The 72,089-nt window shown below is 33.4% G+C and overlaps 3 protein-coding genes across 4 annotated transcripts; all 3 read left to right on the forward strand.

Annotated features, from left to right (window-relative positions):
* The first annotated feature begins 292 nt into the window (after positions 1-292).
* Positions 293-3,695, forward strand: LOC109811055 (adenine nucleotide transporter BT1, chloroplastic/mitochondrial). The gene is made up of 3 exons (XM_020374693.3): positions 293-1,099; positions 2,370-2,531; positions 3,058-3,695. Exons 1-3 carry the CDS (start codon positions 533-535, stop codon positions 3,529-3,531), a joined length of 1,203 nt encoding a protein of 400 aa, XP_020230282.1. The 5' UTR covers positions 293-532; the 3' UTR covers positions 3,532-3,695.
* A 14,652-nt stretch (positions 3,696-18,347) lies between these two features.
* LOC109811084 (uncharacterized) lies at positions 18,348-30,734 on the forward strand. The gene is made up of 2 exons (XM_083062987.1): positions 18,348-18,985; positions 22,069-30,734. The coding sequence occupies exons 1-2, from the start codon at positions 18,399-18,401 to the stop codon at positions 23,060-23,062; spliced, it is 1,581 nt and encodes a 526-aa protein (XP_082919113.1). The 5' UTR covers positions 18,348-18,398; the 3' UTR covers positions 23,063-30,734.
* A 27,685-nt stretch (positions 30,735-58,419) lies between these two features.
* LOC109811088 (CRC domain-containing protein TSO1) lies at positions 58,420-65,036 on the forward strand. 2 transcript variants are annotated; one of them, XM_083063837.1, is made up of 12 exons: positions 58,420-58,740; positions 59,565-59,713; positions 59,794-60,334; positions 60,786-60,869; positions 61,869-62,344; positions 62,440-62,514; positions 62,597-62,768; positions 62,843-62,941; positions 63,043-63,106; positions 63,601-63,760; positions 63,873-64,641; positions 64,730-65,036. In XM_083063837.1, exons 1-11 carry the CDS (start codon positions 58,642-58,644, stop codon positions 64,594-64,596), a joined length of 2,643 nt encoding a protein of 880 aa, XP_082919963.1. In that variant the 5' UTR covers positions 58,420-58,641; the 3' UTR covers positions 64,597-64,641; positions 64,730-65,036. The 2 variants fall into 2 exon arrangements, with proteins under 2 accessions (XP_082919963.1, XP_020230310.1); XM_020374721.3 differs by having other exon boundaries at positions 58,422-58,734.
* The last annotated feature ends 7,053 nt before the right edge of the window (positions 65,037-72,089 follow it).

The following is a 72,089-nucleotide window of genomic DNA, read 5'->3' on the forward strand; positions in this document are numbered from 1 at the left end:
CTATTTTTACTTTAAAAATATTTTCAAAGTAAATAATAAAAATGCATATAATTATGTTAAGTTAGACATCCTTACCGCAATAATTTTTTAAAATGAATCTATTAATTAAATCATCCAAATTAATTAATTAAATTTTCTTGTATTAACACACTTGAATTAGAATTCCGGAAATAAAGTGATACATTCGAGCAATTAGTCAATGTCCCATGAATTCAATGCCACAAATAACGTGAAAAATTACAAAAGGAGCAACTAATTATCGCACGTGTATATAATATATATATTTTCCCACGCGTAAGTGCAGTTTCTGTTGAGTCGGAGAGGAACTGAGACACTGATTCATTCACCTACCCTTCTCTCTCTTTCTCACCAGCCGCCTCTTCTTCCTCTCGCATATTCCGCCGATCAAAAAAGCACTCTTTTTTCGAATCCTTCTTCTCAATACCCTCCAAAGGCTCAATATTTTTGTTCTTATTCGTAGCCCCCATCATCGGAAAAAGCTGAAAAAGGGGTCTTTAAAAGGTTCTGATTGATGGGTGGGAGAGGGATTAAGCTCTTCGATGAAGAAAGAAATGGTCTTTTCTCAATTTCCAATTTTGGGTCTCAATGGGGTGGTGGTGGTGGTGGTGTTCATGACCCTGTGGCTGCGGGTTTGTTGTTTGCAAGCATGAGTCAGGTGGGGGTGGGGTTCGGTGTTCAGGAACCGAACCCTTCTTCTGATTCGCCGCACAATGGTGGCATGAGGATCCCGTGCACCGAGTTGTACGTGACTTACGTGCAATCGGAGGGGAAGGTGAAGATTCTGGGGGTTCCTGAGGAAGAGGTGGTGGAAAATAACAAAAAGGGTGTCTTTAAGGGGTTGAAGATCAAGGTGAAGAACCCTTCGCTTAGGAGGTTGGTGAGTGGTGCCTTTGCTGGGGCAGTGTCACGCACCACTGTGGCACCCTTGGAGACCATAAGGACTCATTTGATGGTTGGAAGCAGTGGCAATTCCACTGTTGAGGTGTTCGGGAATATCATGAAGACTGATGGCTGGAAGGGGTTGTTTAGGGGCAATTTCGTCAATGTCATTCGGGTTGCACCTAGCAAGGCCATTGAGGTAGTTATATATATCTTAATGTGTGTACATCTTATTAGTGATCTCTGATGTGGTATGATTTGATATGATTGATAGATAATTTTATCTTGTAAGGAGATGATCACAGATAGAATCTCTTATTTGTTGTGACTTGGGAGAAGCTAATCTTGCATGAATATTGAACCATTAGTCATTAGCTTTCCACTAAAGATACATGGTTTATCATAATAAAATAAAATAATGTGTAATCATTTTTTATTCTAATATGTGAATACATCAATTTGTATGTGATTATGTTTGTTTTGGTGAATGATTTTTTGTTGCCTGATTTGATTGTCTGTGTATGCGGTTTGGACGTTAGTTTTGGTTGTTTGTTTTGTTCTATTGGGTTTATGGTTGGTTTGTGCGTTTCATTATGTCCTGGGATCTGCTTCCATTGGCAGGATTTGTTTTTAGGTGGAGCATTTATGCATTGAGATATTGTTGAATCTATATTTTATGTGTGTTGCTGGCGGAATTTGTTTTGTTTGAGTTCAATGTTTTTTGCCCAACTCCCGAGTGTTTTAATTCTGTAGTAGTTTTAGTGTTTAATTTTGTTTTATTTGTGTTGATCAAGAACTTTCATTGTAGTTGTTCCTGTTTTGTTTTTTGGGGAGTAGATTGGTTGGTGCTAAATATAATGAATGTGCAACTTGCCTCTAATGTAATGTGTACCCTTTTTGACTAGTGTAATTTTTTGCCTGTTAACTCCTTAAATAATCTTCTATTATGAGAAGACTCAACCTAATGAACTTCATTTTGTCTCTCCTCTCAAATGCTTTTTTCTCCTATAGATGTCTTTACATTAGTGATGTTAAAGAGTTTTATATGTCACGCAGCCAATAGTTATTTTTGTCATGTAAATTTTGATTTTAATGAAAATTAACTATATCTAAGTCAACCTAATATGTCGAGCTTCCTTTATTTTATTTAGTGATAGAATGTTAATAAATCGCATACATGCTCTCTTATAGCCATCTTTTGTCTCACTGAAGAATGCATTTAGTTGTTTTCAGAGTTCAGACGAGAAAAGCACAAATCTATAAAAATTTGCTCATGTTTGCCTTGCATTTCATTCTCTGATCCCTTTTTATTCATAGAAGATACAGTCATGGATTCAAGTCAATTTTGCAATGGTAGAGAAAAGTAGCCTTTAGTTCTTATTAATATTTCAGATAGTGATGAGTGATCCAATGTAGTCTTAAGTGTTGGTATTTTTACGCATCTGATTACATTTCACTTGTTTCTGCAGCTATTTGCTTATGATACTGTTAACAAGAACCTCTCACCAAAGCCGGGGGAACAGCCTAAACTCCCTATTCCTGCATCATTGATAGCGGGTGCTTGTGCTGGAGTTAGTTCAACTATTTGCACTTATCCTCTAGAGTTAGTAAAGACCCGACTAACTATCCAGGTGTGTACACATGTTTTCCTTTGAGTTTAATTTTTATGCATGATCTGTGTAAAAAAATTTACATCGCTTACTAAACAGCAATCATGTTAGTCGGTGGGTAAAAAAAACTAAACTGAGTTGAACTCTTTGAAAACTCAATTGAACTGAACTATAAAAGCTGAATTGAATTTAAGTATTTTTATTAAAGGATAAAAGCTAGAGGTATAAGTATAACTAAATTGCAGTTCAGTTCAAACTTTTATATTGCAGTTCAATTCGTATGAACTAATTTCCAATTTAGTTCAGGCAAACTTTTTTTCCAGTTCAGTTTAATTTATTTTGTCCACTCCTAATGTTAGTTATGACTTCTAAGGTAATTGACTAATTGTTATAAAAATCAACAAACATATGATGATTTCTGATTGGGTAACACGTGCAAAAACTTTTTATACTGTTAACATGTATACTATTTACTCTTCCCATATTTATCTTTTAGCATCGTACCAAAATTAAAAGCAAAATTTAATCTGCATTAGTAATTTTGCAGAGGGGTGTTTATAATGGTTTACTAGATGCATTCATGAAAATAGTCAAAGAAGAGGGTGCTGGAGAGCTTTACAGAGGCCTTACTCCGAGTCTGATTGGAGTGATTCCATATGCTGCCACCAACTACTTTGCCTATGACACTTTGAGGAAAGCATACAGAAAAGTTTTTAAAACGGAGAAGATTGGCAACATAGAAACCCTTTTGATAGGATCAGCAGCAGGTGCTATTTCAAGTTCTGCAACCTTTCCACTTGAAGTGGCTCGCAAGCACATGCAAGTGGGAGCCCTCAGTGGAAGGCAAGTTTACAAAAATGTGATTCATGCCCTTGCAAGCATTCTTGAGCAAGAAGGGATCCAAGGATTGTATAAAGGGTTGGGACCTAGCTGCATGAAGTTGGTGCCAGCTGCAGGAATCTCTTTCATGTGCTATGAAGCATGCAAGAGGATATTGGTAGAGAACGATGATGAGGAGTAGGATGAGGTAGAGTAGAATTGGATCTGATAGGAAGAATTGCTTTCTTCAGTTTTGAATCTTTGCTTAAATTATTTTGGACTTCTTTTTTATTACTGGAATTTTTTCATCCTATAGTTACTTTGATAAGCAATTGAAATGGAATAATGTTCTTTGGTTTTTCTTAATATCTTGCCTATTGGCACTCGGTAATCTTCCGTGGCTTTCTTGTGGCTTAGCTGATCATTTTAAGGTGAAAACAGAGCATTATATACAAACTTGCTTACCATATATTCACTTCTATCAAGGTAATTTCACCTTTTCTTAACGTATACAAAATTTTATTTATGTTAAAAAGTTATAATTTTTTGTTCTTATACAACCCTCTTTTAATCGAGATCTAAATTTTAAATATTTAAATTCCGAAGTTATCCTTTAAGCAATACCATTACATACGACATTTTGATCATGTCTGTTGAACATGTAACAATTTCAAATTTATATGAAAATTCAAGATGATACGGGTGTATATAGGTTGGATTGGGTTTTTTTTTTTTTTGAATATTTTAGTATCCAATTCAATTAAAATTAATGGTTGAGTCGGGTTTGAGAATTGTTTTAGACAATTTAATTTGAGTATAATTTGGTTGAGTTGGATTGGATAATCGAGTTGAATTATTAAAAAAATTATATTTTCAAATTTTGAAACAAATAAAAAAAATGAGGATTTTGAGATTATCTTAGATTAAATGATTTCTTTAGAAAATTAACTTTTCTCTTTTTTAATGAAGAATTTTGATGCATTTTTTACGAAGATAATGAGGCATGTTTAGATTTAACTTTATTTTTAGTCAATTTAACATTTGATTTTAACTCAACAAAATACTAATCATTTAAACTTGAACACACAAAAATTTCGGTTCCAAAAATTTTCAACTAATGAGTTTTAACTCTTGGATAAAAACTTTTAAGAACTTTATAGCAAAAGTTACAAAATTAACTCTTGTTTCCTCTCCCTTTTGATCTTTATCTAACATGTTAAGGAAAGCTCAAAGAGGATTATTATCATCTTGTACAATATTAGCATCCAAAAACTTAAAATTTTAGAATCGGCATTAGAAATTTAGAACTGACATCAAAAGTATTTAGTGTTGTCCTTATGAATGTATAATGCTTCTGTCCTCTGCAAATAAACAAATAATAATAATCATATTATAACAAAAATAAATTTTTTAATTTTTTTAATAAAAATATAAAACTACAAGAAATTTCACAAAAGTTATTGAAAATATTAAAATATTAAAATTGCATTAACAAAAATATATCTCATTAATAAAAATATAAACCTGTAAGATATTAAAATTATAAAAATAAAGTAAAATAATAAGTTGCAAGTGACAACTTCGTAACACCACTTTGCTGCAATGTTGTTAGAGCACCATTTCACAAGTAAAATAATAAAGCAAAAATAAAAATATTAAAATTATAAAATGAAGCATTGAAGTAAATAAAAAAGATTAAAATATTTTTTAGTTCATATCATTTAATTTACTTTATCTTTTAGTTCTTGTATTTAATTTTTTCAATCATTTTTAGTTCTTATAGTTTAAAATGAATCTTTTTTAATCCTATACTTACAATTTTGCAATTCTGTTAGTCTTTATTGTTAATTTTTTTTATAACGGTATCTATTTTGTACTGATGTGATAAAAAATTTTAATTTTATGAAGATAAAAAAAAAAAAGTGTTTTAACAATAAACATTGTAAGGGGGATATTCCTCCTGTATTTGGACATATCAATATCAATTAAGTATACCATATATTTCTAGGATAAGTATTCCTCCTGTATTTGGACATATAAATATCGGATATATATTTGCCATTGATATGGAGGCAAATTTGCATGTCAATGTTTTAGAAGGCTTGTAAATTTATATGCACAATACTTTGAGTAGCTCCTAGGACCACAAGCCTTTAACATGCTCTAATCCATTTCTCAACCCTCGAAGAATTACTTAGTTTGTGGCTTTAGGCTAACCATTTGATTGTGGATCTTCAACAAAGAGTACATATAATTAATAATTAGTCTTTTGAAGAATTCCTTTAACTTTTTGTCGATAAATTTTCAATTACTATGATGTGGGGAAAGTCAAAGTGGCAAATAATATTCTTCTATTAGTTTCATACGAACTTCTAAACATTTTAGATTATAATCTTGACTAATGATTTTGCTTTAATCCATTTTGTAAAGTAATTAAATAGTATCAAAAGGAACTTTCATTAGCCTTTAGTAGGTGGGAAGGCCCAATAAGGTCCATACCCCACAATGCATACTACTATGAAGAGATTAGGCTGTGTAGTTCTTCTAATGTTGAGAGTATTAGGTTATCAAACTTGACTTTGCAAACCCTTTTTACATATTCCAAAGCATCAGATTGCAATGTGAGCTAATATTATTCAGCTCTTAGAACTTTAGTGGACATAGAATGCATGCTACAAACTCCCTTGGGAATTTCCTTTAGAGTGTATTTGACTTGCATTTTAGTAAGGCATTTTAGCAAAGATAGTGACAATACTCTGCAATACAAGTCTCCTCCAATCAAGCAATACTTGGCGGCTTGAACAATTAGCTTTTTGGCTAGCACTAGTGCAAATAATTTGGCTAAATACCTATTTTGGTCCCTTATAATCTTTTTTTGTTTCAATATAGTCTCACTTTTATTTTTTGTCTCAATTTGGTCCCAAACTAATTAATTGGTTTCAATTTAGTCCCTAATAAATTAAATGGTTTCAATGTGGGACTTCCGTCCAAATTTCTTTAACGGAGTTAACTGTTGCATGGGTGGATGCCACGTGGATGTCACGTGGATGTCACGTGGATGCATAGGTGGATGTCACGTAGATGCCACGTGGATGACAATTTTTTGAAAACCTGAATCCAGAACGGGCCGTTCTGGTTGCACTTTTATTGTGTTAACTTTACATCCGGAACGGCCCGTTCCAGGTGCAAAATTAACACACTAAAAGTGCAACCAGAACGGCCCGTTCTGGTTTGAGAACAGGCCTTCTGGTTCCAGACTGCTAAATTATAGTTCACGGTTGTGAATCATGGAAGGAAAAAGACCCAAGGTACAAAGCATTTCAAACACTGAATTTGGTAATATTTTTAATGAAAATTGATAACTTCAATTGCTAAACAGTTAGGCTATACAATGTATTATTAAGGACAATGCAATGTATCACTAAAGGATGAACCACTTACTACTAAATTGACACTATACAGTAAAGGATGAAATGACACTATATTGTCAATGAAATGACACTATACAGTAAATGATGAAATGACATTATTAATTATATTTTAATTATGCTGTTATATCTAATATAATAAATATATTAATATTTTTTATATTTTATTTTATTGTTTAATTGTTTTTTATTTTGTGGTAAAATTATTTTCATTTTTAATGAAGAAAAAATTTACTTACTTCGATAGTAAGTCTTGATAGATTTATTCTATTTAATAATTAATGTTCTATATCAAATTTTTAAGAATTTAATTGTTAAATTAAAAAAAAAATCATGTATAGATCAAATTTATAAAAAAATTTAAAAAATTAAAAATCATATAATACTTCGTTAAATTAATTCAAATTAACATATAAAATATTTTTATTTTAAATGAATGTAAAAATTTTGAGGACACTAAAAGAAAATAAATTAATAATTTTATTATGTTTATCCTAATAATTTTTATCATTTTATTCCTCTAATTTTAAATAAGTTACAAAAAATTATAAAGTGACACTTAAATATTTCTTCAGATAGAAAGAGAAAAAGAAAAAGTTATTATTCTATTTATAAGGCAATTGTATTTTATAAAAATAAGTAATTTTAAATTTTTTACCATAAAAAAATAATTTTCAAAATTATTACATTTTTTAATAAAATTAATAAATAATATTCTATTCTCAGTTTTGGAACGGGCCGTTCTGGTTTCAGAACGGACCGTTCTGGTGTACTCTTGGTGTGTAAATTTTGCATTTGGAACAGCTCGTTTCCAATACAAAATTAACACACCAAAAGCGCATCCAGAACGGCCCGTTCTGGTTTCAGAACGGGCCGTTCTGGTTCCAGGTGTTTTCAAAAAAAAATTCATTCACGTGGCATCCACCAATGCATCTAGGTGGCATCCACGTGGCCAATAGTTAACTCCGTTAAAGAAATTTGGACGGAAGTCCCACATTGAAACCAATTAATTTATTTGGGACCAAATTGAAACCAGTTAATTAGTTTGGGACTAAATTGAAACCAAAAATAAAAGCGGGACTACATTGAAACAAAAAAATATAATAAGGGACCAAAATAGGTATTTAGCCAAATAATTTTTTTGAATAAAATTAAAATTATATTAATTATTTAATAACACACTAATATAAAATAAATTTATCGATACATAAAGTATAAATTTAAAATTATTAATAATTAATTTATAAAATATTAAATCACTCTGTAAATAAGATAAAGGAAATAATTTCTTCCTTAAAAACTTCCTTCTAAAATTTTCCAAAAAAACAAAACTCCTATAACTCTTGAGTATTCACAAAATTTCACAATGAAATTAAAATTACATTAATTATATAATAATACATTAATAAATAACAACTGTAATAATTGTGACACCCTTACTACTCCAACACATTACATTGAAATAATATAATTAAATTAAGAAAATAAACTTTCAAAGTTGGTAAAAGGGTTCACATAAAACTTCATAACTGTTCTTTCTTCAATATCCAAAATAATTGGAAATAAAACTTGAAAGATAAAATTTAAGAGTTTACAAATTGTTTTCAAAATAATATTACAATTTCAAATTCATATAAATATTTTGTCCTAGAAATTCTCTGCCCCAATGTCACAATATCAGAGCATTTCCCATAATATAACCGTTGGCATTCTAGATGTCACTTGTAGCTGGATCTTCACCTAAAATATCCACAATTTATACGGTGAGAAAAGAAAATATCTATATGCAAAGTACATACAAACACAACACCATGTAATCTCATCACAACTCATTACTTAATAAACTATTTACAAGTATATATATTTATATCACAATTTATCAATCTCTCATTATCTTCACATCTCAATTCACAAATACATCAATCCATCACAATCCACATAAATCTTACAATTAACAATATCATTTCCACATCCATAATTCACGCCAATCTTACAATTAACACTATGCCAAGACCTCGCCACATCTGACACAAGTGATACGGGTTAATTGTCTCACTCAACCCACACCATACCAGCGTCACGCCCTCCCTGTAGTATCACTTACCCAGGGGTCGTGCCATCCCTGGTCATTAGTGTGAGGAACCACAATCACATTACAATCCATACAATCTCTTGCAATTAACCCTATGTCAGGGCTGCCATAATCGACATAAGTGGTGTGTGTTAACTGTCTTACTCATCCCACACCATGCTAAGGTCACGCCCTCCCTGTAGCACCACTTACCTAGGGGTTGTGCCATCCCTAGTCATTGATGTAAGGCACGACAATCACAATCATAATCACATCCATACAACATCTCATCTCATAACTCAAATTCATATCACGTACACAATTCCATATCACATACACAATAGATAAGCCCAACAAAATAAGGGTTTACACACCCCTCAAGCAATTCACACCAAGATCATCCATTCTTAACAAGTAATATAGCAATAACATTCATAAATTAATATAATACTCAACAAAATTATCAATTTAATATAATTTCAACACAACGGTAAAACCCCCAATTGTTCCAAAACCTAGCCCACAGGCACTTTTCTACAGTTTCGTTCTCCCTCTCAGATCATCATTTTTACAAATTAAATATATATTTCTAATCCTCAACACATACATGATCTAATGGGATCTTCAATTTCTCAAACAGAAATAGTCCAATTTTTCCAAAACCTAACTTACAGGCACTTTTCTATAATTTCGTTTTCTCTCCCAGAGCATCATTTTTACAAATAAAATATATGTTCATAATCCTAAATTCATACAGAATCACATAAAACAAAGAATTCTCTAAACAGAAATAATTATAAAATGAGGGTTCTTCCTCTACCCAATTCCCTCATGTAACTCTACATATAAACAATCCTCTTTTCTCCCGTACCTGGATAAAAGGAATTGAAACTAGGGCAGAACCTCCTCCTCTCTTTTTCCTTAAATAGAAATCGGAACTAAAGCAGAACCTCCTCTAGATTCCTCTTGGCCTTCAGAGAGAAGAAGAGGGAAGAAGATAGAACAGAAGAGAATAAGAAGAGAGAATGAGAGATATGTGAAAATGAGAGGTGAGGGCGCTATTTATAAGATTTCAGGCTCACCTACCGGAACGGCCCGTTCCAAAATTGGAACGGCCCGTTCTGGGTCCTTCAAACCTACGCAAATTTCTCAACTGGAATGGCCCGTTCCAAAACCAAAACGGCCTGTTCTCAATCCCAGCAGAACGGCCCGTTCTGCATCCAGAACGGCCCGTTCTCCAAACCAGATCGGCCCGTTCTCCAATTTGAATGGCCCGTTCTGCCACTACATTTTTAGGCATTCATCCTATTCCGGAACAGGTCGTTTCAATTTTGAAACGGCCCGTTCCGGGCCACAAATTGGGCCTTTGGCCCACGAAAAATGGGTTGTTACAATAATATCATAAAACATTAAATTATCTGTAACGACCCGGCTGGTCACTACACACACAGCAACAACACCACAACACCCCACAGAAGAACATGCATATATATAAGCAGCTAAATATATACAAAAGGTCCAATCTAGGACTAAAAACAAAGTATATAAAATTCATCCAGCAATGCTACACAAGTAGCTAAAACAACAAAACATCAAAAATACATCCACTGCATTGCTAGCTATAGACCTGCCTAAGAACACCAACCTATCCCTGCTCTGTTCCCATACAACGTATGATCATCGCAGTCCAAACCACATGGAAACAACAAAGGGTAAGCTAGTGAAAAGAATCAGCATACATATATATAAATACATGAATGGTAAACAGCTACAGCTATCAGCACATCATCAGCATATAACTCATCAGATATACATCATAAACAATAGTAAACACACAATGCGTCGTCACACATATCAGCTAGAATTTGGTCGCTTGTAAGCGGTATAGCTCGACCTGGCCCCTATACCGTGGTTGCTTTGTACATGTGTGCCTCGACCTTGCCCACACATGGGACCAGTAAGAACTTAGAGGAGAACAACAATGACCACTCCAAGGATTAGCTTCCCAATGAGGGTTTTCAACAAATTTGGGCTCTAAGAGCACCACAACTACTCAATCCACACATGGGATGAGAAATTTCGAAAACATCTCCTCTAGTCTTAGTGATCAACAGCTCAGCCTTACGGCCTACAACAGCTCAGCCTTACGGCCTACAACAGCTCAGTCTTACGACCTACAACAGCTCAGCCTTACGGCCTACAACAGTTTATATCAGCATGCAACACAACACAGCATAACAGCAATAACAACATACAACACAACTTAACATTATACAACACAACTTAAACATCATAATTCAGCATGAACATCTCACAGCATTAATCAGCATAAACAACATTCGGCACAGCTCAGCTTAACAACAATAACAACTCAAACATTATTAATAGCATGATCAACAACTTTACAACATACAACATATAATACGACTCACCCGTCTTGTTTACAACTCATCTAACATGCCAAATTACCCACCCAAACAACACCAATCAACCTAAGCACCTAAAACAACTTTCAACTTAACCAATGCTGACAACTTGACCCCTCTTCACTAAAACAACCATATCTGGAGTTCTAGAACTCCTTTTTAGGTGATTCCAGCGCCATTCGAAAGCTAAGATCCAAGGCTACAACTTTCATGAAGACTACAAAGTCAAATTCTGAAAGCACAAAAGCGCTCAGCGCCTCCAAAGTTCTCGGCGCTTTACCTCCAGGGATTCTCCTCTAGCTCTCTGCCCCCAAAGGGCTCAGCCCTTCAAAATGGCTCATCCGTTTCAAAAGTGCTCAGCACTTTAAAACGGCTCAGCCATTTTGCTCCAAAAACTCTCCCCTGTCACGCAGCCCCTAAAGGGCTCAGCCCTTCAAAACGGCTCAGCCGTTTGTGACAGAAACACAGTCCCTCCTCCATTTTTGAACAACAACCTGCAAACAGAGAAATCCCAACACATGCAAACCAGCCCAAAATGCCACATTTTCATCAATCAACACAAAAACCCCTTCTTTTTCAACATGCAACCACGAATCATCAAAACCCCAAAATTTCACCCAAAACCCTGAAAACCCGAAAACGAAAATTTCATCAAAACAGCTCGTCAATCATCCAAAATCAAACAACTCAAGAGTTTTTCAACTCATTCTCAACCCAAACCAGCAAAACCTAGCTTCCCTTACCTCGGTGTGAAGAAAAAACTAAGCTCCGGGACAACGGGAAGAGAAAGAGAAGCTTGAACGGAGAAGAAGAACAAGCTTGAGAAAATGAAGAACGGAGGAAATGAAGAACGGAGGAGAAGAAGTGTCAGCAAGATCACCAGCTACTCAGCACCTAGCTCACCAAAGAAGGAAGAATCAAGCAACAATGAGTAGGGAAATTGGGGAGAAGAGAATATGAGTGAATAATGAAAGTGAGAGAAGTGAGGGAAAAAATAATAAGCCACGGGTCTCACATTATCAAAATTAATTATTACATTCAAAATTTGTATAAATATATTTATATTATTGTTAACATAGTTTAGCAAAAAATTATGTTATATACAATTTTAAAATATAAGTAATGTAATTCATGAATTTATTTTTGAATAAAGTAAAAATAAAAATATATTTATATAATAACAAGTTAATATAGATAATTTTATCGATATCATAAAATATAAGTTTAAAATTATTAATAATTATGTTAATTATTAATTTATAAATAATAAATCACATTAAAAAATATTAATAGTTTTTAATGTAAATATTTTGACATAATGTTAATATAGAAAATGAAATCAACTCAATTAGAAATACTTAAATAATTATAGAAAAAATAACTGCAAACTAATATTAATATAGAAATGGTAATGGTTTCATAAAACATTAATAATATTATTTTAAATTATCACAATTTTAAAGTAATTTCTTTTATAAAATTCACTTAAAATTAATTATTAAGAATATTTATTATTATGTTAAAAATTAACATAATATTAAAAAATAACACATTAAGAAAATTATATTAAAAAACTTCTTAGAGAAAAACAATATACTATCTTTACAATATAGTATTTAAAAGTTTTCTATAACAAATTTTCGTATACAAATTTTATAAATTAAAATTGAAATTTTATTAATTATATAATATAATAACATATTTAGTGTCATAAAGTTTTAATTACATTAATTTTAAATAATTTACAATTTTAAATTTAATAAGTATATCTTCACCCGCTCCTTTTCATTATTTTTGTGATCGTTGATTTAAAATATTTTAAGTATAATATAAAAAATATTTATAAATGTTTTTTTCGATAAAATTATCTTTTGTGTTGTGTGTAAATATACATTAATGTACATGAATTACCCCTTTTAAATTAATTTATATGTTTCAATAACAATGATTTTGTTAGGAGATGATTTTTTAATAGTATATATATATATATATATATATATATATACGATAATTATTTTTCTAAATTTTTTTCTAATAAGTTTCTATATATAAATTTTATAAATTAAATATAAAAATAAAATTATATTAATAATATGATATAATAAACATTAATTTAAGAAATGATAACGATATCATAAAATATTAATTACATTAATTTTAAAATATTAAAAAAATAATAACACATTAATAAAATTTTAATTAAAAATTTTCTATTTTTTTTAGAAATTTACTACAGTTATGTTAAAAAAATTTATGGTATAAGTTTTATTTATTTACATTTATATGAGCATATTTTGATACATTATTCTTTTACACATAAGAGTATTTTGATATTAATGTAGTACATAATCGTATTATTTTGTAAACTAAATAATAAAAATATATTTAATATATTATCGTCAAAATATACATATAAAAAAATTAAATTCTAGTATAAGAGATGACTGAATCATTACTTAATTCATGTTTGAATTGACATATAAAATGACTAGGGATGGCAACGGGGCGAGTCGGGTACAAGTTTCATGATGCTCGTCTTTATCCCTGTAACTCAAACCCATCTCCCGTAACCATACCTGTTGAGTATATAATTTTTGTCCTCATCCTCGTCCCTGTCGGGTATTGCGTATACCCGTACCCGTAAAAAAATATTATTTTTTTATAAAAAAAATATACAATATTTTAAAACTATTTTTTCATTATATTATAATTATAATTAGATTATTTCTCTATCTTATATTTTAATTGAGAGATTTTTTAATAATTAAACAACTATAAATATTTCACATTATAATAAATAATTATATATAATAAAATATTAAATTTTTTTAACTTAATTAAATCGGGGATGGGTACGTGTATGGGTACGCATGCGGGTATGTATATATCCGTACCCGTACCCGGTTTAATATAGCGGGTTTTACCCGTACTCGTACCTGGTCAAATCAAATATTTTCTGTCAAAGTCGGGACGGGTTCGAATATTATCCACGAGTACGAATTTATTTGCAATCCCTAAAAATGACACAAACAACACGATTATCAAATACACTCTTGAACGATATTTTTATTATCAATATATGATGATATTGAATTATATAATTGTTTTTAGTCTTTATATTTTAAGTGAATCATTATATCTTTTAATTATTAAAAAAATTTCTTATATTATTTTTAAATAATTATTAAAAAAATTAATATTTTATTTATATATAATTATTAAAAGTATAAAATGTTTCAATTTTTAATAAATTAAAAAAAAAGGGACCTTTCAAGAAGGAATAAAAAATAGTTTAAAAAGTTGGGGATGGAAACCCCAATAAAAAGAAGAAAAGGAGACCCCTAATGAATGAACCACTCTGAGCCATGTCCGAAGTAGACAACGATCTGGACGAGCACCTCCAGAATCTGATAGACATTTTAGATTATAATCTTGACTAATGACTTTGCTTTAATCCACTTTGTAAAGTAATTAAATAGTACCAAAAGGAGCTTTCATTGGCCTTTAGTAGGTGGGAAGTCCTAATAAGGTCCATACCCCACAATGCATACTACTATGAAGAGATTAGACTGTGTAGTTCTTCTAATATTGAGAGTATTAGGTTATCAAACTTGACTTTGCAAACCCTTTTTACATATTCCAAAGCATCAGATTGCAATGTGAGCTAATATTATTCCGCTCTTAGAACTTTAGTGGACATAGAGTGCATGCTACAAACTCCGTTGGGAATGTGTATTTGACTTGCATTTTAGTAAGGCATTTTAGTAAAGATAGTGAGAATACTCTGAAATACAAATCTCCTCCAATCAAGCAATACTTGGTGGCTTGAACAATTAGCTTTTTGGCTAGCACTAGTGCAAATAAATTTTTTGAATAAAATTAAAATTATATTAATTATATAATAACACATTAATATAAAACAAATTTATCAATACATAAAATATAAATTTAAAATTATTAATAATTAATTTATAAAATAATAAATCACTCTGTAAATAAAATAAAGGAAATAATTTCTTCCTTAAAAAATTTTCTTCTAAAATTTTCCAAAAAAAAACTCCTATAACTCTTGGAGGTCTCTGCCTGAGTTGTGCCGAGCACGATTTTGGCACGCCGGGTTCGGGAGACTCCTGGAAGTCTCTGCCTCCCAACATGCCAGGTGTAATGATAATACGCCGGGCGTGTAAGAGTTTTAAAGCTCTCAGGTTGGGTTCAGGCCAAGTGCAAGGTTACTTGCTCCGGGCATGGAGGTGTTTTATTCTATGACTCAGAAAATGTTGAATTTTGTGATATGATGAGAAGATGTAGCTATGTGGATGAAGGTTGTATGTTGCACTATGTGTTGAAAGATGTTATTTTATAATGATTGAGTTGTAGATTATGAGTTGAGCCGTTAAGCTGCTGGGTTGATCATGTTGTTTAAGTTGTTGAACTGAGCTGTGCTGTTGAGTTGTAAGCTGATTGAGCTGTGATGATGAGCTATTGATTATTAGGACTAGGGAAGATGTTTTCGAAGTTGCTCATCCCATTGTGTGGATTGAGATAGCTGTGGTGCTCAGAGAGCCTAATTTTTTGAAAACCCTCCTTGGGAAGTTGTCCCTTGGAGTGGACGTTGTGCTGTTCTCCTCTAGAACTTAGTTGGTCCCGTGTGTGGGTAAGGTCGAGGCACACATGTACAAAGCGACCACGATATAGGGGCCAGGTCGAGCTATACCGATTACAAGCGGCCAATTTGAGTAAAATACGAAGTCGGGAACTTAGTTCCTAACCGAGTATCGGAGGGTTGTAGTATTTGGAGGATAGTTGGTAAGCTAATCCCATAGATGGCTTAGTTGAGCTAGCTAATGTCGTGGTAGGCTTAAACCCAGCTGTTCTATCCTGACATAGTACTATACTTCCTTGTTTAAGTGGCAAAGTCTGAGAAATCGTTATCGTGCTATGGATTGACATCCAAATTTTTTATTTACCTAGCAAGCCCAAAAAGGTTCTTTGTTGTCAGTTTGGTAGGACCTAGCCACTTAAACTGCTCATCCATGTTGTAGGAGGTCTCCGAGTTGAAATGCGTGACGACGCATAAGTTGTTGATGTGTTTAATTGATGTTGATATGAGTTGTATCTGTGCTGTTGTGTTGTGAAGTTGTGATTGAGTTGTGTGTTGTTATATGTTGTATGTTGAACCTGTTGAGAATAATGATGGTGCTAATAAGTTGAAGGCTGTTTATATATATCTGTATGTTGATTATTTTCACTAGCTTACCCTTGCATGTTTCCATGTAGTTTGGACTGCGATGATCATACTGTGTATGAGAGCAGAGCAGGGATAGGCTGGAGAGTAGTAGCAGGGTTGTAGGTGGTAGCAGGAGCTGATTTTTGTGTAGGCTACTCGGTGTAGCATTTTGTTAGTATTATATACTTTGACTTGTTGAGCCCCAGACCGGATATGTGTATATATATACTCCTTTATATGCATATTCTACTTCTATGTGGTGTTGTTATGTAGTGTGACGGTCAGGTGGGTCGTTACACCTTTTAAATTAATTTATATATACATAATTTTCTAATAACCTTGATTTTGTTTGAAGGTGAAAATTTACATGGTGTTTCAACAACTATGATTTTGTTAGGAGATGATTTTTTTATAGTATATATATATATATATATATATATATATATATATATATATATATATACCAATTCTATGATAATTCTTTTTCTAATTTTTTTTCCTAATATGTTTCTAAATATAAATTTTATAAATTAAACATAAAAATAAAATTATATTAATAATATGATATAATAAACATTAATTTAAGAAATGATAACGATATCATAAAATATTAATTAAATTAATTTTAAATTATTTTAATTTTAAAGTAAAAGATTATAAAATTTACATAAAAATATTAATTATTAAAAATTGACATAATATTAAAAAAAATAACACATTAATAAAATTTTAATTAAAAAGTTTCAATTACTTTTAGAAATTTACTACAGTTATGTTAAAAAAATTTATGGTATAATTTTTATTTATTTACATTTAATGAGCATATTTTGATATATTATTTTTTTACACATAAGAGTATTTTGATATTAATGTAGTACATAATCGAATTATTTTGTAAACTAAATAATAAAAATATATTTAATATATTATCATCAAAATATACGTATAAAAAAATTTAAATTTCAGTATAAGAGATGACTGAATCCCTACTTAATCCATGTTTGGATTGACATATAAAATGACTAGGAATGGCAACAAGACGGGTCGGGTATGAGTTTCATAATACTCGTCCTTATCTCCGTAAGTCAAACTCATCCCTGTATTCTTACCTGTTAGGTATATAATTTTCTTCTTCATTCTCGTCCCTGTCGAGTATCGGGTATACTAGTACCCGTAAAAAATTATTTTTTTTATAAAAAATACATAATATTTTAAAATTATTTTTCTATTATATTATAATTATAATTAGATTATTTCTCTATCTCATATTTTAATTGAGAGATTTCTTAATAATTAAACAACTATAAATATTTCACATTATAATAAATAATTATACATAATAAAATACTAAATCTTTTTAACATAATTAAATCGGGGACAGGTACATGTATGGGTACAGACGCGGGTATGTATATATCCGTACCCGTACTTGACTTAATATAGCGGATTTTACATGTACTTGTATCCGGTCAAACTAAGTATTCTCTATCAAAGTTGGGACGGATTCGAATATTATCCACGAGTACGAATTTATTTGTCATCCCTAAAAATAACACAAACAATATAATTGTCAAATACACTCTTGAACGATATTTTTATTATCAATATCTAATGATATTGAATTATATAATCGTTTCTAGTCTTTATATTTTAAATGAATCATTATATCTTTTAATTATTAAAAAATACTTTTTAATTTATTTATTAACAGATTTTCAATTTTTTAATACACTCTAATTTTGTATTTAATCAACATACAGATATTATATAAAATATTTGAATTTTTTAATAAATTAAAAAAAAAAAAAAAAAAACGGACTTTTCAAGAAGGAATATAAAATAGTTTAAAAAGTTGGGGGTGGAAACCCCAATAAAAAGAAGAAAAGGAGACCCCCAATGAATGAACCAGTCTGAGCCATGTCCGAAGTAGACAGCGATCTGGACGAGCACCTCCAGAATCTGATAGAGCGCTCTCCCTTGAACTGGACCTACGCAATCCTCTGGCGATGCTCCTCTCCCCGCTCCCTCCTGTCCTTCCACCGCGGCTACTGCAGGACCACCGGAAAGCCCCGCCACCTTCGCATCCTGGGATCGCGCATCACCGCCGCCGAATCGCTCAGCGACGCGGAGTGGTTCTTCAGAATCTCGGCGGCGCAGTCCTTCCGCGTGGACGAGGACTTGCCCGGCCACGCTCTCTGGGGTTCCAGCCCGGTGTGGGTGAGCGCAGGGGATTCGGAGGGTCCGCGGTGGGAGAGGGCCGCCTGGGGGAAACAGTTCGGGATTCGCACGTTTCTCTGCGTGCCCCTCAAGGAGAGAGACGTCTTGGAGTTGGCTTCCACGCAGATCGTAGCGTCGCCTCTCAAGGAGAGAGACGTGTTGGAGTTGGCTTCCCCGCAGATCGAAGCGTCGCCGTTTCATGTTATTAAAGTCATGGCCGATTTCATTTATCCCATTGGCCTTCCTCGCCTCTCTCCCATTGAGCCTCATCTTCTGAAACAATTCAGGTAACACTCATTCATTTTTTTTATTTTTTTTTACTTAATTATTTTGTTTTACTTATTTTTTAATCAAAATTAGATTAGTGTAAATGCAAATCTTGTAACACTAGTGTAATATAAAAAATAAAATAACTATTCTAGTTAGTATGTGAAATTAAAAAAAAAATAAATAAATAAAAATAAAATAAAATATATATATATATATATATATATATATATATATATATATATATATATATATATATATATATATATATATATATATATATATATATATAAACTTTCAAGATGTGAATAATATACCTTATGTATGGTAAGTAAAAAAGATTAAATACAAAATTAGAGTGTCAAATGGAATGTTTTAATTTATTTGAGTGTTCAAAAATTATCAAAAGAAAAAAATAGACGAGTCTTGAACAGTTTATTTTATGAGTTACATTGATCTAATCAACATGAATTAAATAATAATATTAATATATATTTAATGAATTGAATAACAATATTGAATTCCTTGATAGTAGGAGGAGAGGGGGAAGAAAAGAAGAAATTATTAAATAATGTAGGATCATAAATTTTCATGATTCCGGTCAACCTTTATATAATATATATTTAATTAAAAATTTTAATTTATAAAAGAAAATTAATAATTCTTAATTATATATTATGTAAAAAATATTAAAATTATAATAGTGAGAATTCAAGTTAATTTTTAAGAAAGGAATCAAGGATTAATTGAAAATTATTCTTAATCTCGAGCACACAACACCGTTGCTACACTCCAGCACACCAATTTTGCATTTAATTTTGACTTAAAATTTAAAGTCTAAACCCAATTATTTGTTTGCATTTAATTTTGACTTAAAATTTAAAGTCTAAACCCAATTATTTATTTAGGGTTTAGGTTGACTCATTTTGCTAACATTATTAAATTCTATAATTATCAACCTAAATGCTCAAAGTTAAACTCAAATTAGACTCTGTTCCTGCTTAGAAACACTCCTATTACTCTTATTTCGCGATCTTTCAAGTTTTCAGTGCCAACCGAATACTATCTTTAAAGGGTGGGGAAGGTATTTGCAAAGACACTCCGACGTTCAAGTTAGTGTTCGGTATAGAGCGATAAAGGCTTTTATACTAGATAAATCATACCTGTTTTCTGTCCCATCACCTGTGTATTTATAGTGACGTAATTGGGCCTGGTGGGCCTTCTGCCTTGGGAGATAGGTAATACTTTGGTTAACCTTGATCTCCCTTAATTAAGCACGATAAACATTATGTAATGGATATCCTGACTTGTCATTGTCCCATGTGGGTTTGCGCACTTTGGGTCTTCGGCCAAGTTTTTAGCCGAAGAGGTATTCAATTGTTTTCGTGACCGAGAGGGTATTCGGTCATGTTCAGGGCCAAGGGGAGGGTCAATCAAGCTTAAGGCCGAATGGGTATTCGGTCGTGCTTAATGTCGATGGGGTAGCTTGGATGCTTTACTCTGATGCTTTTCTTGCCCATGTTAGGGTAGTCCTTCACAATTTGTTGCATGAGTACTCGACTTTCTATAAGGCCGAATGAGACTAGTTACCCTTCGGCTGTTGCCCTAGCCGAAGGGGTGCTTGGTTTGGGTACATTTCGGCCTTCTCCTAAGCCGAGGGGGTAGTCGGCGTATGGTGTGGCCGGGGGGGGGGGGTATTTCCCAGTACACTGCCCCCCAAGCCCTAGGATGAAAGACGAAGGGGTTTTGGTTTCGTTTAAGGTGCCTGGGGTTTCCTCTGGATAGGTCGGTTTTCGGGCTTCGAGTCCTTTAGTTCACATGGCCTACGGACGTGACTCTTCCTCAGGGCGTGTGCCTCGCTACAGCCGCGACTTTTGGCTTTTTGTATCTGAGCGCATTTATGAGGGGTCTTTTGGCCTTCCCCTCCTTGCTCTATATATAGTGTGTGTATCGTGTGCGTTCCGCGTACTCATACACATTCTTTGTCCTGAAACCCCCTATTCAAGCTCTATTTCGAGTACTTTCAAAGGTAGGTTTAGCTTGCTTGATCTAATTTGTGGAGTAATCCATGGCTATTGAAGAGATAAGGTTGTCTTCTGGGTTGTTGGTCGGCACGAGGGAGTCATCGCCTAACCCGGAGAGGGTGTTCAGCTTGTCCGACGAATCGGTCGAAAGGGTGAGCCCTGCGGATAGTGTTGATTCGGGGGATTCGTTCGGCTCGGACCTTCCAGACACCGAGATGGATCCCCGAGACTACCGCCAAAAATTTCTACCGTGCGAGGTGCCCGGGTATGAGTGGGTGGATGGTGAGGTAGCGGCTTACTTCTCTTGTTTTTAAGAGAGGGCCGCTGTGGAGCGTCTCTTGGGGGTGTGTCAACTAGCCCGTTGGGAAGACGTTGACCCTTATCTAATTATGTTGCGTCGGTGCCGGGCCAAAGGCCCTGGTGCCACAAATTTTGTTTTTCTGTCAAAGCAAGAGGGCCAAAGAGATTTCTTTTATGTATACGAGTGTTTTTTTCGAGAGCTAGGTGTGTCACTCCCTTTTGATGATTTTCAGATGGGGGTACTTCGTGTTTTAAACGTCGCTCCGACCCAACTACAGACGAATGGGTGGGTTGTCATGCAAGCCTTTCAGATTCTCTGTAAATACCATTACATAGAGCCAACCGTAGGATTATTTTTACAATTTTTCTGCACCCGGCCTTCCCATAAAACGGTCAAGTGGTTATCCTTGATCCGGCATGCTGACCAACCACTTTTGAAGCCTTTCACTTCGTCCTTTAAGGGTTTTAAAGGAGGTTTTCTCAAAGTTATTATAGATTCTGTTGTCAGGTGCAACTATTTTTATGATGTCGAAGAGAAACCTCTGTTTCCTTTCTATTGGACCTAGGTGCCCTGAAAGTATGACGAGTTCCCGATCGAAATGATGACCGAGGAGGTGTCGGACTTGGAATACTTGAAAAACCTTCTTAGAGGAATTCTGGCCCGATTTCTCGTGCTGTTGTCGAAATCACCTAGGCCTCGTTTTGATTTAGAGGGTATGTATTTTGTTTTCTGTCCTCGTTCATGTCGGGTTGATGTGTGACTTGTTTATAATTTGCAGGTTGGATGGCTCAGCAAGGGTTCGGTCTCTCATACCGCCAAGCCTTACACAAACAGGCCCTGGCGGGTACTTGGCCAAAGAGCATCGGAGCATGGCAATTGACCAAGTTCCCAAGATTAACGAATTGATGCCGACTCCTCCGGTCGTGGTACTGGCAGACCCAAACAATAAGAAGAAAAGGGACCAAGGCAAGGGAAAAGCCGATGGTGGAGGATCTGAAGTCCCCAGGCCTAAGCATCGTAGGACTAACTCCTCAACCAACCTGGCAGTTCCTTCGGCCATTGTGGCTAAGGATTTTTTGTCCGAAGAGATCTGGCCGGCCCAAATGATGTCTTTGGACCTTCTCTCCGAGGAGGGGCACCGGATGTTGGATGCTATGGCCCCTTCGGCTCAATGGGCCATGGCATGCAAGCTTCAAGTTAGGGCCACTGCTATTTTGAGGAAGCTTGCTTTGGAGCCGATGGTCGACGCCCACAAGCTTCAGAGAAGTTTGGAGGAGACAAGGTCGGCCCTTCAACAATCGGTTGATGCTCATGAGGCAACGTCGACCAAGAAGTTACAATTGGAGGCCGAGGTGGCCAAGCTGAAAGAGGCACTTGGGGAGATGGAAGGTCGGGCCGTTGCTGCTGAGGACGCTGAGAAGATGAGGGTGCAGGAGGTACAGGAAATGGTGGCACGCGAGGCTCAAGTAAAGGCCGAGGCCGAAGTTGCGCTGGAGGCCTTCAAGACGAATTGTGAAAATAAAATAATTAAGGAGCACGAGACCGGTTTCATGCATGCCGTTCGGCAAGCCACACACTTCTGTTCCATCCCTCCAAACTTTGCTTTTGTGCTAAGCAAAGATTTCTACCGGGGGGTATATATGGACTATGCCGATATGCCCGACGGCGCTGAGCCGGATGAAGTCGCTCCTACTCCAGCGGCCGCTATTGAAGATCCCGGCACCACCATGAACGATGACGAGGAAACTCGGGATGAAGACGGTGCTAAATAGTAGCTTCGGCCTTATTCTTTTTTGCATGCATCTGTTTTGTTGATGATGTATAGGGGTATTGTTTTTTGTTAACTTGATTTTTTGTTGATTGTATTTTGGGACGTTAGTGCCTTCTGATGGTTGTACCCTTGGTCGATAGTGCCCTAATTAATGGAACGTTCTTTTGCTCAATAGTCGGTGTATTCTTTCCTTTTACCCGTCGTCCGATTTACGTTGGCGTAAGACTTCAATTTTTCTTTAAGGGACCTTCATTTAGATTTGTTCCGGTTTGGTTCTCAGTTGGGAAGGTTTAACCATCCTTGACCGAGGGGTGTGTTCGGTAGGTATGTCGTGGCCTACCTTAGGCGATTAAGGTACTTGGGAGAGCAACACTCTTGCCTTGTTTGATCGAGAAAGGTGCATGGCAAGGGATTTATTATTTTTGTCTGAGTATATGTACTCTCGAGAGGGTTCCAAGTTGCCATCCTTGACTGAGTAGGGGTACTCGGGAGGGTGCAAGTGGTTCATCCTTGACCGAGTATGAGTACTCGGGAAGGTACAAGTGGTTCATCCATGGCCGAGTAGGGGTACTCAGGAAGGTGCAAGTTGTTCATCCTTGACCGAGTAAGGGTACTCGAGAGGGTGCAAGTTGCTTATCCTTGGCCTAGTAGGGGTACTCGGGAGGGTGCCAGTTGCTCATCCTTGGCCGAGTAGGGGTTCTCGGGAGGGTGCCAGTTCAGCCTTGGCCGAGCGTGGGTGCTCGGGAGGGATTGAGTGTTCATCCTTGGTCGAGTAGGGGTACTCGAGAGGGGATTGTTTCTTTCTTTGGCCAAGTGAGTGTACATGGAAGGATTCAAATTGTTCCTCTTTTGCCGAGTAGGGGTGCTCGGGAGGGCTTGATTTGTTAGTCTGTTAAGATTAACTTGAGAGCAAATGTAAGATATTCCTTCAAAAGGGGTTTGTTTCATTGATGTGGTGCCTCGTTAAAAACCTTTTCTTAGTAAAACCTCTTTCACATTTTTATAAGAGGAAAAAACCTAGGAAAGGAAAAGAGTGCACCGAAACAATTACATAATGATTGCTAACTAAAGTAGTGCTTCAAGTGCGTGACATTCCAAGTTTGCGGGACGATCTTCCCATTGAGCTCCTCAAGTTTGTAAGCTCCATTATTGAGATTGTGCCGTACTCGGAACGGTCCTTCCCAATTAGCAGCTAACTTGCCATGGACTCTGTTCTTTCTAGCTTCTCCGATGGCTCTTCAGACAAGGTCGCCTTGGTGAAATTCTTGGGGTCAGACTTTGGTTCTGTGTTTTTGGGATGCTCTTGTTCTACATGCTTCCATGTTGATGAGTGCCAGGTCTCTCGCTTCTTCAATTAAATCGAGTTCCACGCAAAGTGCTTTGGCATTGGCTTCCTCGTTGAATTGTTGCTGCCTCAGTGATGGTTCTCCAATCTCGACTGGTATCATGGCGTTCGTGTCGTATGTCAATTGAAAGGGCGTTTCTTTAGTGGAGCTTTGCGGGGTGCATCTGTATGCCCACAAAATTTTGGGCAGGTGATCGGGCCATTGTCCCTTGGCTTGCCCCAACTGTCTCTTTAGCTCTCTTAGGATAACCTTGTTTGCTGCTTCTGCTTGCCCATTGGATTGGGGGTGTTCTACCGACGTCATCTTGTGTTTGATTTGAAGTCTTTCAAGAAATTCATTGAAACGACGGTCTGTGAATTGGAGGTCATTGTCTGTTATAAGAGCAAGAGGTACTCTGAACCGGGTGATGACATTTTTCCAGAAAAACTTTTGTACATTGTTTGCTGAAATGACGGCAACCGCTTCTGCTTCGATCCACTTTGTGAAGTGATCGACAACCACTATTAAGAATTTCACTTGTCCTTTTGCTGGTGGGAATGGTCCCAAGATATCCATTCCCCATACCGAAAAGGGCCATGAGGTCGTGATGAAGTGCAAGTCTTCAGCTGGTTGATTCGTTAAGGGTCTGTGTTGTTGACACGGTTAGCATTGCTGAACGAACTTGGTATAATCAGCCATTAGAGTTGGCCAATAATAAATGGCCCGAACAACCTTGGCTGCGAGAGTTCAACCTCCTGAGTGAGTTTCGCATATGCCTTCGTGGATTTCTCGGAGGACATAATGCGCTTGTTCAGGCGTTAAGCATTTCAGAAGGGGTGATGAGACGCCCCGCTTATATAGCTCTCCAGCTATTAAGGTATATCGTGCAGTCATGATTCTCATCTTCTTAGCTTCGAGGGAGTCGACGGGTAGCTCTCCAGTCAAAAGGTGGTTAATTATGCTGGTCATCCAGCTGGGGCTCCCTTACTAGGCGTGTAAGCATTCGGCTTCCATGATGCTTGGCTTTTGTAGTTCTTGTTGTATCATGCTACGCAAATGGCTAGTCTTCTTGCTACTTGCTAGCTTAGCCAATTGGTTGGCTCTTGCGTTGAGTTCCTGGGGTGTGTGCTCAACACAGATGTCGTCGAAATTGTTTTTCAGCTTTTGGAAAGCATGGAAGTACAAAGTAGTGTTGGCTCTTTAATTTGGAAGGTGTCGTTGACCTGTCCTGTTACCACCTGTGAGTCGCTCCAACACTTGACTCTAGTGATGCCTAGGTCATTTGCCAGTCGCAAGCCGGCGAGAAGGGCCTCACACTTGGCTTGGTTGTTGGAAGTCTTAAAATTGAATCATAGTGATTACCACTACTTTACCAAGACCTTCCAGTATAATGCCGGCTCCGCTGCCTTGTTGGTTTGACGACCCATCTACGTGCAAAGTCTATACATGCGGCTCGGGTGATACTTCTGGGGTGAATTCGTTTATGAAGTCGGCCATGTTCTGTGCCTTGATGGGTCCTCTTGGTTCAAAACGAATATCAAATTGTGATAGCTCTATGGACCAAGCGACCATTTGTCTGGCTAGTTCGGGCTTTCGCAAGACTTTGAGAATCGGGCTATCTGTCCTGACGATGACTCTGTGGCTCTAGAAATAGTGCCAGAGGTGTCGGGCTATGTGTACTAGAGCTAGAACCGTTTTTTCGAGATGTTGGTATCTGGTTTCGGCTTCCTGCAGGACTCGGCTAATGAAGTATACTGGCGTTTGTTCCGTTTACTCTTGTACCATAGCTGTGATGATGGCTTTGTCCGACACCGAGATGTAAACGATCATATCTAGCTAGAGGTTTGGCTTAGCTAGCAACGACGGGGCTGTGAGCATTGTCTTAAAGTCTTGAAATGAGGATTCGCATTCTTCGGTCCATTGGAACTTGCTGGCCTTTTTCAAAAAGGACATTATGGGCCTTGATTTGGCCGCCATGCAGGGCAAGAATTTAGCCAAGGAAGCTATGCACCCGACCAATCATTGTACTTCCTTCACATTATATGGGCTTCTCATATTGACGATGGCCTGACACTTGTCGGGGTTAGCTTCTATGTCTCTTTTCGATAGCATGAAACCCAAGAACTTTTCGCCAGCAACTCCGAAGGTGCACTTCGCCGGATTTAGCCGCATGTGATGTCGTCTTACCTCGTCGAATATTGTCCCGAGATCTCTTATGTGGTCTTCGACAGAAGTAGACTTAATCACCATGTCGTCCACATACACTTCCATACATTTCCCAATCTATCAACGAAAGATCTTATCCATGAGTCGTTGGTAGGTTGCCCCCCGCGTTTCTCAAGCCGAATGGCATCACTTTATGGCAGAAATTGGCCGAATCGGTGATGAATGCGGTTTTTTCCTCATCTGGTGGATACATGAGTATTTGATCATACCCCGAGTACACGTCGAGGAAACTTAACCTCTGATGACTTGCTGCTCCGTCGACCAACGCGTCTATGTGTGGCAGGGGATAAGCATCTTTCGGGCATGCCTTGTTTAGATCTGTGTAGTCGGTACACATCTGCCATTTTTCGTTTGCCTTCTTGACCATTACCACATTAGCCAACCAAGTAGAGTACTTAACTTCCATGATGAATCCCGCTTGAAGTAGCTTGGTTGTCTCTTCTTTTACCGCCTGGGCCCTTTCTCCTCCCATTTTTCTTTTCTTTTGTGCAATGGGCTTGACGTCTCGGCACACTAAGAGTCGGTGACAGTGAAAGCTTGGATCGATGCTTGGCATGTCGACCGTCGTCCAGGCAAATAGGTTCGAGTACTTTACGAGGATTTGCTTGATGTCTCTTGCCTCGACTTCTGACAATTGGGAACTCAAGTAAGTGACCTGTTCTTCGTTTCTCCCCAGCTGAAACGGGATTGTTGTCTCTTTTGGTTCAACCCGGTGTTCGTCTTCAATTCTCGAGTCGAGCTCTAGGTCTGCGATCGGCTTTTCTCGACAAACATCGCTGATGACATTGACATCTCGCCTTGGCTTTGGAGTTGGCTATACTTTTAGGCTGGCGAAGTAACATTCGCAGGCCGTCTTTTGGTTGGCGTGTAGAGTGATTACCGTTCCTTCTTCGGAGGGGAACTTCATAGCTAAGTGAGGGGTGGAGACGATAGCTCGGAGTTTGTTCAAAGAGGGTCGACCCAATAGGATGTTGTATGAGATATTAGCGTGCACCACCACATATCGTACTTTAACCCTTTGTCTTTGTTGTTTGTCCCCGAAGTAGGTGTATAGGTCTATCGTTCTCGGGTGTCCACTCGTTCGCCCAAAAATTCAACTAAGGGCTCGTTGTAAGGTGCCAATTCGTGCTCGGGTATACCCAACTGTTCGAAAGTTTTCCAATACAAGATATCAGCTGAACTTCCCTAGTCCACCAATGTCTTCTTCACAATACAGTTATTAATCTCTATACTGATGACCATAGGGTTGTCTTGTACTGGATCAACTCCCTGAAAATCCTTGTCGGTGAAGGTAATGGGGGGCATGCGGACCGACCCTGCTCGTGTCACTGTGTTGATCGATCTGATTGCTCTTAGGTGTCTCCTTCGCGTCGAGGCAGTGCCCCCGCCAGCTACAAACCCTCCAGCGATTGTGTTTATTACCCTTCTGGGTTGATTCCGATCTCGTTGTTGATCATTCCTCTATTGAGACTTGCTGCGTTCACGGGATCTGTACCTCGGAGGTGCCCTTTCGCGGTTTCCCCTTTCGGACTCCCTCTTATCACGGTAACTATCGTATCTCTTCCTGTCAGAGGGTTGGGTGAAATTTTTAAGGTGGCCTGACTTGACGAGATCTTCAATACGATCTCGGAGGGTTGTGCATTCCTCAGTGGTATGTCCCATGTTTCTGTGAAATTGGCATGTTTTGGTCTTGTCCGCGTGGGGTGGAGTCATAGCTCGACAGGGCACCGTCAAGATTTCTGTGGCCAAAGCTTGCTCCAACACCTTGGCCCTTTTGGTGTTGAGCGACGTGTACTGTGCATACCTGGGTCCCCTATTGCTCCTCTCTCAATCGGGTGCGTCTTGAGGGCGAGACCTTGGAGGGTGCTCTTTTTTAGCTTCTTTCTTTCCAAGGAAGAGGTCGAACCGACTCTGATTCCTGAACTCGGCCAACTCTTCCATCTGCATGTACTTGGTGGCTCTTTGCCTTAGATCGTCCAGGTCTCGGGGTGACTTTTTACATAGGCTGTTTACAAAGGGACCTGGCCTCAATGCGGTGGTAAGGTGGTGCATTGCCACCACTGGGTTTAGATCTCGGATAGATAGGGTCATCTTCCCGAATCGCTCCATGAAGGTTCTCAAGGGTTCTTTCTTTTCTTAGTGAATGTTAACCAGAGCTATGGACGTGAGCTGATGGGGTCGACTCGCGACAAATTGTATCACAAAACAAGAGGACAAGGTTGTGAAAGAATCTACCGATCCCGAGGGGAGTCTTGTGAACCAGTTTAGCGCTGGTCCTTTTAGTGAAGTGGGGAATACCTTACACATGACAGCATCCTCCTCAATGTACAAACTGACTTGTGTGACGAAGGCGTCGAGGTGTTCTTCCGGATTAGTGGTTCCATCGTACCTTTCCAAGGCCAAGTTCTTCCAATTATTCGGTAACTGGGCTCCAGCGATATTAGGAGCGAATGGTGTTCTCCCTTGTCGTCGTTGCTGATCCAGAGTTGTTGTCGTCACTCCGCCAGACGGTCGAGGAGTCCTTGTCTCTTTGTACCACCCCGACGATTCCCTCTGATCACGTGTTGATAGAGTGTTGGGGTACCGCGGGATGGATGCCAGGATTGGTTATTGCTCCTAAGCTCCACGTTCTCCTTTCTTAAGACTGACAGCTTGTGGGCGTCCTTCTCCCTAAGTCTCTTTAATTCCATCATTTCAGCCTTCAACTGTTCTATGGCCGATGATGGGTTGGGAGGTTGGGATCGATCCACGTATGACTCCTCCATTCCTTCCTCTCTGATTCGTCTGTTATCTCGGTTCCTGGGGCATCCCGAGATTGTGAACTGCTGTGTTTTCTTGTTGACTCCTAGTTGCTACCATCTTACTTCAGGGGCGAGAATCGTTTTGGTTTCGGCCCCACGATGGGCGCCAAAATGTTCCTGCTTAGAAACACTCATCCTGTTGCTCCTACTTCGCGATCTTCCAAGTCTTCGATGCCGACCGAATACTATCTTCAAAGGGTGGGGAGGGTACCTACAAAGACACTCCGACGTTCATGTTAGTGTTCGATATAGAGCGATAAAGGCTTTTATACTAGATAAATCATACCTGTTTTCTATCCCATCACCTGTGTATTTATAGTGACGTAATTGGGCCTGGTGGGCCTTCTGCCTTGGGAGATGGGTAATACTTTGGTTAACCTTGATCTCCCTTAATTAAGCGCGATAAACATTATGTAATGGATATCCTAACCCGCCATTGTCCCATGTGGGTTTGCGCACTTTGGGTCTTCGGCCAAGTTTTTAGCTGAAGAGGTATTCGGTTGTTTTCGTGACCGAGAGGGTATTCAATCATGTTCAGGGCCGAGGGGAGGGTCTATCAAGCTTAAGGCCGAATGGGTATTCGATCGTGCTTAATGCCGAAGGGGTAGCTTGGATGTTTTACTCTGATGCTTTTCTTGCCCATGTTAGGGTAGTCCTTCACATTTCGTTGCATGAGTACTCGGCTTTCTATAAGGCCGAAGGGGACTAGTTACCCTTTGGCTGTTGCCCTAGTCGAAGGGGTGCTTGGTTTGGGTTCATTTCGGCCTTCTCCTAAGTCGAGGGGGTTGTCGGCGTAAGGTTTGGTCGAGGGGTGGTATTTCCCTGTACAGACCCTAATCCAGGTTTATACAAAGGAGTAGTTGACACACACTAGTAGAAATTCACGTTATATTTGATATTATTGTCTTTTATTTTGAATGTGGTGGCTTAACTTCACAAATACAAAACATTATATGAATATCATACTCTTTCAGAAACCTTACCAAATCTTAAAAAAGTTAATCACTTATACACTGCCAGTGTAAAAAAATTTTATATTGGCAATCAATTATATCCTTTAATTGTGCTATGTAACTGTAAACACATTTACTTTTAACAGTGACATGAAAAAATTAAAGAATATAATTGGTTGTCAGTGTAAAGTTTACACTGACAGTGTATAGGTGATTAACTCATTTTAAAATATTAAATTCATATAATAACTAAAGACATGTATTAATAATTACTTACAACAAATTCATTAATTATGAATAAAAACTAAATTAAAAAAACAAAATATTTTGAGTAAATTAATAAGAATAAAAAAAAGAGGAAAAAAAAACTAAGGTTAGAAGTAGAGATGACAAAAATACTCGTATCCATGGCCATGGGTATCTGCAGATAAACTTCGTTACAGATAATAAATGAATAACCTAAATGGATATTTGTGAATAACAAATATAGATATTTTTTTACTTGTTTATAAATGAGGTGAGGGTAGGTACGATAATATCCATACCCACAATTATCTGTTAAATAATATTACTTAAATATTCATATTTCTATTTTACATTTTTTATGTTATTTTTAATATTTCAGAAAAATTATCATTAATTACAAATTTAAAAATTAATATCAATTATTTATCTTTAATATTTCAATATACTTAACATCAAATATAAACTTAAAGTTGTTTATAATATTTTTTTATTTTTAAAATAATTCATAAATATCCATGAATATTAGTAAGTATCTATAAAATTTGTGAGTATCCACTAAAAGGATACTTGGGTGGATATGGGGCAGGTATGTGGTTGATTTTTATCTAAGAGGGTATAGATATTCTAATACTCATCCCCATACGATTCCATTGTCATCCGTAGTTAAAAGTTATTAGGTACTTCAATTAGTTTATGAAAATAAATGATAAGCTTTCATACCAAATAAACATATTTTGATCAAATTAACTTGTAATTTGATAAAAAAAATTATAAGTTTTTTAAATGTTTTGTAAAACACACTCTAAATTTGTAATTGCATGATTGGAAAAGCATGCATAAGTTTGTAGAGAGCTATGTAATTAGAAGAATGTAGAAATTCTAAGAGCATATAAGGAGCGCAAACTCTAAAATCTAATGAAGTTTGGAGAGAAACACGGGATAGCAAAAATTAGATGCTTACTTTTGGACAAAATTTTCAAAATTTATGAGTAGAAACACTCCGTTTCATCTCTAAAGTATTATTTTCATTCCTAAATGGTTTTTAAAGTAAGAAGATTATATAATTAATCCTCTAAATATTAAAATATTCATCAAATTAGGCAAAACATGCCAAATTAGGAACCAAATTGATGGATATTCAATACTTCAAGAGTTACTTATATAATTTTATTATTTTAGGAACAAAATAAAAGAGAGGGTAATAGTTGTGGGGGCTAAATTGGTGGTTTATTTGAAGTTTTACCCTACTCATGAGATGTTAAATATTATTGCAAATTTAAGAGAAAAGGTTATGTTGATAATATTTTTTTTACTTTTTTTACATACAAACCAAATGTTAATTTTCATAAACATTTATGCTCTCAAGAGCCTAGCCTGTATTAAATTGTGATTCTAAATTATTTACATAATCTTTTAATATTATATTAGCAAATACATTTTAATTTTAATTTATATATCTTGACATTAAATTTTCATCTAAGCTTTAGAGCTATTGTTTTTCGTTTTTATATTTAATCTATACCACATGATCACAGGAATGATAAAAAGTTGCATGAAAGAGCAGTTAATGACATGCAGAATAGTTGGAACGACAACTTATCTAAGCAATCTCGAGGCAAAGAGAAGATAAGTGATTCAAAATGCTCTTGGCCATTGTTAACAGAGATGTCTGATAGAACATTTTCATACTCACACGACTATTCCGGTCCCTCATGAATTTATGATGTATAATTTTCATTAATGAAATTTGGGTTTTGATTTCTATACCTATGATAACCAAAATTATCAATGAGAGTAATAATAAAACTAGCTTAATATTGGGAATGTAGGGTATTTAACCATGTATAAAAATAAAAAGAATTTTTTTTTGTTGAGATAATGAGATTTCAACCGGTAAGTAGAGGAGAGGAAAATTTTATAAAATTTGGGAAGCCATGCTTTCTTCATCATGCCTAATCAATTGTTACTCATGTTTAAAGAGAGTCCGAAATTTCTGACGTCGACAATAACCTTCTTGTCAAAATTTTCATTCCTGTATGTTATTTTGACCTTTTGGCCATAATAAATAAAAAGCAATAATTATTAAAATAAATTAATTAAAAAATAATTTATCAAAATAAATTATTTTGGCCAGGCTGAGAGCGAAAAAAAACATTACCATATATGACGCGACAGAAAGAACTTAAAAGCATCAATCCATTTGATTTTTTTTTGCATAAATTTACGAAACTAAAATTGTCATGGTGGTTGACATTTTTTGCAAATTGCAAAAAATTTGCATGGCTGTGGATGCTAAAAACGTCATGCCATTTAACGTTTTCTTTGCATGGCGTAAAAGGCCAAAAAAGTTATTATAGGTGACATCTTCACGAAGCCATTATACTTAAAAATGTCACCAAGGTTGACGTTTTACATGTCATAGAAAGCGTCACCTTGACTAATGTTTTGCAAGCATATTTGCCTGTGATGCCTGATGATGAAAGAGCATGGACTAAAGGTTCAACCACTAAAGTTATGGTTAGAAGATTATTTCAAGATTTGACTACTTTAGAGCTTGGTAGGCCCAATGGACTTGGTGGGCCTAGGGTACTCTTCACAGGGCTTTACATTGACCACCATGTTATTTTCTCTAGGCAGATGATAAACACACTTCCACTCTCGTATAAACACACCCCCTTTTTAAAAAAAAATATATAAAATATCTAAATTACCCTTAAAAAAAAAAAGAAATTCCTAAATTTACATCCCCTTCCCCTCACCTCCCTTCTCCGCATCCCACATCCCTTTTTCCGCACCGCCACACCCCACCGTCGAACAGCTCGCATTGCTCACTCAGGTTTTCTTCTTTCCTATGTTTCGTACCCCCTCTTCTTTTCTATGTTTCTCGCCAAGCACCTCCCCATAGACATCGTGGCAAAGATCGAAGAGCTTCGGCTGAAATCCTCCCTGGCGCGCCGCTCCTTAGTGCCGCACCACCACCACCACCACCACCACCACGCTGCTCTCGACCTCGAGGACCAGAAAACCCGTCGCATGAGGCGGGCCCTCGACTCCTCCGACGTTGAACTCGTGAAGCTCATGGTAATGGGAGAAGGCCTCAACCTCGACGAAGCACTGGCCTTACCCTACGCGGTTGAGAATTGCAGCAGTAATTGAACCTATATATTGCTGTTCCAGTCCCGTTAGAGAGATCCAAAACTTGATATTCGGAGCCTATAGATCGATCCCGCGTCTATTCGTTCTCTGACCAGTTCCATATACAGGGACCATGTGCCACCAATAGCAAAACAACTGGCGGCCGAATCCAATGCCAGTCCCAGTAGTGGACTCCATTGACCGAGTATAGGTGCCATTCCGCCCGCCCGGATTGGTTGTTGCTGTTGGGAGACTGAGCTTTATTGATATGATGGAAGAACCCCCGACGGCTAGGCTGTCCTCCCCCCTACCGGTGCATCAATCCAGCGCATTTAGACCTGTCCTAGCGGAACCCTATCTTGGTTGGAGAAAGCCAGTCCAGAGAGTATGGTATTTTGTTGGTAATTGCTACTCTTATTTATTATATATTGCGGGGGAAGGGGGGCGTGGGGTGAGGGGAAGGGGAGTGCGGGGAACAAGGTGGGGTGCGGGGAAGGTAGTGTAAATTTAGGAATTTTGTTTTTTTTAAGGGTAATTTAAACATTTTATATATCTTTTTTTTAAAAGGAGGTGTATTTATACGAGAGTGGAGGTGTGTTTATCATCAGCCTTTTCTCTATTGAGTAGTGTAGGATTTATTTTTCTTGATCTTGTATTTTGGACTAATTAGAATAGGATTATGGGCCTTAGGCTTCATGGGCCTAGTTTTGGGCTTTATGGGTTTTGGGCTTTTGGTACCCAATATTGAGCTCATTTTGTTTCTTTTATTATTTCCTAATGTTTGTATTTGGTTGGTCATTGTATTTAGACCTTTAGACTAGAAAAATTAAATGATTACTTAAATAGGCTAATTAGGCAAAATTAGATTTCATTTGGAAGTCATTTAAGTTGCATTTAAGTCACATGTTTTTAACCATGAATGACTAAACATGTGTATACTCAAATCAACCCTAAATGCTTGCCAAATGAAACATAAATGCATGATAACACTATGATTCACGGCCAAGCACATGAGAGCTAAAAATTTGAATTCAAATTCACATTTGAATTCAAATTTAGGCACCAAATGTGAGCTTTGGACCTTGGCGCCATCTAGCATTCACCTATATAAGCCTTCCTCCATCATTCATGTATTCACTTTTGATCATTTGAGAAATCTGAAAGCTTCATTCAGCAAATTCTCTCCCAAAAGTCTCTGTGGAACCTTACTTAGCCTTAGGAATTCCTAGTACTTCTAGGTGAATCCGTGAGCAATCCTTTTGCCCTCTTAGGCTAGGGTGCTTCCATCTTGATTTGGTTCAAACCAAATCCGATTCTCTACTTATCTTCCTTCTCCGGAATTGCGTTCAAGGACAAGATCTTGTGAGGAACAAGGCAAGGGAGGTTCAACATTCCATCTTACCTACCTAGTTCCATCATTTTTGGTATCAGAGCATGGTTGAAGTCCTTGAAGGTTAGGTGACTCTTTCACTGACTCAATTCTGGAAAATTTGATTTCAATTTCTCACTTAAGTTTCCTTGATTGGATCTAAGTTTTGGAAAAATATTTTGATGGATCCAAATAGTGTGATTGCATTTTGATTCAATCCGCAATCTCACTAATGTTTAGGAATCTACTTGTGCCAATTTTTGAATTATTTGAGTCTTCTTCTAGTTTGATTTAATTGATTCAGTCATTTGAGTTTAATTGCATGTGATTTTGAATTTTTGAATCATTGAAGTTGTCAAGAGTCATGTGTAGTTCTTATTTTGTCAAGAAAATTCAAGATATGCTTAGTTGATCTTATTTGGAATTTGTTTGTTTGAATTTCTAAGTTTGGTCCTGACTTGCTCTTGATTGATGCTTTGGTGCTTTTAAATTTTTACATGCTTGAGTTCATGTCCATTGTTAGATCATTAATGAATTCTTAGTTAGGTTTCCATTGTGTCTTGATAAGTTTTTAAATTCAAATTTGCCTCCAAAATTCTCATCAATTTGCTTGTAATTGTTAAGTGAAATTCTTACTTCTAGTGCATTGTTTAAATTGGATTCAAATTCTGGAAATTTAGTGGCTGAAAAACAGAGGAAAAAAACAGAGAAAATTGAGTTCAAAAGATTTAGAAAAAAAAAAGGAAGGAAAGGAAACACAAAAAGAATCCAAAACAACATCCATTAGTAGTGCACTAGAAATGGAAATTTTCACTTGAAGTTGCTTACATTGATAGATCCGATTTTTACTCCTAATTGCTGCGTGAATTTTGGTGTAAAAGGAAAGTAGCTTCTCTGAATTTGTTTCTCAAAATTAGAAGAACAAAAGTTAAAAAAAAAAGAGAAAAATCAAAAACATTTGAAAAAGCCGAGAAGGATAGAAAGGAAGAAAATAAATCAAAATTCACTAATTGTCGGATCTAGCAACTAGAATCAATTCTTGTGTACTCTTCAAAATTATTTTGGTTTTCTTAATCTACTCTAGAACTTTTCTAAGACCTTCCTCTTTGAGTGCTAGCTTTTATTTGAGAGTCTTAATTTTAGATTTGTTGTCTTGTTGGACTATCTTTGAGTTTTGTCAAATCTTATCTACTCCTATTTGGTATAAGCTCTCTAATCTCTTTTTGTGCTTGTCAAGTTTTCAATTCATAAAAATCCAGTGCTGGAAGTGGTATTAAACTCTTGCAAGGAGACCAAACATTGCTCACAAAAGCTAAAAGGAAAGGATTGCTAACACTAAGCAAAAGAGCTTGAAAGAAATTTGACCAAAATTGTCCTAGCCTTCTAAAATTCCCTTCACAAGAGTGATCATACCTTCCATCATTGTGAAAAGCCTATTTTCTTTGATTAGTTTGTTCAATTGTGCAGGTCAAGAAAAACTAAAAAGAGTTTCAGATTAGAGACGGATTTAGAGACCAATTCTGGTTGCTGAAAAATCTGTCACAACAAAATCCGTTACTAATTCCGTCGTAAAATTCGTCGCCAATTTCTATTTTAGGCTAGTTTAAATTTTATTGTAATTTTTTGTATTTCAATACATTTGTAATAGCTTAGAGTGAGTATTAAGAAGCTGGTCAGGTATAATTGTATACTAATAGCATCCTCACGTGTAGTGCTAGTGGAAGTGGCTTGAAAATTCCATACGATCTTCAAGCTTCCACATAGGAATTCGACTAGTTCATGATTCTTCTCTTAGCTATTGTGGTTAATTCCTTTGAATATCATTTGTTTGTTGTACCTAACCATGACTAGTTTCTCTAACTTGTTTATTGCTCACATTTAGATAGAATTCAAGAAAATTTTTGAAGAAAAAGATCGTAAGCATTAAAGTTTTGTGAAAAGATTTTGGGAATTGAAGCTAACATAAGGGGGTTTAGTAATTTCCACTTGAAAAGGCTTAGTTATTAAGTTGCTCTTAGTAGCTCACCTCCCTTGATAGTGCAACTTGTATACTTAGACCTTTAAGTGTTTAGTTTTGTTCCTTGAAAACAAAAATTTAATTTCTTTTTACATTGCATACTAAAACTTCTTAGAACTTAACCATGAGTAAACATTCTCAAAGTGGTAGTGACTCAAGCTCTCCAAAAAAATTTTCTCATCTTGCTCAAAAGCTTAAGGCACTAAAACTTTGGAGAAAACAAGAAATGCTTGCTAAAGAAAAAGAAAGAATTGAAAGAGAAGCACAACTTGTTATTCTTAAAGAATAAATACGAATGGTAAGCAACAAGAAGAAATTTTTTTGGCAAAAATAAAACAAAAAAAGAAAAGTAGCAAAGGTTCCCATAGCTCCACAAGCCTTGAGGAGGTAGGAAGTTTGAACATAGATGAATACTACCAACCTACCCCTAGGAGATTCATTAGAGAACCTAAGGTAAGGGAATCACGAGTTGCTTTCCCTTCTTTCATGATAAAGAGGATGTGAATGCTTACTTGGATTGGGAAATGAAAGTGGAGCAAATTTTCACTTGTCACCAAGTAGGGGAAGAAATAAAGGTTCCCTTAGCCACCTTAGCTTTTTAAGGACAAGCTATGTATTGGTGGACAGCCTTGGTTAGAGAAAAGTGACTTGATAATGACCCACCCGTAGAATATTGGAATGATTTGAGGAGTGTTATGAGAAGAAGGTATATTCCTTCTTATTATAGTAGGGAGTTCATGGAAAGGCTCCAAAGACTCTAACAAAAAAATATGAGTGTGGAGGAATAAAGACAAAAAATGGAGTTGTATTTGATAAGGGTTGGGATAAGGGAAAAGGAAAGATTGGCGATCACAAGATTCTTGAGTGGTATAAATTTTGACATAAGAGATAGAGTTGAGTTACTCTCTTATAGGGGGGATCTTGATGATTAGGAGGCTTCTAGGAAGTCAACCTAGTGATTCTCATATCTCACAAAGAGAGAACATCTTTCACACAAGATGTAAAATTTTAAACAATGCTTGTTCTCTCATTGTAGATAGTGCATCATGTTGCAATTATTGTAACACTAGGTTGGTTGAGAAGCTAAACCTAACACCAATTCCCTATCCGAAACCATATCAACTTTATTGGCTTAATGAAGATGGGGACATCATAGTAGATAAACAAGTGAAAGTCAAGTTTTTAATAGGTAACTATGAAGACCAAGTGGTTTATGACATAGTTCCTATGGAAGCTTGCCATATCTTGTTAGGAAGACCATGATAATTTGACAAGAAAACCATGCATAATGGTCTTACTAATGAGATGACTTTCACTCACAAGGAAAAGAAATTTGTACTTCATCCTCTTTCTCCTTCAAAAGTTATAGAAGATCAGGTACAAATGAAATTGAAAAAAAAGGAAGAAAGAAAATTGTTATAAAAAAAAAAAAAGAAAGACAAACATAAGTCTACAAAGAAGAAGAAAGAAGAAGTCATTCTTCCTTTAGAAGGACTTCAACAAGAAGACAACTTCAAGAAAAGACTTCTTGTTGAAAAACCTTCTTACATTCTTCTTTGTAGAAGTGTGTTGAAATGTCATAATTGATATCTTAAACCCAGTTCTCTGCTTAAGGGGGTATAAGAACTTTTAAAAGAATTTGATGATGTATTCCCTAGTGAAGGTCCAACAGGCCTTCCACCTTTTAGGAGTATAGAACATCAAATTGATTTTATGCCTAGGGCTAGCCTACCAAATAGGCCTGCCTATAAGACAAATTGAAGTTAGTGGAAAAACACATAGAAATGGGGGGTTGAATGTAAGTGAACGAAGGAGTTTAAAAATGTTTTGCAAAGAGGTTGTTTTTTGTCTAGTGAGAATATTACTTTGAACTCTTGAAACTGTGCACGGTTGGCTCAGAAAAAGATTTTTCAGTCTGATGGTTTATTGTCTACTTGAAGAAGAGATTTCTTATAGGTAAAAATGTTTTTCTAAGTAATGAATTGAACAAATGTATTTTTCGTCTGAAAATGATTACTATAAAAAGGATTTGATTAGTGGACGAAATTTTCAGTGATATAATAGTTAAATAAAATTTCGTCTGAAGATAAAGAAAGAGTGCACAAGGTTTTTATACTGGTTCACTCGACCTGATGCGCTTGCTGACCTTTGAGTGATTGACCATTAGGCTTCATTTGATTGTTTTGTTCTTGATTTAGCCCTTCGTCTGATACTTTAAGATTTCGACTGAAGTATGCTTTGTCTTGTATTTTTGTTTGGCTCAGTCTTGATACTTGATGAATTCATCTGATGTTTTGCTTGTTCTTATATTTATCTAAAACACTAACACATATGTTAGTAATAACAATATGAATTATATTTTTCATGTTCAAAACCTTGATGGGAATTTCTTCGTTTGCCTTAAAACAAACCCCCAATAAACCAATGAAATAGAGAACCAAGTTCAAGAGTTGTTGGACAAGGGATGGGTGCAAAAGAATCTAAGTCCTTGTGTTGTATCTGTGTTGTTAGTCCCTAAGAAAGATGGAAAATAGAGAATGTGTTGTTATTGTAGGGCTATTAACAACATCACAATAAAGTACAAACACCCTATCCTAAGACTTGATGATATGCTTGATAAATTGCATGGTGCTACTATATTTTCCAAAATAGATCTTAAGAGTGGTTATCACCAAATAAGAATTAAAGAGGGTGATGAGTGAAAAACTACTTTTAAGACTAAGTTTGGATTGTATGAGTGGTTGGTTATGCCTTTTGGGTTAACTAATGCACCAAGTACATTCATGAGGCTAATGCATCATGTCTTAAGAGAGTGTATTGGGAAATTTGTGGTTGTTTATTTTGATGACATCTTAGAGAAGTTCTAATGATTCTTAGGCAAAATCACTTGTTTGCTAATGTTGAAAAATGTACTTTTTGTGTGGATCATGTGGTTTTCCTAGGATTCATTATTAGTAAAAATGGGGTTCAAGTGGATCCCGAGAAAATCAAAGTCATTCAAGAGTGGCCAAAACCAAGGAATGTTGGTGAAGTTAGGAGTTTTCATGGATTAGCAAGTTTTTTTAGAAGATTTGTGCCTAACTTCTCTACCATTGCTTCACCCTTGAATGAGCTTGTTTGAAAAGATGTACAATTTGAGTGGGTAAATAAACATGATCAAGCATTTCAACTCTTGAAAGATCAACTCACAAATGCACCAATACTAGCTCTACCTAACTTTGCAAAAACTTTTGAGCTAGATTGTAATGCATCTGAAATTGACATATGTGTTGTGTTGTTGCTAGGAGGACACCCAATTGCCTATTTTAGTGAAAAACTAAAAGGTGTCTCCCTCAACTATCCCACCTATGACAAGGATTGTATGTGTGACACCCTTCTACCCCATAATAGATAAGTAACAACAATAAGAATAATTCAATAAATATAACATCAAGAAGGGTCCACATATTTTAATAAAAACTCATAGGTTCACAAGTCTTGAAATAAATAGAAATAATAATAATAATAATAATAATAAAGTTTTACTCTTAAAAGAAAATTATCAAGGTCTCTAAAGAAAAATGAAAGGGATCCAGAATTTACAAATATAAGGTGAATATAAAACTCCTAAAAATAAGTCTCCTCAAACGACAAATAACAATTCATAACTAAAGCATCCTAAATTCATGCCCCAATGTCACATCCTATCATAGCAGAACCCTTTCCCTTTAGAACTCAACACTATGAGTGCCTTCATCTTCACCTAAAAGAAAACCACATAAAAACAGGACGGTGAGAGATAGATAACATCATATATGAACATAGAGCTACCCAATTCCCACCCCACACCGTGCACCAAAATACCATCATTAACTATAAACAACAAATACATCTCATATAATTACCAAACATCATTTTTTTTTCAATCATACAAGCTTTCATACACATGCTCACTATATGCTCATACACATCTCCTCTCCTAAGAGTCTCAACTTGGCACTGCGCACAATGGGCGTACCTCGTCAATTCCCTTAGTTGTTGCCAATGCGGGCATACCATTCTCACACCCTCCCAGGGCCGGTATGTTGCACGGTTAAACACCCAGCGGCCCGTGCAAAGGCAATCCACCCACCGTTAAACCCTCTGTGGCCAGTGAGCTGCGCAGTTAAACACCCAACGGCCCACGCATGGAATGCCTCCCGTCATGGTCCCCCCTGTCTCAACCCCTCTCTGGGCCCAGGGTCCAATGCAATATAGCCACGTCTGGCTTCTCAAGCACCACATGCAACTCATAAGTCTCATGCAACTCATGCATCCCACGTAACTCATAATTAATGCATCTCCATTATATAACATCATCACATGTCAATAACAATCCATGCAATATCATCCTCACATGCTAGGTACCTATCATTAAGTTATCAACATCATAGATCACAAATTTCACATAATTCTTCACACACATCACAATATCTATGACATTCAGTTAATAATTTAACCATAACTCGAGATATACATATCCTTTCTAAGTGATCCCAACTCCATTAGAATCCTAACATCAATATCTACAACTTTCATGAAGAACACAAATCCTAATAAAGTCGTTTAGGTTACCATTCAGGGCTCACAAAAATTGATGTTGTGGTTCGCACACAGATTGGAAGGCTCAAATTGAAACTCACATAACTTGATCAAATATTAATATTTTTACACGATTCTTGTGTCTAAATGGTAGCCCCAGATGTCTAGTTTCTAACAAAACAAACGTCACTCGATTTGGATAACTACACAGAAAGATATTGCAAAATTACAAACATATGTCGGGGTCCCGACGCCCGACGCCCAAAACTGGCGCTGAGCGCCCAAATCTCTGCCCAGACTCCCCTCTGTGAAATTAAACCTGCGTTTTACGAGTTCCAACCAGGTTTTTACCAATTTTCACTACTTCTACACCCCGTTGGTTCAGTTTAACTCCATTTATATTCTTCATACGTTCCAAATCAATCCATACACATCTCAAGCCTCAAAAATTGGTTTCCATTGGTTTTACAAAAAAAAATCTAAACTCTTCTTAAAACATAAAATTCAAGTCATCATATTTAAGGATAAAGAATTAACAAGAAAGCCCCAATGGAATTCAAAGACAATTCAAGAAATAAGTTCTTCCAAATGAATTAAGAATTTAGAACATCGATTGCACAGATAATTGTTCAGAATTTTAAATAGAGTTCCTAGAGGGACTTAGGGATTGCCCTCACTACCCGAACACCCCTATATTCACATATGAAGAAACCCATCTCCCCCGTACCTGGATGAGCAGAAGATGAATGGTCTTGGTGTGATCTAAGATCGTTCCTGAGTACTCTTCCTTAGAGCTCTTTGTTTCTCCTCTTTTTTTCCCTAACCCTTCAGAACGCAAATGAGGCAGATAGGGTTAACACCACCTGACTCCTTTCTTAAAATTAATCCATTGGACTGGGTCAACCCAACCCATTTTCCTTCTCTTCTAACCCACTTCTAATTTTCCTCAAAATAATTAAATAAAATAAATACATGTATATTATAAAATATTTTTTCTCTATAATAATAATATATTTCTGACCCTAAATATAATAATATAATTTCAATAACAAAATATCATATAAAATCAACCTTCTCTTAAAACATATAAGTATTTATTTAAAAATGCTAATAAAAATACTTATTTAATACGTACAAAATAATTGTCGAAAATAATAATTATTTAAAACGTACAAAATAATATTCCTCTATAATTATTAAAATAATTATGACCAAATACCATCTAATAATAATAATAATAATAATAATAATAATAATAACCTTTTTAAAAATTGGGGTGTTACAGTATGCCTTGGTCAGGGCCCTACAAACTTGGGAGCACTATTTAGTGTCCAAGGAGTTTGTGATACATAGTGATCATGAATCACTAAAGTATTTAAGCAGCCAAGGTAAATTAAATAAAAGACATGCAAAATAGCTAGAGTTTCTTGAACAATTTCCTTATATTATTAAATTCAAGAAGGGTATAGTTAATGTTGTGGTTGATGCCTTATCAAGAAGACATACTTTACTTGTGTCTTTTGGAATCCAAATTCTTGGCTTTAATAATATTAAGGAAATGTATGAGAATGATCTAGATTTTGCAAGTATTTATTCAAATTGCCAACAAAAAGCATTCAATGGTTTTTATGTGGCTGAGGGGTACTTATACAAAGAAGGCAAGTTATGCATACCCAAGGATCCATGCAAAAATTATTGACAAAATAGAGCCATTAAGGTGGTCTGAGGGGAATTTTGGAGTTGAAAAGACTCTAAATTTGCTTAAGGATAAATTTTTCTAACCCCACATGGGAAAGGATGTCCAAAGGTATTGTTTTAGGTGCATAACTTGTTTATAAGCTAAATCTAAAATAATGCCTCATGGAACCTACACACTTTTACCTGTTGCTTCTTCCCCTTGGGTAGATATTAGCATCGATTTTGTGCTAGGATTGCCTAGGACCCAAAGGAAAATGGATTATATTTTTGTGGTAGTGGATCGGTTTAGTAAAATGACCCATTTCATTCCATGCCACAAAGTAAATGATGCAAGCAACATTGCAAAACTCTTCTTTAGCACCCCACTAAATCAAAGATCATCACTATAATATTGTTTACAAACACCATGCACACACAATATTACAAGAATTCAAACATACATCAATCTTGACACCACAAGATTGAAAACACACACAATTTCTGTACCCCACAAAAATTACTTGGGAAATCTCACTCAAGATTTCAAAATCTCTTATTGAGACACCCTATCTCAAGAGATACACCATTCAAAATGAAAATACAGGTTTAAAGATCAGAAAGATATCACCAAATTTCTTGTAGATATTGATCTTTCACAATTGAATACACTTCTTGAATTTCATTCTTCAAGAACTCATGTTCAATCTTTGCACTTCTTGGTATTTCAGAAAAATTCTTTGATCAGCCTTGATTTTTGCTTCTCAAAGTAATATTTTTCTCTAATGTTCTTTTTTCAAAAGAATTCTCTAATTGTTCTCTTTTAATTTCATAAAAGATAGATATTTAAAGTGTAGGACATGATTCAGTTATAAAGAGTAATAACAAAGGTCATCTTTACCTGATATGGTAATCTGTTACCGGCTCTTTAAAATTGAACCAGGAACATAAAACTACAAGGATAATCGATCACGGGATATGGTAATCGATTATCCCGAGCTCATTAAGACCCAAAATTGAGTTTCATTATGTGGTAATCAATTATCTCAAGCAAGAGACTCTATTTTAATCTATTACCAACTTTGGTAATCTATTACCTCAAAAAACACTTATAAATCATTTTTCAGTAACGGACTTGGTAATCTATTAACATAGAGGACATTTGAATATCCTTTTTAGTAACAGACTTGGTAATTTATTACCCTGAATGGTCATTGATTAACAATGTTACCTTGAAAACTCTTGTTTGAATCAAGTCATATTTCTATGTTTAAATACTTGGTAGTAAATCACCTTTCCATGATAATCTATTACTTTATGTTTACACATGGAAATACTAAACAATCAAATTCTTGGTTTCCTAAAAAACTTGATTAGTTCTTGAATTAAGCATTCATCATCATCATCATCATCAAACATAAACAAACACACACACAAGCCTATATATATTACAATCAATACAATATCCTTTTTTAGCATGTTTGTGATAATTTATGATTTCTTAGTGATGCTTATGATACTTATCATATGATCGAATGAGTTTGACGTGGACTGTGAAATATGATATTATATTGATGGATTTTGATGATGATTGTGAATTGTATGATGTCCAGTAATAACTATTGTATAGAGAGATATAAATGGTGTGTGTGATGGGTGGAATGCAAATTAATTGTGAATTAAAGATTGATGTGTATGAGGAGGTTGTGCAAGATATGTGTATAACTTATTATTTAATATGGAAATAATGGTTGTGCATGTGATGTGGAATTGAATTATGAACTGTGATGTGATGATTGGGCACAATCTTATTTGTGTCACTGAACCGTAAAGACGTGCACGTGATACGATGCTATTTGTAGGTTGTTATGGGCATGGTCGTATGTGTGATACGGTACTAGATGTGCGATACGTTAGGTATAGTCGTATGCGTGATATCAATACCGGTGGTGGAATATATTAGCACAGTCAGGTGCGTTACACGATGCTAGACATGTGATGCGTTAGTAGGGGCATGTACGTGATCTAGTGCTAGATGTGTGACATGGTGTATATGTGCAATTTGTTTATATGTAAATATGTTGATTGTGATGAGATAATGGAATATGTGGATTGTGATGAGATGATGGAATATGTGGATTTGAGAAATGATGTTGAACATGTTTGAATGATGAATGTTGTGTTTATGGATTATATTGCTTTGAGATTGTTTTGTAGAATTTCGTGATGTGCTTTCTATATAAATATTTTTTTTCACTGTACGTTTGTGATTATTTTTAGGTGAGGAAGATATGGACATGAGTGGCTTTCAAGATGCCAATAATTGAGTCATAGGAGTGCTCTAATAGTTTGACATCGGGGCAAGGGTCTTCTAGGACTTTAATTTTTATTGTAATTGGAGTTTTTACATTTCCTTTGAAACTATTTACAAAGTTATTTGCTTTCTAAACTTTATTTTAAATTGATCAGATATTGAAAATATATTTTCTTTTGGAGATGTGAACCATTTTACTCGTGTTGTAATAACATTTCTTTATATTATTTTATATATGTGTTGGGATAGAATGTGTGTCACATAAAGAGAAATAAGAAGCATGAAAAGTAGCTCCTAACAACTCCTTTTTACTTGAAAATAATAATAATAATAATAATAATAATATTATTATTATTATTATTAATATTAACAAAATTACTACTACGTCTTCCTTTCTACCTTTATAAAACAATTAAAAACAATCAAAATACATTTTTTTCTTTTAAATTAAAATAACATATACTTAACTTTAATAAAATACATTTCATAAAAATCTGTCTCATATTAAATAATTAAATATTAATTAAAAATCATGTTTTATATTAAAATAGAGCTCACATGAAATAGATAAATAATATAAAATATACTTCTCTTTTTTAGTAAAAATAAATGTTTTATATAAAAATAAAACTCATTAAATAGCTAAATAATATTAAAAATTCTTCTAATAAACATATTAAAACATTAAAATAAATACTACATATTATTAATATAACTTTATGAAAATTGGGGTGTTACAAACTCAAGTATTCTTTTTATAAGATTATTATTGTCATCTCCTTTAGACATGATTACAACGAAAGTTTAAGTATAAGAGATCTTTTGAAAATTCTCTTGTATTGTATGTGTTCTCTATCAATAATAATTCTTTTTGTCTCTTGAGTTCTAGAGCTTTTTATATAGTAGCTTCGAAAAGGATGACCATCGCAACTTCTTGAGTTTGATTCACATAATTGCTTCGTCTTGCTTTTTCATCAAATCTAGAGAGAGGAAGTATTCGTTGGTGCATTAAATGATACAATTAATGTCTTTTACCAAAACATACTCCTTATCTTTGATAGATCAAGCCATTTATCAAATCAGAGCAACAAAGTGGGAACAGTAGGAAGCAAACTTAGTGTGCAACGAGGATGCAGTGTTTTTCCTACACTTTTTTCATAAGATTCAGGATCTTTGTCCTTTGTTCTGATACTCTAGATACCTTTATGCACCTTTAACAAAATGTAAGTTCCAAGACAACGACTTTCAATCTATTAAGGTATAAAGCATTTATTTTAAAATTCAAAAGTGTCCGTCACAATAAATAATAGATGTTAAGAACATAATAAACAGTTGTATGCTTCATCTGATTTGTTTTGTCTTACTAATGTTACTTTGTGTTACATAGTTTGAAACAATGACTTTTTGAAAAAAAATTCTTATCGAAAGACATAGTGTTTTGTAACAAGTCCCACATCGGGGAGCTCTCCTTACCAAAGAGGCCTTATAATGCGGGAGGTTCTCCAACCTCTTGGGCCGGCTTTTGAGGGATGGTTCCCCTCCTTAGCCTTATGCTTGTTATAATTGGTGCTTTCATTGAGAGCCAGCCAAATCGAGAAGGGCTACCCACGGAGGGTTCTGACCATCGGAGGGTTCTGACCGACAAAAAGGCCGAGTGAAGTATCGGTGAATGAAGTACCGTGGAGTGCAGCCATCGAGGACGCTGGCTTTCGAAGGGGGTGGTAATGTAACAAGTCCCACATTGGGGAGCTCTCCTTACCAAGGAGGCCTTATAATGCGGGAGGTTCTCCAACCTCTTAGGCCGGCTTTTGAGGGATGGTTCCCCTCCTTAGCCTTATGTTTGTTACATGTTTGTTATCATTAAAACTTACAAAAAAATGAGAAATCTAATTATCGCCTTTTGACTTAACACGTATGCTTTTATTTTATTTTGTTGTTGTTCTCTTTTTTCTCTACTTTTCCATGAATTTAATTTTCAAACTTCCCACACCCTTTAAATAACTACTCAAAATCACTCACACTCTCTAATTGTTAACAACCCACACATATTTAACTTCAATTATTTTTATCATTTATTTTTAACATGGATTTTATTTTTATGCTAGTATTATTAATAAATGTGATATGTGACATCCGTTCTACCCCAACATATAATATAAATATAATAAAGAAGAAAATTATTTATAACTTGAGTAACACGGTTCACATATAAAACATTCCTAAGCATCAAACCAATTTAAAACAATATTTATAAAATAGAAACTTCACAATTGTATTTAACAAAGAATCATAATGTCCGAATGAAATAAACTCCAAATCTAGCCCATTGCCCCGATGTCACACTATCATAGCACCCCGCACTTCAATTGTCGGCACCTTCAGTGCCACCCACATCCAATTCATCCTCACCTAAAACAATCACAAATAGTAAGGTAAGAAAAACAAGCGTTCACATGCAAGTTACAAAAAGAAATTTCATCCATTACAACTTAGTCCAAAAATATATAATTAAACATATAAGTCAATCTCATGTCATATTATCAATTCCAAAGCCATCCAAGTTTATCATCACATCCCTACATAATTATTCACCATGAACATATTCACACCAATGCTCATGAACTAAAACCTCTTAAGAAACATTGACTCAGAGTGCCACACAATGGGCAAACCTTATCAATCCCCTCAGGCATCAGCACGTACTTCCCCATTGTTAAACACCACACATGCCAGTGGATATATACGTATAACATGCATCCCTTGTTAATCACCACTCAGGCCAAGGTAATGCATTGCCATATTAATCATCACACAGGCCAAGGCGGTTATATATATATGTGTGTGTGTGTGTGTGTGTATATATATATATATATATATATATATATATATATATATATATATATTATACATTCCTTGTTAATCATCACACATGCTCGGGTAATGCGTATACGTTTATCGATGATCAATTGATACCACCAAATGCATTCCTCATCTTCATTCATGCTAATGCACATTTATTAACTATTCACATACAACTACATTTATATATCACTCATCCAAATACAAACCATTCATACTCAAATATACTCATCCAAATACACACCATTTATATATATTCATACAATAGTCATTACTAGACATCATACAATTCACAACCATCATCAAAATCCATCAATATAATACCATATTTCAAAATCTCATATCAAACTCATTCAATCATATCATAAGTATTATAAAGAATCACTAAGAAATCATAAAGCATCACAAACATGCCAAAAAAAAGGGTCCCAAAACGTAAAAAATGCAAGCTGAAATAGAATACCCGCACTGGACACCATAAATCTTGATAACTTGACCTCTACTCACTACTTTGACCATAACTTGAGTTATACACATCATTTTTAAGTGATTCCAATGCCATTGGAAATATAACACCCAAGGCTAAAACTTTTGTGAGAAACATAAAGCCTAAAAGTGTCGTTAAGGTCATCTCACATGGATGACAACACAAAACTTAATATTTTGCACACTGGAATGGAACACATCCCAATATATTTAGTTATCATCTAGATCTTCAATTTTACCAAACAATATAACAATAACATATATAAATCAATATAAAACCTTATTGAATCATCAATTTCACAAAACAACATATCGATTGACAAAACTCCAACCCCTCATGAACCCTAACTCACAGACACATTTAAAAGACATTATATTCTGCATCCAGAACATCAATTTTAACAATTCACGCTAGAAAAAAAATTATAAATTCAAATAGAAATTGTTCAAATTATCAAATTCTCAAACAAAAAAGGATTAGAAAACCCTTAGAATTTTAGGGACTTCCCCCTTTATCCATCCCCTTTTGTAACTACGCATATGAAGTACTCCTTTTTCTCATACCTTGTTGCGTCAATGGGAACAATTCTAATGTAGTTTGAGATTGCCCATGAGCACTCCTCCTCAGAGCTCCCTTCTTCTCTTCTCTTTCTTGCCTAACCCTTTAGAATGCAGAATGAGGCAAATAAGGTTAACTTCGGACCCCTTTCTTAAAATAATTCACTGGGTCGAGTCAACTCAACTCATTTTCCTTCTCTTTTCGACCTGCTTCTCTTTTCCCCCAAAATAAATAAATATATAATATAAAATATTTTCCCCCTATAATAATAAAATATTTTTGACCAAAATATAATAATATAAAAATATTATTATCTTTGAAAAATAAGGTGTTACATGATATGTTTTTTCGGTATACATATTTTGTTGACTATTTTGCTCCTTAATTTCCAAAATATTATTTCTCTCACATACTTTTATATTTAATTGTAATCTCTATTTCTCCCTAAATTTTATTTTTCAAACTTCTCACATTCTTTAAGTATATGTTTGGCTCAAATGTGACACCCTCTATCCCACATACATAATACACAATAAATATAAAGTACATTCTTGAGTAAATAAAACTTTCTTAAAAATAAGGTTTCAAAACACGTAGATAGAGAGTTCACATTCATATTTCACAAATCGTAGTCCAATGCGGAAATGATGACAAAATAAAACATCAATCTTTCCAAAACACAATAACAGTAATGAAACTCCAATGTTAAACCTAGCTAAGCCCCGATGTCACATATCCTATCAAAGCATGTCTAACTGAAGCCTAAGTCTCATCACCAACATCCTCATGTTGATGATCATTTGCAACACAATTTAAACACATACAAAGAACAACAAGGGAGTGAGAAATATCTCACTTGATTCCAGGTGCAGAAATAAAGGTTAGATAGCACAGACACACAACAAACATAAGTCACATGTAAACAATACACATACACAATCAATATCACATGCACACTCATTTATCATGCAATGATGTCATGGACTCGACTCATAAATGCATGCATGTGGCGCCATACGAAAATTTCACATTTCTCATCATTTCATCACATAACTTGTTACATCACTGGTATGCGGCCTAAGCGGCACACCTGGAATAAGTCATTTCATCACATAGCTTGTTACATCATTGGTGACCCTAAGGTACACCTTGTTAGCTTGTTACATCACTGGTGACCCTAAGGTATACCTTGTTAGCTGGTTACATCACTAGTGTGCGGCCTAAGCGGCACACCTGAAATAAATCATATATGCACATGATGCATGTGACACATTCACTATTTCATTAACTCAATATTTTACTTGTCATGGAATTTCATGTCTCATATCATCACATTTCACATTCTCATAGTCATAGCTTATCTCATTTCATCACATTTCACATTCTCATAATCATAGCTTATCTCATTTGTTCATATTTTACATAGTCATATTCATAATTGTCGCTCATAGCGTTCCGTACAGGAACCTACAAAACACTCTAATTCATATCAAAACATATCTAATTTTGAAATTAAATACATATTTACACTCTACATCACACAAGGAACGCAACAGAACATTCAAAAAGCAAAACAGAAAATATTCATATTTTGTCTGTTTCTCATAGGGTTCTCTCACGAACCCACAGAGCACTATAATTCATATCAAAACATATTTATTCTCAAAATTAATTACATATTCACACATTACATCCAACATGGAACACAATAGAACAATCAGAAGACAAAATAGAAAACATTCATATTTTGCCTGTTCCTAGAAGCATGCAACAATTATTCCCACACCCCCCTTACCTGGATAAACAAAAGATGAAGCTAGAGCAGAATCTGGCTGATCTCCTTCTCTTGGTTCTCCTTAGTCTCTAGAGAGTATGTCCAGAAACAGTGTCAGAGTGCTCTATTTATAGATTTCAGGAGTCTCCAGAACGACCCGTTCTAGACTCGTTTGTCATGCATAAATTTCACATTCAGAACGGCATGTTCCAAAACTAGAATGACCCGTTCTAAAATCACATTTTACCTACAACATCCATATCTTGAACGGCCTGTTCCCAAATCAAAACGGCTCATTCTAGCTTCGCATTTTACTCATAGAATCATGTGTTGGAACGGTCCGTTCCAGTTTGAGAACGACCCGTTTTGGGCTACTAAAAATCAAAATATTATCCAAAAATAATTTTCATAAATATTTATTATTAAAATACTAATAATTGTTAAAAAAATTTAAAACATCCTATAAAACCTATTAAAATAACTATAAGAAAATAATCTCCATAAATATCAAAATAAATAATAATTAAGCATTATACTAGTAGAAAATTCGGGATGTTACATCAAAGATATAAGAGATTTTAACGGAGAAGAGGAGAGGAGAATAGATATAAGAAAGGAGTTAAAAATTTTATTTGGTTAAGACGATGAGAGGGAAAATAGCTTTTTTCTTGTTTAATTCACAAGGAAATGAGAAGATTTTTAAAACCAAATTACCTTTATATTCTTCCCTCCCTTTTAAATTCCTACAATATTGGAAGAGAATTAAAATCAGATGAGAAAAGGTTTTACATATGTCAATTACAAAAAAAAAACAAAAAACAAAATAGTTGTGATGTTTATAAATTCCTTTATTAGAAGATAATTATATTATAAAACTAATTTTTAATTTATCAAATTATCTAATATTTTAAATTTTGAACATGTCATCTTAAACAATAATTACTAGAATGATTACAACATTCATAAATCCTTTTCATAAAAAGAATTCTATTATAAAAAATTAATTTATCAAATTATTTAAAATTTTTAAATATGTTAGTTACAAAAATAATCATTAGAATAATCATGAGATTTGTAAATTATTTTTATTAGATAATAATTTTATTATAATTTTTTTTAATTTATCAAATAATCTAACAATTTAAAATTATTTTTTCAAATATGTCTATTACAAAAAAATTACAAGAAAAATTACGAGGTTTGTAACTCCTTTTCGGTAAAAGATAATTTTATTGTAAAAAAATTAAGCTACTCAACAAAACTTAAAAGCTTAAACCTCAAAATTATAAACTCCAAAATTCTATATCCTAAAATCATAAATCTTAAACCCTAAATTTTAGAGCACAAATATAAAACCTTTTTCAACTTTATCAAATTATCTAAAAAATTTATAAACTTTTTTTTACTAAAAGATATTTCTAGTATATGAAAAAATAAACTATACTAAAAATTATTTAAAAGATTTGTGTAGTTTATATTTAAAGTTCAAAAGATAATTTTTTTAAAAAGATAATTAAAGTAGATATTAAGTTCAAAAAATTAATTAAATAGATATGTTATCTAAAATTTGGAAATAAAAACTAAACCTCTAAAAAAAAGGAATAAAATCTAAAAAATATTAGTTACAAAAATATCATCAAAATAATTATGAGATTTTAAAATTATATTCACAAAAAATAATTCAGTTTCAAGAAAATAATAAAAAAAATAAGAGATAACTCTTAATGGACATATCCCAAATAATTCAATTGTAATTTTGTAATTTATCAAATTATTTAAAAATAAAAAATTTAAATATGTTAGTTACAAAATAATCACTAAAAAAATTACATGACTTTTAATTCCTTTTCAATAAAAGATAATTATTGTAAGAAAACTAAGCTACTTGTGACACATTCTACTCCACATACATAATACAAAATAAATATAAAGTACATTCTTGAATAAATAAAACTTTCTTAAAAAATAAGGTTTCAGAACACTAGATAGAAAGTTCACATTCATATTTCGCAAATCGTAGTCCAATGCGAAAATAATGACAAAATAAAACATCAATCTTTCCAAAACACAATAACAGTAATGAAACTCCAATGTTAAACCTAGCTAAGCCCCGATGTCACATATCCTATCAGAGCATGTCCAACTGAAGCCTAAGCCTCATCACCAACATTCTCATGTTGATGATCATCTGCAACACAATTTAAACACATACAAAGAACAACAAGGGAGTGAGAAATATCTCACTCGGTTCCAGGTGCATAAATAAAGGTTAGATAACACACACAACAAACATAAGTCACATGTAAATAATATACATATAGAATCAATATCACATGTACATTCATTTATCATGCAATGATGTCATGGAATCGACTCATAAATGCATGCACGTGGTGCCATACAGAAGTTTCACGTTTCTCATCATTTTATCACTGGTGACCAAAGGTACACCTAGAATAGCTTGTTACATCACTGGTATACAGCCTAAGCGACATACCTGGAATAGATCATTTCATCTCATAGCTTGTTACACCACTAGTATGCGGCCTAAGCGGAACACCTGGAATGAGTCATTTCATCACATAGCTTGTTACATCACTGGTATGTGGCTTAAGCGGCACACCTGGAATAAGTCATTTCATCACATAGCTTGTTGTATCACTGGTATGCGACTTAAGCGGCACATCTGGAATAAGTCATATATGCACATGATGCATGTCACACATTCACTATTTTATTAACTCAACATTTCACTTGTCATGAAATTTCATGTCTCATATCATCACATTTCACATTATCATTCACATCATGTCTCATGTCATTTGTTCATATTTTACATAATCATATTCATAATTGTTCCTCATAGGATTCCGTACAAGAACCCACAGAGCACTCTAATTCATATCAAAACATATTTAATTTTGAAATCAAATACATATTTACACTCTACATTACACAAGGAACGCAACAGAGTATTCAGAAAGCAAAATAGAAAATATTCATATTTTGCCTGTTTCTCACAAGGTTCTCTCAGGAACCCGTAAAACACTCTAATTTCATATTAAAACATATTCATTTTCAAAATCAATCACATATTCATACATCACATCCAACAAGGAACACAACAGAAGAATCAGAAAGCAAAATAGAAAACATTCATATTTTGCCTGTTCCTAGAAGCATGCATCAGGCAGGGGATTGGGGGTCAATCCTACTACCCAACAATTATTCCCACACTCCCGATTGAGGTTTCTCACTCCCCCCTTACCTGGATAAGCAGAAGGCGAAGTTAGAGCGGAATCTGGTTGATCTCCTTCTCTTGGTTCTCCTTGGTCTCCAGAGAGTGTGTCCAGAAATAGTGTCAGAGTGCTCTATTTATAGATTTCAAGATTGGCCAGAATGGCCTGTTTCAGATACGGAACGGCCCGTTCTGGATTCTTTCATCATGTGGAAAATTCACATATAGAGTGACTCGTTCTCAAACCAAAACGGTCTGTTCCAGAGATGAGTTTCAACTCACAACTTCCATATTTGGAACAGACCGTTCCCAACTAGGGTTATAGGTCATTTTGGTGGTTTGGAACGTTCCGTTCCAGTTTGAGAACGACCCGTTCTAGGCAACCAAAAATAGGTCTTTTTAGTAGTTTGGAACAACCCGTTCCAATTTGAGAACGGCCCGTTCTGGGCTACTAAATTACTCTCAATAAATCTTATGAAAATTACTAAATTACCCTCCATAAAAAATATGAAAACTAGAGTGTTACACTACTAAGTTAAACTCAAAAGTTTAAACCTTAAAATTGTAAACACCAAAATTCTATGTCCTAAAATCATTAATCCTAAACTTTACCCCCAAAATATCAAAATATTTTTTAACTTTATAAAATTATCTAAATAAATATTAAAAATTTTAGATATATCAAATATAAAAATTTTAGATATATCAAATATAAAAATTTATTATAAAAAATTAAGCTACTAAACTAAATTAAATTTCAAAATCGTAAATTCCAAAACTTTATATCCTAAAATCATAAATTCTAAATCCTAAATTTTAATCCATAAATATAAAATATTTTTTAAATTTATCAAATTATCTAATATAATTAAAAATTTTAGATATGTCAAATATAAAAAAAAAAAAAAACATCAGAATAATTACAAGGTTTATTAACTCTTTTTACTAAAATATAAATATGTCATAAGAAAAATAAAATAACTAAACTAAGAACTACTTAAAAGATTATGTGTAATTTATATTTAAAGTTAAAAGATAAAAATTTCAAAAAATTAATTAAGTAGATATTGAGTTTAAAGAATTAATTAAATAGATATTTCATCTAAAATTTAAAAATAAAAAAAGCCCCGTTACAAAAATATCACCAAAATAATCATGATATTTAAAAATTATATTCCCCAAAAATAATTTAGTTACAAGAAAATTAATAAAATTTAAATATAATAAAATTAACAAAATTTATTTATTTACAATATTTATACCTATTATAAAATGAATATATTTTGGTAACCACTCTTTTGATTTTCATTTTTTTAGTAGACCATTATACACCTTGAATATGAAAAAAATTCTTACATTCTCTTTAATTAATTATACGCAACTTCTAATATTTGTTTGTGTATTACTATTAAAGATACAAAGTGCCTCAACCTCTCTAGTAGTTATAAAAAGATTGAATTTTGTTATCATTTCTCAGTTTGAATTTGCAAAAATATTATAACCAATTATATATATTTTATAAATACTTATAATAAAATAAAAAAGAATATATGTGAGACTATAACCAATTATATTTTATATGTTTAAATGTTCTCATTCTCTTTGTAATTTTAGAGAACTTAAACATAATTAAAATATAAAAATTTAGTTTTATAAATAAGTGTATTTTAAATATGCGTGAAAACAGAAATGAATACTGAAGTATACGGATCTTATTTTCCAAAATCTAAAGTAGTTGTTTATTTACTAAATTCAATAATCAGTCCAATCTATATCTCTAATTGTTTTATAAACTAACATTTTTATTTTATTTTCTATTTAACTTTTATTCGCACTTTGTATCTTCAATCGCAATATATTCTTTTTAAACTTTGAGTGACTATTAGAATTTTGACTGTAAGTTATTTTTTAGTGCTCTAAAACGTTGTTCTTAATTTTATCTTATAATCTTATTTAAAAATTGATAAATTTAAATATACTTTATGGTAAGTAAGATTTCTAAATTCTTGAATTATTCTTTGTTGTCTTTAGTTATGTATTAATAATTACATGTATACTCACACTTTAATATACTCAAATACATTACTTATTTATCATATAATTTTACATAAGTGATTTGTTATATATATAACATAGATATGTCTATATGATGTACATATCTAAAAATAAAGAAGCTTTTTATTAGAAGTCCAACTTTTATGTATAATTGTTTTCATTCTTCTTATTGTTTGATATAATTTTTTTGTTTAATCTTTAAAATACTTAATTGAATAATATAATATTTTTCTGTTATTATGGTTTTAATTATTTTATAGATTAACTTTTACAATTTATTTGTGTAACTGTATAGAGTATGATGTTTACGTTTTATATGATATTATATATTATTCAATTAAATATCTTTTATTAAAAGTAAAATGACCATTTTTTTGTATTACAATAATTTATAGATAAATTTTATTTGTGTTTACTATAAAATTTTGCATCATATTTATTTTTTTTACACATTTTCATCATATTATTTTTTTTATATTTAATATAGAGTTATTTAAACAATATTTATCATAAATAATTAGAAAAAGAAATCCTCGTGCATATGCACAGGTTACTTAGTAGTTTAAATTAAAGACAATAATATTATAACAATAGTATTTCTTTTAAGAAAATAAAATTAGTTTATTTAAACTAAAAATTAATTAAAATATGATTTAAATTCAAATTTAAAGATAACAACATATTTATAATCTATAACAATAATTAAAAATTATAAATTCACTAAAAATTAAATTAAATTAATATAAAGATAATAATATACTTGTAATAGTAACAATTTAAATTTTAAAAACTTAAAATCATAAAAATCAAACTCTTTTGCACAAACAAGTGTGAAAAAAAGTATTTTGTCTCTCCCTATATTTGGCTTGATAAATAAAATAATTTAAATAATTAAAATTAAATATGTATGAGTGATTAACAACTAAAAAGTGAATATTTTTTAATATTTATTTAGAAATGGTGAGAAGTTTAAAAAATAAATTTATAAATTTTTTTAAAAAAATAACTAAATAAAAAAATGATAAAAAAAATGAGTATTTTAATGTATGTTTGGATATAAATTTATAATTACTTTCAATGAAAAAAAAACATATGTTCTAATATAAAAAAAGTAAAAACATCTGAGTATATAATATTTCTTTTATTCCAAGTTTTCAAGTACAATCTTAAAAGTTAAAAGAGTACTTTCAAAAAAAAGTTAAACTAAAAATTTATTATCTTTATTAATAGTATTGTATAATAAATATAGATTATGGGTAATTATTTTTTGATACTAGAGAAAAATAGAAATTATGCAATTAACCATTATATAATTAAATAAGATATGCAAAACAAATTAATGGAAAAATAGGGAGCACCTCACCTTCCAAAATAATTACTTAAATTTACAACATATAAATAGTTTTTTTTTAAATAATATAATTGAAATAGATAACCTTCAAAATATAATGTTTGTCATTGTTACCAATTAATTCAAATTGAAACACACTAAAAATCATCCATTAATTCAAATTCAATTACACCGAACAAATTCTATACCAAATCAAAAAAATTATATTCCATCAGGGAAACGTAATTTATCTTCTCATAAAATCATAATCTAATCATTATTAATCCATATTTTATCTCTTAATCATGATAACAAATAAAAAAAAATCATTAAAAAAAACTAATAACTCAAATAAGCAAGAAACCCGACCCGACAACCCGAAAGAGAAGAAAGTGAGTTCCCGCTCACATTTTAAACGCCCGCCTTTGCACTCTGCCACTATTGTAGCCGCTTTCCACGCGCTGCATTCCCAGTGAGTGAGAAACCGATAAGAGATAAAAACCGATAAAATAAGAAAAAAATTAAAAAAAAACAATATAAAAAAAAAGAAGCAAAATCTTTATATTGTTGCTAACGAGTTGCATTATTGATCAGGGTTAGTGGTGGTGATACAGTGTATGTAGGGTTCTGAAGAAGACGACGAAAAAACTCTTTTGATAATGGAGTCTCCAGAACCTTCCAATAACAACAATGGCAGTTCTTCTGCCTCTCCTCTAAACGGCAATCACAACGATTATGAGAAATCCTCTAAAGTACAAGTTACTTCAACTTGTTAACTATTATATTCTTTTTTACTTCTTAAAATCGTTGATATCCCAAGATCACTTTAATTAGGGCTTTTGCAAGACTTTCAATGAATTATGGTTGTTTTTATTTATTTATTTCAAGGAGTGAATTTTACGGTTCTTGATTTTTAGGTGAAGGCTAATTCGAAGAGCATTTTGGTGTTTGGGATCATTGGTAGTTTTTTTTAGTGATGAATGTGATGGAACTTTGTTTGATTTCATCTTATTTGTTTTTTTTTTTGTTCATTGTTTGCTGATCATAGTGTCCAATGCTAATTGTGTGTTTGGAGTTAACGAATTCAGTTCATTGAATTGCATACATGCATTATTCGAAGAAACTTGTTTTGGATGATGTTTGTTTTGGACCTTATTGTTTGTTTGAGGGTTTGTGAATCTTACTGTGTTTGACTTTGTTGGACTCAAATCTGTTTATTTTTGTTGGTTATGGCAGTGACTTTGACTGGCTGTTTCCTAAAATTGTTTTGGTGATGATGTTCTATCCTCTCTAAAGTTATGAAGCCTCAGGTCTTATTAATGCGTAAAATGGTTAAAAGAAATAAAAGACCATGGATTAGAAGTGTTGATAGACCTTGGACAATTTTTGCATGTATGCATTGTGATGACACGTGTTGATTATTGATTCAGACCCTGATTCTTCAACTCTCTTTTATGTGCAGTAGTGATGTTTAGTGCATTAGTTAGCTTATCATGTTTTCAGATTGTTCCATTTTATTTCAATTGCAGTATCAAATCATGAAATACTAAATGGTATTTGCGTGGCACCTTTTCAATTTCAGGATTCGCCCTTTTATAGATACGTGAATGCTTTATCTCCAATACCCACCAAGGCTCCTCATGCGGCACAAGGTTTTCTAGGGCTCAATTCTCCACCCCTTGTATTCAAGTCTCCACGTATTTCTCACCGTGAAACACAGCCCATGGAAAGGTTTGTTACTTCAATAGTGTGTGCTTGTTTAGTTATCGACAATGCATTGGCTTTTCATTGACAAAGTTTGTCCATACCAGGCCCCAAGGCACTCAGTCACTCAGTGGAGATATATATCAAAGTGAAAATGGAGGCAACAGTCTTGGTGTAGCTGCTGGAGATTCTGGAAAATCAAATTCTGAACAGCCACTGCCAGAGAGGTTTGTAGCTGACACTCAGAAGGTTTTTGACTCCAAGAATGATACAAATGCTCAAAACAACAGTTCTCTCCTGTCTATTGATGAATATTTGGCTGATCCTGGGGATATTGATCAAGTGTATTCAGATGACAATGGTGTGGAACAATCTACAGATGCAGCTGAATCATCACTAAATGGCCTAACTCAGTTAGATAAAAATATATCAAAGGATGGTCCTGGTGATAAAAATAAGGAATCTTTGGGTTTGTCAGAGGATTCTAATAAGGTTTATCAAGAAAAATCAGCATATGGTCAAGAAACTGAAAAGATTGAAGGGGAGAAAAATGATGTTCAATGTGCTTCTCAAGATCCCACAAAGTTAGAGTCCAATTTAGCTGCAGGTGATTTTGATAAACAATATTGTGATGATCCACATCCCCAGGTATACCATAGGTCCTTGCTCTCTCTCTCTCTCTCTCTCTATATATATATATATATATATATATATATAATATGTTAAATTAGGATCCAACTTCTCTAAAGTGAGGGAATTGCACTTTAGAGAATAAAGTGCAATAATAACTATTGATTAAAAAATCTATGGTTGATATTACAATTAATTTTATATTTTATTTTGAAGAAATTTGATTTTATAACAAATCTTAATCATTGATTTTATAATTGTGAGTGCACTTTATCTTCTAATTCCTACCTTTAGAAGAGTGAAATCTGTTAAGTTAATGTAGGGTAGTCAGTATTTATAGATATGATCATTGTGACCTAGATGTTTCTCTTTCTTTCTTTGTATCTAAATGTTTAAGCTTTAGCTTGAGGAAAATTATTGATAGGATAATAAAAACTTTACACCTGTGTGGATGTCTGATCCTCTTCAGGATGTTCAAGGGTGTGAAGATTACAATGAGACGGTGTCAACCTCACATGTAACTGCAGAGAATATCTCGCAAGAAGGTTCAGAGGTAATCAAACGTTTTGTTTTTCTTTTGTCCTTTGGAAGCAGGTTAACATTTGTTTGAATTTTGTTGTGATTTCATGCTTTTCTTCCTTTTTAAGTGTCATTGTTTATGTCAGTGTGTTTCCTGTATTTTTAATCTGAATAGTTTATTTCAAGGTCAATGATTATTGACTAGAATATGCGGCTTTTTTTTTTTTTTTTTCTTTTGTCATTACTCATTTGGCATCTATTATCACCAATTAAGATTTAAGAGACGAGAATTGGATTAAGATCTTCTGTAGTTCAAAATTGAACTGCATGAGTCTTAACCATTGATTAACACTTTTACTAAAATAAAATATTAATAGTAACATATAATAAAATAAATTTATGGTGGAAGATTGAACTGCACCCGTTGCAGTTTTTCTTGAACTGTAGAGTTGATATTTATAATCTAATGCGTTTATAGAGCTTTGCATGGTGACAGTAATATTTTTAAGGAAATTAGCAGCAGCGTATACTCCATATCTCTAAGGCATATGGGTAACTGAAATCGAACATCTGCAGTTAAAAACTTTCCTCCATTTTTCTGCTTATTAAATTTCCTTCAGTTGGAGCTTTGAAATTTTGTTGACATGCAGTAATTGCATTTTCTCAGTCAATCAAGATTGTTAAAAATTGAGTCCTGATGAGATATCACATCATAGATGTCACGGTTTAAGGGCATCTAGTAGTATAAGGAAATTTTCATGCATGACTGTCTTTTTCTCTCTGGCCTCGGAAGATATTTTAAACTAAGACATGTCAGCTATAATTCGCTTCCTAAAAGGTTTTAGTCCCGTAGGATGAAATTAGTGTGTTTCTAGTGGCAAATCTGCTTGGCAAATGACTAATCTATCAGAGTATTTTTGTAGGAAAATATATTGCGGTCAGATTGCCAGGAATTTGCATATTATTTTTTGTTTGAGTCTAACGATTTTCTTTGTGCAATATAATAATTATTACATATTTACAAGCACTGTAGGCTACTCTAAAGTACCATGGCATTCGTAGACGCTGCCTACAATTTGGGGAAGCTGCTTCCAATGCTCTTGGAAGTAACAAGCCTCATGTGAAACTGAATGCAACTTCAAACGAAATGAAAATGGTCAAGTTGTCTGAACCTGTCACTTCCTTGTGTCCTCAGCGAGGTAGTGGAAACTTACCTTTGACAGAGACAGGAATTGGGGTTCATTCAAATGGTTTCATAAATGCTATGCCAACTGGTCAGGCTGCAACTACGGGTGTGAGATTGTCAGAGAGTTTACAAGTGATGAAATCCGCACCTTCAATAAGGTTACAAAGAATGGAGAATGTGAAGAGATCCATACTTTCATCTAGTTCTGGCAGGCCATCATTAGTTGAAACAAAAAATGAGAGCCGTGAAATTGTTACTTCAGTATCTTCAGATGCTGAAAATTCCGAGGATTTCAACCAACCTCCTAACCCCCGCAAGAAAAAGTCAGTTTTTTTTTCTCTATAATAATACATTATTTCTAGTTTTCTACTCTTTATATGCTTATAGTTACATCAGCAAATATTTCATTGCTCTTCAGGATGAGAACATCAGTCATTGCTGATAACAATGGCTGTAAGCGGTGCAACTGTAAGAAGAGTAAATGCTTAAAACTGTAAGTAAATTTTTGTATCTTTTGGTATTTCACTTTATATGATATATGCAGTGTTCGTCTTTTTGATTTGAGCACCTTGCAGTTATTGTGATTGTTTTGCTATTGGAGCCTACTGTACCAACCCCTGTGCTTGCCAAGGCTGTTTAAACAGACCAGAGTATGCAGAGACAGTTTCTGAGACTAAAAAACGAATTTTAGCTCGTAACGCGAATGCGTTTGCTCCCAAGATTGTAAAGGCTAATGCCGATAATATGGTATTCACGTGTTGTATTTTTGTTCATTTTTTCAGTTTCATAAATGAATTGACAATTTTATGTTGCTTCTGTAGGAGGATGAAAATCTGACGACACCATCATCAGCAAGGCACAAAAGAGGTTGCAATTGCAAAAGGTCAAAGTGTCAGAAAAAATATTGTGAATGTTATCAGGTTGTGTATATTATTCCCATTTCTATATGCTCTAAACATTTGACCTGTTTAATCTCCTGTATCTGCTAATAGAACCTTTTTCTTTCCAATATTTGAAAAAGGCTAATGTGGGATGCTCTAGTGGATGTCGATGTGAGGGATGCATGAATGTCTATGGCAAGAAAGGTAAGACTTTATATTATGAATAGATATTATAAATTCTAAATGCACCACAAAATTTAGTTTAAATTGTCCAATAAGTAGAAATGATATGAAATGAATGTTGGGAGGTTTTGATGTTTCTTAATACGCATCCTTGTAAGGGAAAGGGTAGAGACCGCGTTTTTAATGACAAATTTGTAATTCAATAAAGAAATTCGACCCAAATCCCACCTACAACTAAGCCCATTTGGCTTGCTTTCGAATATGTTGGTCATGATCCCATATGCCACTGCTTTGCTTTACGGTGCCCGTGTAATAATAATCTACTATGCCCTTTTGGAGGTGGTGGGTTTATTGTGAAATGTGAAGGGACTCCTTAAGTCTCGCTAACTGGTTATTGAAGCATTATTAAAGTATAAGGTTAATTATTTGAATGGCAAAGTTTGGGGAGGGATAAATTTCACTAAGATATGCAACTACGAATATTGGTTAATGTAATACCCATTTTTTAAATTCAGATTATGTTTCAATGGAAAAACGTGCTTTGAGTAAAGAAAGGGTGAGCAACATTGTTCAAACAGGATCAGACAGCACATCTCACAATAAACTGGAAATGGTGGCAAGCAAGACAAATTATGATGCCTTTTCACCTATAACGCCATCATTTCAATTCTCTGAGTAAGATTGCTTTCACTATAAATCCTCCAACATTTAATACAAGAAATTCTGGTCCTGAATATTTTGACATATCGGCTTTTTTGCTTTGATCGACTTTTTTCCATTTGTCCAGCCAAGGCAAGGAGGCTGCAAAATCCAGAGTTTTCTCCTCAAACTGTCTACCATGCCCTGAATCCAATGTCAGCATGATTGCATCTAGTGCAAACTACACTAGTTCTTCAGAGAAATTACACAGAAGGCATGCACTTCTGGAAACAAATGAGATGTTGACAACCGCCCCCTATGATTCGCAAAATAATTGCAACAATGTTGACATGATGGATCAGTATACTCCTGTGTCTCATCCTGAGCCATTGTCTGGCGCTTCATCAGTCTTCTCTGGAGCTAATGAGTGGACAAATATTCCTCAATCCCGACTCTCCCATGGAAGTATTCGCCAGTTACCTAGCGGCTCTCTTCGTTGGCGTAGTTCCCCATTGACCCCAAGCACTGGAGTAGGTGAAGCACATTATTTACAGTGTCCTGAATCAGATAACAGGCTCTTTGACATTCTAGAAAATGAAACCCCTGATACACTGATGCAAGCTTCAACTCCCATGAGGTCTGTAAAAGTAAATTCCCCTACCCAAAAACGAGTTTCTCCTCCCCAGATTCGTTATCATGGGTTTGGATCAAGCTCCTCTGGAGGACTCAGACCTGGCAGGAAATTTATGTTGAAATCCGTACCTAGTTTCCCTCCATTGTCTCCTTGCGTTGATTCCAAAGGCAATGACAAAGAAGATTTGGGTGACAGTGAGAGCAAGTGCAGCAACTCAGCTAAAGAATGCCCTCAATGAAGTGTTACACAGACAATCTGGTGTCAGACATCTTGTCTGCCATAGGTATGTTGACAAAATTCTCTTGTTATTTTGTTTAAGATGTTTTAGAGCCTCAGCATTTTAGTAACACTTTCTTCATTGTGGCAAACAGGTTGCTAAGTGACTTATTGTGTGAACAGTCAATGCAAAATTGAAGTTATGGCTTCGTTTTCCTCCGATGTCTCTATTTTTTTTAAGCATTTAGGAAGTTTTAGCTTAGTAGTTTCTTTTTGGATCAGGTTCTTCTTGATCTCCGTTTTTTTGCACATACGTACATGGAGTCGTTCTTCAAGGTAAGTTTGCCTTGTTAATTAGTTAGGTTAAATAAATAAAACATTACTCATTGAGTACAAAATTGTTATTATACATTGTTGCTAATCAATAGTAGCATCTTATAAGTTGGGCTCCTACTTCGCTTTGATTGTTTAGTTTTGGTGTACATGTAGTATTTGCAAAATGTGGTATTCGAGGAATTAACTTCCATTTTGAGCAAAGAATTAATTCCTGGTTTGAGTAGTAAGCATGAACATAGATGTTGAATCTTATCCAGTTTTAAGTTCAGTGTTTGGTTATATGTTTTAGCTTCCTGGTTTTTCGTATCTTATGTTTGCATTTAAGGGGATAAAAAAGAGAAGAGTGAGAGATTTTAAATTAATTTTTCTCTTGTTCTCTGTTTTCTTTTCTTTGATATTCTCTTTTCTGGAACACTTCATCGTACTAATAGGCGTAAATCATTAAATCATTAAAGCATCTTCAACAGGAGTAACTCTTAAGAGTTGTTTCGTGCATGAATTTATGTGTTTCATAGTCCCTACTGTGACACATCAACATTAAATAATTTACTCTATTTTTACTTTATAAGTTTCTTCAAGTAATTCTAAGAGCATCTCCAATAGGAATTGCTTGTCCTATGAAGCAATTCAAGTCCCAGTTTTTTATCATTAGAAGACTCTGACGTGACAACATGAGTTGTTTGAAGAAGAGAGAGATTTGTTTTCTAAAGCAACCGTTCCTTATCAGATCTTATTGAACATATTTGGGAACGTTTCGAAAATAATAATGATGAAAATTAATTTTGCATAATGTTTATGTATTTATTATTGCTTTATTTTATTTTTATACTTATTGTGTATTTTTTCTTGTAATTTATTTTCTATTATAGTGCAATTATCTTTTTTAATAAAAAATTAAATTTAGTTCATAAATAATTAGAAAAAAAATTTAAAAAGTTGAATTTCTTAAAGTTTCTTTTTCTTCTTCTCCCACACCTTTCCTTCTCTTTCTTTTGTATTTTTTTTCTTCTTTCTTCTTCTTCCTTCTCTCTTCTTCTTCCCACACCTCCTTGTTGCCCTACCTTTGCCACCATCGCGCCTTCATCACCACTATGCCTATGTCTCCGTCGTGCCTTCGTCACCACGTACCTTTGTGTCGTCTCACCTCCACTGTCGTCAGGTCTTCTCTTCCCTCCTCCCCTTCTCTTCTCTTCCCCTTTTTCTCTTTTTCCAGTTAAAAATTAATAATATTTTATTTAAGCAATTGTTGCTTATACAAGCAACCCAAAGAAAAATTTAAGTAACTCTCATGTCATGTAGGATTCCTCCAATGATAAATTTTTTGAAGGATCTGTTGCTTGGGTTAAGCAACTCTCGGAGTAACTGCCATTAGAGATGCTCTTAGTATTAACTTATGTAGATTAGTATTAACTTATGTAGATTATGTAGATTTACATATCTTTAATCAAATATGTATTTTTACATTAAATTTATTTCTTAGCTTATATATTTGATTACATCAAGTATTATCTTGATTTGTTGATATGAACTAGAACGAATTTGTTTTTCGCATACTTTTAAAAAAATTACTTTTTAAAATATTAAAAATACACTCCTGAAAAAGTATATTTTTGAAAGTATGTTATAAAAAAAATTGAAAATTACTTTTCAGAACATTAAAAAAATATTTTTTAAAAGTATTTTTTTAAATTTGTTTAATGGGATACATGTGAGGGTATTTCCGGAATAAAGAAAGAAAAAGAGTGATAAAGGTATATTATTAGTAGACAAAGAAGTATTTACCAGAAGCCTTCATGCTTTGAGTTTTATTAGCCCAAAACTTGTCACCGAGATATAGACATTGATTGAAGTCAACATTCTATTGTATAAGCATTATAGTGTGTTTGAATGGAGAATTTAAATGGAGTAATTCATTTATTTGAAGAATTTTAAATTTTTTGAGGTGAAATACCTTCTTTAGATAGAGAATTTATAAAGAATTTGAAATTCAAGTATTTATGAAAATTCTTGAAATAATAGAATTTCAAATTCTCCTAAAAAATTAAGAATTTGAAATTTCTCATATTTTTTTTCTTCTTATTTCACTTATATATTTTATCTTATTTCTTATCTCCTCATATTTTAAATTATTGAATATTCAAAAATATTTTTGAAATTATTAAATATTATCTAATATTAATATTTAAAATTATTAAATATTTAAAAGTTAGGTAATATTTATTTTTATAAAATTTAATTAAAAAATTTTCAACATATAAATATATTTTTAAAATTAATTTTATCATGGTGAAATTAAATTATCATATCTAACTTGATAATTTAAAATTTGAGAAATTTGAATTGATTTATCCAAATAAAATATTTTAAGAATGATAGAAATTAAAATCAAAGTAATTTAAATATCAAGAATTTAAAATTCCTTAAATTTGTAAAATTCATCGTCCAAACACATCATTAGGGTATAAATTTATATTTTGGTATACCAGAGTATCTTCCGATTAAAAATTAGTAAACAAGCTCTCAAGATAATGAGATTTATTTAAAAAAATATTTTTTTATAAATATTTCTTAATATATATATATATATATATATATATATATATATATATATATTAAATACTTGATACATATTTAAGAGATTAAATTATCTACTGACTATGTCTCACCTGATTAGCTAATAATATTGAATGTTTGTATCATATTATACTTCCATTTAGAGTAAAAAATCATTCTAATAAACACAGCAGTATTAATTTCTTCTAAGAAGATTATGGGCCTTGATCAAGAAAACTATTCCGTATATAACTTTTAATAAATACAACACATTTTTACTTTTATAAATAGTAATAATTTCATGGTACACATTCTTCCAGGAATATTACTGATTTGAAAATCAAAATGTCATTTTTTTTTTTGTAAACACCCGGTATCCGAACCATAATGGGCCGACTAATCCGGATTCGGGGCGGGTCCAAGGATTACGGTATTTAAGCCCCTCCCAATCGTCGTTGTGGGGGATCGATCCGCAGACCTCCCTACCAAGTGCAGCCCCATGCTACCACTGCACCAACCAACGATTGGTAATCAAAATGTCATTTAAAACAGAATTTAATGATTTTATATATTATTAGTAAATTCCACGTATTTTGTGTCTTTATATTTTATTTAATAAAAATATTAAAAAATTATTAATATTTGTGAGATTAATTGATATTACATTAAGTTTTTAAATTGATGAATAATTATAAAATTATTTTATATATTGATTTGAATTAATAGAATAAAGTATTAAATAATTTTAAAAATTTTAAAAATTTTGTAGAATTTTATATATTAAGAATTTTAATTTCAATGATTGAATCGTTAAAATTTGATATAAAATTATTTAATGAGGTAAGTTTAAGTAAATTTTATCTAATTTTTTTTAATGTATTTATAGGTTCAGAAAGTTACTTATGACAAAATTCAACTACTCAAGTGTCTGATGCGATGAAATGCTTATTTCAATAGCAGAATTTTTATTTTACCCTTTCATTCTTTAAAATTCGGATTCTCATTCAACCTAGACATTAAAGCCTTGCTCCTACACTCAATTTAACTCAAATAACAATTTAAGTTTTTACATCCATTTATTTACACATAATCAAAGATAAATGCTGTCAAATAAGATAAAAACAAATCCAAAATAAAGCAAACAATTGATGCCACCGAAGGATATGTTATTTTGAATTGCTCATTAATTTTCTTATTGAAATAGAAATGAAAAAGGAAAATAATGGAGAGAATTCAACAGCAAAACATACAGGTAGTTATGACAAAATTCAACTAGCCAGCAGGGCTGCATTTAGAAATTTTGGGACTTTAAGTAAAAATTAATATAGGAGTCTATGTTAATATAAGCTAATAATTTTTATGTTATTTTTTTTTTTACTTTTTGAGCTGCAAAATTATTTATTAAAGTTTTATAATCAAGTAATTCTAACATCTCACTCTCAATAGATAATATAGCTAATTCATTCAATCTATCTTGTAACATAGTTGATCTTAAATATAATTTAATTAATTTTAATTTTGAAAAACTTCTTTTAGCAGTCGCAATAGTTACAAGTAATGTTAATAATATTCTATAAGCAATGTATGTATTTGGAAAAGAACATAATCTTTGTATATAGTTCAATATTTTTAATGGTGTGTTAATTTCATTTGTCAGAATTTATTTCAATAACTTTAATTACGAAAATAAATCAAGACCATCAATATCAGAATGGTCCTCAAAACTCAAAATCTTTTCAAGATTGATACAATATTTTTTCAATTCATCTTCCCCTAAAGTTTTAAATTTATTTGAATCAAATAAAAAACCAAACATGTTTTCATATTCTAAAAATTGATCAAATCGACTCTCAATAGAAGAAATAGATTGATATAATATATATATATATATATATATATATATATATATATATAGAGGAGGGTTCAAACGACACCGGTGTAACTTTAACAAAGTGTTACACCGCTCAATAACTTTATATTAAATGTGAATTTTGTAAATCCAACCGTTAGATTGAAAGTTCATATCTCTTAGATCATATATATCAAATTTTATATTAAACTAAGATGATTTGATACTTCATTATCATAAAACAAAATTGACGTAATATATACATTTCAAAATATACTAAAATATGAACACTTTGATTACCTTCAAGTTGTTGTTCAATTTTAACAAAATTTGACATATATGATCTAAGAGATATGAACTTTCCATATAACGGTATATATATATATATATATATATATATATATATATATATATATATATATATATATATATATATATAGAGGAGGATTCAAACGACACCGGTGTAACTTTTACTAAGTGTTACACCGCTCAATAACTTTATATTAATTGTGAATTTTATAAATTCAACCGTTAGATTGAAAATTCATATCACTTTATATGTGTATATCAAATTTTGTTAAAATTGAACAATTTAAAGGGATCAAAGTGTTCATATTTTAGTATATTTTGAAATGAATATATTACGTCAATTTTGTTTTATAAGAATGAAGTATCAAATCATCTTGGATTAATATAAAATTTGATATATATGATCTAAGATATATGAACTTTCAATCTAACGGTTGGATTTACAAAATTCACATTTAATATAAAGTTATTGAGCGGTGTAACACTTAGTTAAAGTTACACCGGTGTCGTTTGAACCCTCCTCTATATATATATATATATATATATATATATATATATATATAAATTAATGTGAAAAGAATCTTCAGCAGAATGAGTTATCTCATCACTATCAATGTCATCAAAATGTTTTTTCCTATGAATCTTACGTTTTTCATTGAACTTAGGCTCTATATCCATTTCAATAGTCATTTCTTTGGTGGATTCTAATGCAGATGCAAAACTATTTTTCCTATAATTTTTTAATTAATTTTTCAATTCTTCTCTTTTTTTTCAACTTTTCAAAACCAGATACATACTTTCTATTTGACATATTTTACTGATTGGCTAAAATAAAAATAAGAAGAAAAATAATTTTAAAAATTAAAAGAAGATAACAATGAAACAATAAAACCTGGAAAGTGAAAAATTATATTTGTGAATGAAAAATTCTTTAAGCTATGGCTATGCACTATCGCAACTATGAGTATCCAAAACTGAAACCATAGTGACAATCACTTTGCATGCACCTACAATGATAAACAATAAAAAAAATGAGATCTAAAAATTATAATTTGTAAATAAAAGTACTATACTAAATTATTTTTTCTCATGGATTAATAATTAATTTACAATGTTTTAGAAGGATTTGATCCCGCCTTTTCAAAGACACGCAAGAAATCATGGAAAAAAGAAATCTTTTCACAATGACAAACTTCAATTTCAATAAAGAAGAATATGTGGTATTGATCCCCGGGATAACCCATGGCAAATTTACACTGCAATATCATGCAAGAAGTGCACTACAATGGATTGTTAATGGTGATAACTAAGAAAATGTGTTGATGTTATTGAACCAACACCCATAATTATACTAACTTAGCAGTTTTAAGGATTTTACAGATTAGGAATCAACCCAGAAAAAAGGCAGAGTAGGACTGTATTGCTTCCAATCAAGCTCTCAAATTAGATACGAAGAAGGAATTGAGAATGAGAATGGAGAGAGAATGAGAAAGAGATAGACTAGAGAGGAACCAAAAAGGTTGAAAATATGTCATCTGTAAAAGACAAAAGTAAGTAGTAGTGACCGTTGAATGTTGAGTAACTTTTCATTTACAAAATCTAATAAATGAGTTATGGTCTTTTAAGTAATTTTAATAATAAGAAAATAAGAGATATAAAAAATATAAGATATGTGTTTTATAAAATATTGAGCCTTATCTCAAATATTATTAATTTTTTAAAAATTAATTTATATTAATAATACTACTATTAAAAAAATTTAGAGGCCTTATAAATTTGGGGGCTCTAGGCATTGGCCTTAATTGCTTTATTGAATATCCGGTCCTGCTACCCAATCAAGAGTTATGTGTGATATAATACTTATTTCCACAGCGAAAGATTTTTGCCTCTTTAATCTTGTGATTCTTATGTAGATTTTTGCCTCTTTAATCTTGCGATGTTAGTTTTAAAAGTTAAATCAATCATCAAACTTGTTAAGGTATTGAAGAGTGGGTTAGAGGTCGAATCGGTGGGTCACTAATTAAATTACATGATCCAGTCTTTATTAAAAATTTTTTAAAAATATTTATGTCATATATATATATATATACATATTTCATATTTATAAAATTTAATAAATTCATATCGTGTCTTAAAGAAGTCCCCAAGAAATATGTGTTAAATAATCACGTTCGTTTGAGTTCAATTTCCATCATATTCAAAATTATCTTTATTTTTATTTTATATGAGAAAATACAAGGAAAAGTTGTTAAAATCAAACTAAGCCTTTGATGAAAACTATCATCTATATAAAATACAAAATCTATCATGTTAACCACTAAAAACAATAAGTGAAAACATACTTGAATTCATGATGATAAAAGAGCCTTACGTTTTGGCCTTCTAGATCAACATGTATTCTCTTTAGATAACCTTTTAGTTATGTAACACTGTAGGGTGAGAGCAAGTTTAGGGTTGCTGAGGGTTTA

This window comes from Cajanus cajan, chromosome 9, assembly GCF_000230855.2.
Source record: "Cajanus cajan strain Asha chromosome 9, NIPB_CcT2T_4, whole genome shotgun sequence".
Classification (NCBI taxonomy): Eukaryota; Viridiplantae; Streptophyta; class Magnoliopsida; order Fabales; family Fabaceae; genus Cajanus; species Cajanus cajan.

Excerpts from the sequence above, each read along its gene's own strand:
- LOC109811084 (XM_083062987.1), top strand. The coding sequence starts at position 18,399 with ATGTCCGAAGTAGACAGCGATCTGGACGAGCACCTCCAGAATCTGATA. Across the intron at positions 18,986-22,068 it reads CATCTTCTGAAACAATTCAG|GTTGGATGGCTCAGCAAGGG; the intron begins GTAACACTCATT and ends TATAATTTGCAG.
- LOC109811088 (XM_083063837.1), top strand. The coding sequence starts at position 58,642 with ATGGAGTCTCCAGAACCTTCCAATAACAACAATGGCAGTTCTTCTGCC. Across the intron at positions 60,335-60,785 it reads GTGATGATCCACATCCCCAG|GATGTTCAAGGGTGTGAAGA; the intron begins GTATACCATAGG and ends GATCCTCTTCAG. Across the intron at positions 62,942-63,042 it reads AATATTGTGAATGTTATCAG|GCTAATGTGGGATGCTCTAG; the intron begins GTTGTGTATATT and ends TATTTGAAAAAG.
- LOC109811055 (XM_020374693.3), top strand. The coding sequence starts at position 533 with ATGGGTGGGAGAGGGATTAAGCTCTTCGATGAAGAAAGAAATGGTCTT. Across the intron at positions 1,100-2,369 it reads CACCTAGCAAGGCCATTGAG|CTATTTGCTTATGATACTGT; the intron begins GTAGTTATATAT and ends TTGTTTCTGCAG. Across the intron at positions 2,532-3,057 it reads AGACCCGACTAACTATCCAG|AGGGGTGTTTATAATGGTTT; the intron begins GTGTGTACACAT and ends GTAATTTTGCAG.